Below are 72,089 nucleotides of genomic sequence, written 5' to 3'. Positions count from 1 at the left end.
TCAACAAATTGTTACAATCATAAAGAAAATAAACAAGTTGAAGGTTAGAATACCTCCCTTATTACTGTTACCAATAAGGAGTATTGTAAAACCTGAAGATGTGTTTTGATGATGCTGCAACTTATATTCCTATGAATACTGTTGATGGTGTAGAGACTGAAAAACCTTATTTTAATTGGACTGCTGAAGAAAATAGACGAGCTCAGTTTGATATTAAAGCTCGCAATATAATTTCATCTGCTGTTGTACTTGGTGAATTTTATAAAATTTCAGTGTGTAAGACAGCACAGGAGATGTGGGAAGTCCTCAGAGTCACTCATGAAGGAACAGAGGACGTGAAGCGCGCTAGGAAGAACACTCTCATTCAGGAATATGAGATGTTTAGAATGCAACCTGGAGAAATGATCTCTGACGTTCAAAAACGATTCACTCATATTGTGAATCATTTAACAGGGTTGGGTAAGACTTTTGATACTGATGAACTTAATGTGAAAATTCTGAAATCTCTGGACAGGTCTTGGCAACCAAAGGTGACTGCCATCTCGGAGTCTCAAAATCTTACTCAAATGTCAATGGCAATCTTGTTTGGAAAGCTCCGTGAGCATGAACTTGAGCTGAGGAGATTGACTGCTGAAGAGGATCAAGGCAAAAGGAAAACTCTAGCTTTCAAGTCTGAAATATCTAAAGGAAAAAGCTCTAAGAGGATCGAAGAAGATGATTCTGATGATGAAGAAAACATGAGCTTGATGATAAAGAAATTTGCAAAGTTCATGAAAGCAAAGGGAAAGGACAAGTTTCACAAAGATAGGAAAGAAAGTCAAGAATCTCCATCAAACGTAAAGTGCTTCGGTTGTGGAGAAAGAGGGCACGTAAAATCTGAGTGTCCAAAAAGCAAGAAAAGTGAAGACAAGAAGGAAAGAAAATTTCAAAAGAAAAAGAAAGCATACATAGCTTGGGAAGACAATGCATCTAGCTCAACAAGCTCAAGTGATTCAGATGAAGAAGCCAATATTTGTCTAATGGCTGACTCAGAAGATACTGGAAGCCAAGTAAGTGATTCTAGCTTTGAATCTAGTGAATTAGACTTGCAAAAGGCCTTCTTTGAATTGTTGGTTGAATCTGAAAAACTTGATGCTGCACATAAAAAACTTAAGAAAGAGCACAATGAATTAAAATTGAATTATGAAAAGTTGCTTGATGATGAAGTTGTCTTAAGAAATAAATTTAGTACTTTAGAAACAAAATTATCTGATGCAAATGCTATTATTGAACCTGTTGAATGCTTGTCTTGTAAGAGTCATATGTTTGATATTGACATACTTGAAAACTTACTTGCAAAGGCAACCAAGACAAATTCACCTGCTAAGACAAACCTTAATAGAAGCAATATTGAAAATAGAAATATGCATCAAATAAATAAGTTCAAAGTAAGAAGAACTCGTAGAGTTTGGATTGAAAAAGGGACTTTTGTTAAAAACAAAGTAAGTAATGCTTGTTGTTTTTACTGTATGAAGCATGGACACACATCAAACAAATGCAACATTAAACATTTTGGTATTCCAAATGGTAAATATGCATGGGTTAAAGTTGTGAAATGATTTATACTCTCATGAACTAACCCCAAGGACCCATAATTAGATTGGGGACCTAAAACTCTTGCTAACTTGTTTTGTAGGATCAATATAAGTCCAAGAAGTCACTGTGGTATCTTGACAGTGGTTGCTCAAGACACATGACTGGTGATAAGAAAAGATTCATCTCTTTTGAGAAAAAGAAGCAAGGATTTGTAATGTATGGGGATAACAACAAAGGCAGAATAATGGGTACTGGAAACATTGGAGGAGGAAACACTTTGACAATAAAAGACGTATTATACGTTGAAGGCCTCAAACATAATCTTCTAAGCATAAGCCAACTATGCGACAAAGGTTTCAAGGTAACTTTTGAGAGTGACAAATGTACTGTTTATTATAAAAATTCTGCTGAAATTGCTTTGCAAGGTGTTAGGCATAATAACATATATTTGATTGATATTGAGAGTGCATCTAGTCATAGTATAACATGCTTAGTTGCTAAAGAAGACAATCCATGGCTATGGCATAAAAGAGCTGCACATATTCACATGCAACACTTAAATAAATTAATCTCTAAGGATCTTGTGATTGGTTTGCCTAAACTAAAATTTGAGAAAGATAAACTTTGTTCTGCATGTCAAAAGGGTAAACAAACCAAATCTTCATTTTCATCTAAAAGCATGATTTCAACATCAAAACCTTTAGAACTTTTGCATATGGATTTGTTTGGTCCATCTAGAATTAAAAGTTTTGGTGGAAACTACTATGCTCTTGTAATTGTTGATGATTACTCTAGATTTACTTGGACTTTCTTTTTAACTCTGAAAAGTGAAGCTTTCAAAGCATTTAAAACTTTTGCTAAACGTATTCAAAATGAAAAAGATTTGAAAATCAAAACTTTGAGAAGTGATCATGGTGGTGAATTTGAAAATGAATCGTTTGGAAAATTTTGTGAAGAATTTGGCATTGCACATAATTTTTCTGCACCTAGAACTCCCCAACAGAATGGTGTTGTTGAAAGGAAAAATAGATCATTAGAAGAATTAGCTAGAACGCTTATGAATGAATCTAATGTGCCAAAATACTTTTGGGCTGATGCAGTAAGTACTGCTTGTTATGTGTTAAATAGGATGCTTATTAGGCCAATTCTAAAATTAACTCCATATGAACTGTTGAATGGTAGAAAACCAAATATATCTCATTTGAAAATTTTTGGATGCAAATGCTTTGTCTTAAATAATGGAAAAGATAATCTTGGAAAATTTGATGCAAAATCTGATGAAGCAATTTTTCTAGGATATTCTTTGACTAGCAAAGCTTATAGAGTGTTCAATAGAAGAACACTGATAATTGAAGAATCAATGCATGTTGTTTTTGATGAGATTGTAGACCTTGAGGTAAATCCTCTTGAGTCAAATAGACCCATTGCAGGTGATGAGGATTACTTAAGAGAAGCCCTTGAGGAGATGTATCTAAATGAAAATTATCCTCTGGAGCTTCAAGAAACACCCCAAGTCATTAATTCCAAAAGCTATCAACAACCAAGAGGACTATCTTTGGACAACATCATAGGAGATATATCAAAAGGGGTAACTACTAGACATAATTTAAATAATTTTTGTCTAACTGTTGCTTTTGTGTCTCGGGTAGAACCTAAAAATATAAAGGAAGCTCTTCAAGATGACAAGTGGTGCATTGCTATGCAAGAAGAGCTAAATCAATTTGAAAGGAATGAAGTTTGGGAACTCATTCCAAAACAAGAAGAATTCCAAGTCATAGGAACAAAATGGGTATTCAGGAACAAGCTTGATGAGGATGGAAACATCACAAAGAATAAAGCAAGGCTAGTTGCTAAGGGATACTGTCAAGAGGAAGGTATAGATTATGATGAAACGTATGCACCGGTAGCCAGGTTAGAAGCAATTAGATTATTACTTGCATATGCATCTTTGATGAAATTTAAACTATATCAAATGGATGTAAAAAGTGCTTTCTTAAATGGTTTTATAAAAGAAGAAGTGTATGTTAGTCAACCTCCTGGCTTTGAAGATTTTAAAGATTTTAAATTTCCTGATCATGTTTACAAGTTGAAAAAGGCCCTTTATGGTCTTAAACAAGCACCTAGGTCTTGGTATGAAAGACTTAGTACCTTTTTAATTGAAAATGAATTTTCTAGAGGAAAGGTTGATTCAACCTTATTCATTAAGAAAGTAGGAAAACACATTTTAATCGTGCAAGTTTATGTAGATGATATCATTTTTGGGTCAACTGATGATTCTTTGTGTGAAGAGTTTGCAAAAATAATGCAAGGTGAATTCGAGATGTCCATGATGGGTGAGTTAAACTTTTTCTTAGGACTACAGATAAAACAAATGAATGGTGGAACATTCATCTCCCAAACTAAATACTGTAGAGAAATTCTTAGGAAATTTGGTATGGATAGCTGCAAGGAAGCTAGTACACCCATGGGTACTTCATGTTATTTAGATAAGGATGAAATTGGAAAAGGAGTGAATGAAACCATGTTTAGAGGCATGATAGGATCCTTGCTATACTTAACTGCTAGTAGACCAGATACTATGTAGAGTGTTTGTGTATGTGCTAGATACCAAGCCAATCCTAAAGAATCTCATTTGACTGCAGTTAAGAGAATTCTAAAATATCTTAAGGGAACTACTTCATTTGGACTTTGGTATCCCTCTGATGCCTCACCTAGTTTAATAGGATACTCTGATGCAGATTATGGTGGTTGTAAAATTGATAGAAAAAGTACTAGTGGAACCTGTCATTTCTTGGGATGTTCTTTAGTGTCATGACACTCAAAGAAACAAGCATGTGTAGCTTTGTCTACCACCGAAGTTGAATATATTGCAGCTGGAAACTGTTGTGCCCAAATTTTGTGGATGAAACAACAATTGGAAGACTTTGATATCTTCCTTGACAAAATTCCTCTAAAATGTGACAATACTAGTGCGATAAATTTGACCAAGAACCCCATAATGCATTCAAGAACTAAGCATATAGAAATTAGGCACCATTTCTTAAGAGATCATATACAAAAGGGGGATTGTCAAATTGAATATGTTGATACCTTACATCAATTAGCTGATATCTTTACCAAAGCTCTACCTAAAGATAGATTTTTTGAGCTTAGAAGAGAGTTAGGAGTGTTAGACATATCTTAGAATCAAAATCTATGCAAAATTTTTGCATTTTTCGTAAACTTAACACTTCATAATCGATTATCACTAAGTTATAATCGATTATTCATGTTTAAAATTCAATTCTGGAAAATCTTGAGCAGATAATCGATTATCATTATGCATAATCGATTATCATGCAATTCTGGACAGTAATTATTGAACGGATAATCGATTATCACGAGCCATAATCGATTATCGCGCTGACAGTTTCAAAAATAGAGCCGTTGGAGCATCCCATAACGGCTATAAACGGCCATAAACGGCTAACTTTTCCATTTTTCTTTTAAATAGCCCCCATAATCGATTATTAGACACTCCTTTGCACCTAAATACTGCTGAAATCAAATCTAGAGCTTAAATCTTCTTCATTTCTCTTTACCTTCTCAAAATCTCATTTTCCCATTCTTCCTCCATGGCTGACTCAAGAAGGCACCATCGCAGAACAGCTGGAGCCTCCTCTTCTTCTCAACCACGTCTTGCAAACATAGATGGATGGATATCAGATCCAAGGAAACATGCAGACTTTGTTAATTCCTGGCAAGAAAGGAAGATCATGGCGGTAAAGTTTATTCGTCTTGACTTTTTCCGCTTCTATGGCTTTCAATTTCCAAACACTTTTCTTGAGCAGGGGTTAACGCATCTGTTAGAACAAAAAGGATGCATTTATCCTGATCTTATAAGAGTCTTCTACTTCAACTTACGCTATCGAGATGGGATAATATCTACTAAGGTCAAGGGAGTACGCATCAATTTAGATGATGACGTTTGGACAAATGTTGCTCAACTTCCCATCTGGGATGATGCTGTCAAAGTCCATTTAGGACTTGAAGATTTCAACAGGATGATGACTTTTCAATCCTTCCTGCGTCATCCTGAACGGCAAACAAATAGAAGGCAATTACTGGTTGGAGGTTTTAAAGTTGAAGAAAGGATGATCCACTACTTGATTGTCTGGATTTTATGTCCTAGAGCAACAAACCATGCTCAATGCTCTGAGCAGGATTTACTTCTGTTGTTTGGGATTCTAAATCACATACACATCGACTGGCCTGCTCTCATTGCTGACACAATGGTAAAAGCCAAGAAATCCCATTCATATCAATTTCCCTATGCTCTTCTTATTTCTAGGGTTTTAGAATTCAAAGGTGTACCTGTTGAAGGAGAACTCGTTCAAACTATTGAAGCTGTGGGATCAGAAATTGGAGATACTACCTTTCGTCAAATGGGATTCATTACTAGAGGCAGAGTCCTTATTCACAAAGATGATGACCATCCTGATGTAGATGAAGATGATGACATGGAGATTCATATGGCTGACCCAGTAAGTGTTGCTGCTCCGTCTGATGCTGGACCATCCAACATACCCTCCTCTTCCTCAACTTCTATGGAAGAACATTTTGCAAGGTTATCTAAACAGTTGAAGGATATGAGTCTTGCACAAAAGACTCACTTTGAGGAGATTTATGAGTGGCAGCGATCTGTTGATGAGTACATGGTTGATCAATTTCTTGATCTTGATGTTCGCCTATCTAACATCGAGGGTCATCTTAATATCCCACCTCCTGAACGTTCTCCTAGTCTTGAATTCTAGGTTTTTAGGCCTCTAAGTTTGATTGTTATGTTATTTTCTTTATGGTATTTAGTTTCTTAATCTTTATGAATTTCATGTAATTCCTTTCTATTCTTAATATAATGAGCTTTCATTTTGTGCATATATTCCATTTTTAAGGGGGAGCTCATATTACGGGGGAGTTTATTACATTATTCTTTTTGCTTATGATCAAAACGGGGGAGAAGAAATATAAGGGGAGGATTAAAGAAAAAAATAGTTTTTTAATTGTACAGGTACTGCTAACTCTGTGGTTGTCCATTAGTTTATATATGTTGCAGGTAAACCTGAGTTGCTTTTAAAAAGAGAGTTTTTGATCATCATCAAAAAGGGGGAGATTGTTACCAATAAGGAGTATTGGTAAAACCTGAAGATGTGTTTTGATGATGCTGCAACTTATAGATTTTGGATGTAGTAGGAAAATATTTAAAAAAGCAACTTGTAGATTTTGAATGTAGTAGGAAAATGTTAAACATTGTAATTTTTACTAGTATAATCGATTATGGTTAAGCAATAATCGATTATCACAAGTCATACTTGAATAATCGATTATCACTTCATACAATCGATTATCACATTTTTGAAAACCTGTAATGGACTTGAATAATTGATTATCACTTACAATAATCGATTATTCATGGCAGTTGAGAGCTGACCTTTGGCACTCAGTGTACTTGGCTATATAATTTGATTTGGAGAAATTAGAAGGTAACGTTTTTTGAACTGAGAAAGCTTAGAACACTGTGTATCAGAGGAACGTTGTTAGAGAGCTTTTTGTTCATTGTTCCCTTGCTTGGTCTTGTGAAAGGAGAGGCTCGCGTATCGTGTGTCGATAGTCGGGGCAAACTCTCTTCAAGTTAGCAAGGTGCTCTGCCTGGTCTTGTGAAAGGAGAAGCTTGTGAATCGTTGGTCGATTGCTGAAGCGGTTCTCTTCAAGTTGGTAGAGTGATTCTTTTCATTTTATTCCTGTTCATTATCTTGTAATCTGTTAAACCATTTTTAGTGAAAAAGGTTAATCATTATTTATAGTGATTAACGATTGGACGTAGAATCTTTTGATTCGAACCAGGATAAAAATTATGTGTTGATCTTCTTATTCCCTACACTCATTTTATTTTACGTATATCAACTGTTTGATTAATTTTCTGAAAGAAAATTATTTTTACTAAAAGGACCAAATTAATTTTAATTGTGATCGAACACGCTTTCTACTCTCCAAGTTTTAATTTCGTTGCGCTATACTCTTCGAAAAATACCCCCTCCGATACCAACAATTACCCCCAAGAGATGAAAGAAACTTCTCCTGTAACCCACAAGGGATGAACACCTCCTCCGAATGCTTCACGAAGGATGACCACCTCCTTTGAATCTTCACAAAGGATGATAGGCTTTCAACTCAACAACAATAACAACACTTAATCACAATCCCTGTGAAAGTTCTCGCTCTATGCCAACAACAACAACACTCAATCACACTCCCTTTGAAAGTTCTCGCTCTATGCCAACACACCAAGTTCTCAAAGCCACAACACAAGGGTTCAGCAAACCTTAGAACATTTATCACCGCAACCTGAAGATAAGAATTTCGAAAATACACTTTGTGTATGTTTTGTATTTCGTATTTTAGAATGAGAGTTCCAATCTAATGTATAGATATCTCACTCAAGGATATCTCCAAAAATCCGTTGTCAACTAATTAACCTGTGATAATCAATTACCATAATTAGATAATTGATTATGCATTTAATGAATCCAAAACGGTCAAAAACTTGCTTAAAAATTCTCACAATTGCTCGTGATAATCAATTATAACAAGTCATAATTAATTACTAATAATCTATTATTATAATTTGATAATCAATTATCTTGAGTATAAAATGAGGTTTTCTTATTAAAATGAATTTTTATACAACCTAAGGCAAACAAAACATAGAATCAAAGATAAACCACATCTTATACGTAAATCTACTAAATTATAAATGCTTTAACACAAGACAAGTCTTCATGAAGATCTTCTAGTAACAAGAGCACTTGAGACTTGACTTTGAGACATCATCAAAACTTTGAACACATATTTCACATTTGTGATTCAAATCAATATAAGATTTAGGATTAAGATTAGGAGACATCATTCATCTAATAGAATTCAAAATTATATGACCTAATCTTTCATTGACACATATCACAACTTTCAACAGTTGTAATAACCAATGAATAACAACTAGATATTTTAATTGAAGATAAATGCATACGACTTAACTTAAACAAGCCATCACAAATATAACCTAAACCCTATTGCACTCAAAAACCACTTTGTAACCTTATTAGACAATAAAGAATTTTCTAAGTTCAGAGACAAGAAAAACTACGTTTAAAATAAGATAGTTTATACTAGACAACTCTAATTTCATTTGAAGTACTGTTGATAGGGGGAGCTATGCAAAGCTGAACCCATATTTCACATATGTTTTTTTTTATGATGACAAGAATTTTTTTATAGTTTCTTGCACAACAAAATGGAAAAACTGTTACTTGATTATATCTATGATTGTGCTTGAACTATTTGGTATGTGTATTCATTTATTGAAAATGAATCATAGATTGAAACACTTTGCACATTTCATATCTGCATGAAATAATCGATTAACTATTTGTATAATCTGTTAAAATTCATCAGATATTAGTATATGCTTAATAGAGGCAAAACAACTATGTTTTAATCGTTTACATTATTTGTATAATCGATTAAATCACGTTGTTATGCCAGTACATGTTTGTTGAGTGCATTGAGGTGTTCTGATTGAAAAAAGTTTTCAAAATTGCTTAAGTATGGAACTTAACTGATTATATTAATTTCTTAATCGGTTAAAATGTGTTTTATGTGAAAACCTTTTTTCTTGAAAAGCCATAACTATCAATAAAGATCATATTGTAAATGTTGTGGCTTGTATGAAATGTTTAATTGATTGCATGCACATTTAATCTTTTAAATCCTGTGCAAATGTAGAACTGTTAAAGTAGAAGGAAAAGCTTAATAGATTACATTAATTGCTTAATCGATTAAAATGCGTCAGAGTTGAAAAATCTATAAATAGACCATTGCTCTTTGCCTTTCAACAATTCTATGATTTTAATCTTTCATAACTAACTTAATTAATGAGTTTTAATTGCAGAAGCGTCCTGATTTCTTGAAGAATCAAAGATTTCTAGATTGGAAAGAAATCCTTAAATATTCTTGCAAGAACTTTGTGTTTACAATTGTTGATCCATATATGCACTCCAGGTGTATTCTACAGTGATCAGTTTTCATCTACAATCAAGATTAGATTGTATCCCTGTTGTTGCGGCCAGGAAAAGAGTTTTGTAAAGTTTTATTACTTAGAGTTGGGATTGCTTTAAGGGCGACAAAAAGTGAGTGATCTTTCTGGGTTTGTACTGTAGTTGATATTGAGTTAGAAAGGAGAGTACATTTGAGAGGATTGTTCTCTGTATGTCTTGCTTGTAAGAACTCTATCAATATAGTGGATCCCTTCATCTAAGGTTGATTGAAGGAAGACTAGACGTAGGCAGTGGGTCGAACCAGTATAAATATTTGTGTGAATCTCTCTATCCCTTCTCCTTTGACATTTCTCATATTCTTGTTTGATTGCATTCCAAGAAAACTTCAAATATTTTAAAAAGGTTTTTAAAGAACAACTATTAAAAGGAGAAAACCAATTCACCCTTTTCTTGGTTGATTTTATTGGCCTAACTTTTTCTACAATTGGCACCAAAGTTGAGAATTCAAACTTTACTCGAATTTTAATCGGTTAGGTTTTAAGTATAATAGATTAATTTATTCCTGATGGCCAATATGTCTTTGATCATGAGCAAGAGTGAAACATATGATGGTTTCTTGAATGCAACAAACAAAGATATTTGTAGTTCTGTGACTAAAAAATCCTATGAGCTTATTATGACAGGAACATCATGGAAAGCATCTCAAGAGAAGGAAAGAGTCACCAACATCCTAAGAATTGTAAAGAAACCAGAGGATGAAGAAACTGAGTTAATGGCAGAAAGATTCTCAAAATTCTTAATGAATAAAAGGGAATCTGACAAGAATCCCACAGAAGATCAAAAGAACTTTAGAGACCAAGTTTCAAAGCAAAATGAAGGCAATGAAGTTGACTGTAAGCACTCAAAACAACAAATTGATTTGAGTATGATGACAAAATCTGAAATAGCTGAAACCAGTGAGGAAAAGAGTGAAAATGAAGCCATGTGGTATCTGGACAGTGGATGTTCTAGACATATGATAGGAGATCCAACAAGACAATCGGCCATGTTACATATGGGGACAACAATAAGGGTAAAATTGTTGGTATTGGAAAAATACAAACACCTTCCTCATACATTATTGAAAATGTTCTGCTTGTTGATGGGTTGAAACATAATTTGCTGAGTATTAGCCAACTATGCGATAAAGGATTGAAAGTTACTTTTGAGCCTAATCATTGTTTGATCTGTCATGCATCTTCCAATGAGCTTGTGTTGATTGGCAAAAGATTTAACAACATCTATATGGTTGATTTTAGAAATCTGTTATTTGCTTACTGTCTAAAGAGGTTGATTCGTGGCTATGACATAAAAGACTTGCTCATATTCATATGCCTCTGTTGCAACCAAGATCACGACGGGGAAGACGACGAGACTCTTAAAAAATAATTAAAGAGTTTGAAAATTAGACTTTAGGAGTCGCCACCAAAATTTATTCTGGAAAACTATGAAAAAACCATAAAATAAGGCTTGGTCAGCGAAATCAGAGTTTTGAGTTCGAGAGTCGCCACCATAGTTTATTTTCTGATAATGGTAAACAAATATCACAGGTTATTGGTTTCTAATTATGTTAATCACCTACCATTTTATGGCTTTTTTTTAGTTCTTGGAAAAATTCTGATTTACTGAAACAATATGTTAAATAACCCAAATTTAAATGAATATGTTTGTAATTAGATGGATACATAATGAGAGTTTGGAAACTCTGTAAATTAAATAAAACATATCCACCCTTCATAATTAGTTATATAATATTCTTTTACACTTGAATAACTAGCATATATAGTTTGTTGGCAAATAAAGTTATAGTTGAAAACCTAAGAGACATGATTGTCCTATATTCTGGACTATTGAGAAGGGATTGTTGTTAATATGAGAGATGATGGTAAAGATCAACATAAAAGCATGGATGCATTAAATGTTGATTGTTGTCATCTTAGCCATTGAGCCTGCTGATATGAAAGGTTGAAATAATTTGTGATTAGAATGTAAAGGATTAAATAATTTGTGATTAGAATGTAAATGATGAAATTATTTGTGATTAGAATGTAAATGATGAAATGATCTGTGATTAGAATGTGATTCCTACAAGGTGAATGTAATTAATGTGCCTACAATTTAGCTTACTTTTTTTATCCTGTTGGAATATGTCTTTCATCAATTTTTTTCTCTAGAAAAAGAAAAAACTAATCCTATCTTCTATTATCTCAATCGAAATTTTTTATATCTCAAAAACTTATGAAAAAACAAAGTTGAACAAAAGTACAAAGATAATATCACCATTTTGAAATAATCTAAGACAGAAAGTACAAAGATAACAAGTACATTGAACTAAGTAAAAATACTTCTAATGAAAATGTGAGTAGTTGTTTTTATAACGTAAAAGATTGACGTGGTTTAATAAAAATCTCAAAGGGAATGACTTTGGTGTTAGTTGACTGAGAGGTTTCAGTCGTATCAATAGGATAAGGTAATGAATTTAAAATTTTGAAAGAATTGCAAAAAGATAGCAAGAGTGAAGGTTAAAGAATATTTCAAGACACATTCTTCTACCACTTCCAAATTGTTAATAACTCAAAATGATGATCTCTAGTATCAATGGCTTTATGAGTTGTTAAAAACCTTTATGGTTTAGACTTCAATATTTCCAAACATTGCAAACGGTAAAAAATTTATGAAGCAAACGTTCAAATCATTTATAATTTTATTTTTTTATTGATTTTATTCTCCCCTAACTCTATAAATAGAGAGTTCTTTCCTAATTCCAAAACACACTAAAATCAATATTCTTTTATTCTTCTTTCTTCTTAGTTTCATCCTCTTTTTCTCCTCTAAAAAATTTTTTGGGTTATTTTATACTCTTTTTAGATATCTTTGCTTGTTCTGAGATTCTCAGAAATTTTGAAAAGTTTCTGTTGTATCTTGGGTGACTTGTGCAATAGAAAGCAGATAAGTCCTTAAGGACAGTGAAACTACACGCCTCAGGAAATATTGTTTTGTCAGCTTTTCTACAACAATCTTAAGGACTTATGGGTGACATCAACAACATGACTTTGGAGCGCCAAACCTTTTCTTCCAGAACTATGATGGTATTTTCGAAAACACTTCTGAACGTGTCAAAAGTCGAGGTTTTCTCTAGACAAAACTTCCGGCGCTGGCAAGAACGTGCGTCCACCCTTTTAGACATGTATGGAGTTGTTGCTGCTCTTTCATCTCCGAAGCCCGACTCTAGTGTTCCTTCAAACTCAAAACTAGTTGAAGAGTGGACTTACGCGAACAAGGTATGGCAACACACTCTGCTTAATGCTCTTTCTAATGATTTGTTCGATGTGTACTATTCCTACAAGGAAGCAAAAGACATGTGGGACACGTTGATTCTCAAATACACTGTCGAAGATGTCATCAGACAAAGATTTGTCACAGGGAACTTATCATTGGGAGATTATTGGAGGTAAAGACATCAAAACTCAAATAAGTGAATACCACAAACTGCTCGAAGACATCAAAGTAGAGAATATTCTTTTATCAGATGAATTCGTTTCAGAACTTCTGATCGAGAAATTGTCGTTATCCTGGACAGATTACAAACGAAAGTTGAAACATATGTCTCTACCAGAACTTGTTACACACATAATAATTGAAGATACCAACAGGAAGGAGTCTACAAGAACTTGTTACTCTTTAACCTTTTTTTTCAATTTTTCTTAGAAATGCCCCTGGCCAAGCATTGGGCTGAAATGAAACTGCCTGGAAGCCACTGCTGGTCTGCTGCACCTGCAATTGATTTCAAGATTGGGTCATTGCAACACAGATTGAAGAATTGGGATGCTGCTACGCTGGACATATGTTGTTGCCTTGGCTAAATTGGTTTAACGCTACAAGGGCTTATGCATTAAAAATGGAAGCAATTGGGTCGGATTTGAGCAGAAAAATGCCAGGCCTGGTCCCTCTTTGCCACAAATGCTGAGTGGAATTAATTAAGGGTGTTAATCCCTCCACCACCACATTTTCTCCCTCCACCTCCCCAATTCTATTACATATTTTTTGAATTACAAAACTAACCTTTTATAATTACAAAAATAACCTTTTTACTTTTTAATCCTAATTATTTACTTTAACCCTAAAATCTATCTTTCTACCCCTTCTCACCCACCTCCCAACCCTCTCAGATTCTCACCCAAACTCCATCACATCCGTTTCTCATTGATGAATCATTATTTTCTTCACTTCACTTAGTTTATTGTACTAGAATTAATCGGGGAATTATGTTTAAATGTCCAGTATTTTCCTATTTTTGGTAATTGTGCTTAATTTGTTTAGAAATTCTAATTTTAATTAATTTGAATTATTTAAGCTAATTATTTACATTATCAACTGCAGGAAAATTTTGGAAATATAATATGGGACATTTAGAAGTTAAATGATTGAGGAGCACACTACACATGCCACACGGCCAATTGAATTAAGCATCACATAGTTTGGAATAAAAGAGAGGGCACCAATTGGTTGAAAGGTCACGTAGCATTTCCAAAATGCAAAGTGATGAATGTGAAATTGTTATTGTAATAGCCCACGGCTCCTTTGCACGTATTAATTGAAGAAAATGGATAGCCCCTCATGGCTTTGCCACGTTAGCAATTGAAGAATGAAGAAAGCCTTCATCCAAGAGAATGGAACTCACGGCAATTTGGCAAGCATTTCACATGGCCCCTCTTTTGTCTTATTTTGGCTAAATTATTTGAGGAAAGAAGGAAGGCTTTATCCAAAGTCCAACTCACGGCACATGAAGTCTTCTTTCTCTTTGCAAGTGAAATTGAATGGGAGACAAGGAAGGGACCACCAAGTAGTAGTGGCACGGTTTTGTCAAGTAATTGGGAAGAGAGTAAGTGAGCTCCAGAGACTTTTGGTTCTTCATCAAAAACACACGGCCATGGATATTTTGGCAAAACATTATTCAGAAAGTAAGCACTTGGGGCCACCACTTGTTAGCATTGGAAAATTCATTTTGAAGTGTGAAGCTTGATTGAAAAAGGGAGCCACCACCCCATGAAAGTTCACGACCTCATATTCATTTTGGCTTGGTGCATATTTTTGAAATGTTTTTTTTTCCATACAAAGCTCACGGTTTTTGAGAGGTTTGGAGTGCAGATTTTTGACTCCATGTTCTTTCTCTCACAAGTTTTGGTTTTGGTTTTTCAATTCATAAAATATGATCAGGGAATAAGGGTCCATCCACCACCAAAGAAGTGATCTTTCTCATTGGAAAAATGAAGCATATTCATGGAGAAGAGGTATGGACTTCACGTTAATACACATGGATGGTTGTCCAGTAAAAGGAGGAGCTCTCAAGATTGTTTTGGAGAACCAAAGGGAGAAGAGTTATGATGTTCTCGGTCCAGCAGCTTGAAGTTGGAACAACTGCAGCCAACACTTGTTTGAGGTTTGGTTCTTGAACGTATAGCTAAGGGAGAAAAGTTGGAATGATGTGTACAACAAGAAGCACAGCTCACGGCACTTTGGCTTGAAGATGTGCAGATTTCTTTTGCTCTTGCATTCCACAAGCACTCACGGTCACACTACCATCCAAGAAAGATTTTTGGCTTCAAAAATATGTGGTCACGGTTGGAGCAGCCACCCAAAAGCGTAGAAGAATGACAGCAGCAGTAGCACATCACCGTCCAGCCTTTGAGGAGAAGCAATGTTCAGCAAAGAAAAGGTGCTGGAACGGTGGCAGCAACAGAGAAATGGAGAACGGTTGAGTTGCAGCTACCGAGAGGGAGAGCTGGAACGTGTGCACAACAAAGAGAAATCTTCATCTTCCAGCACCTTCACGCAACACTTGAAGAAGACTGTCCAGCCACATCTAGGAGCAACATTCAGCAGCTGTTGAGGAGACCTCTTCATTCTTGTTGTCACACAAATTAGAAGACAGCAAAGGAGAAGGAATGGAGAAGGAAGCCACATCTGCAAGGTGCAGAAAATGACAAGAGTAATTGGCAAAATGGAGGGCCCTCACCTTTCTTTTCTCACGTCCAAACTAAGATTTGCTGGTAGAAATTCCCTCTGCTTTACAGAAAAAAAAACAAATGTAAAAGCGGGAAGGAATTCACGGGCTTCCAAGCTGGAGACAAAATAAAACTAAAAATCTGGATTGAAAGGCACACAACACACGGGCTGAACAATGGAGGGATACAGTCCAGATTTTTTGCAATAAAAGGAGAGGAGGACCAAAGAAGAAAGAGTAGTTTTAGAAAGAGAGCAAAGACGGACGTGTTTTATTTTCTGTAGCTTATTTTTCCTCCTCTCCGTTGGGGAGGTTTAGGATTTGTTTAATTTTACAATTTCATGTATTTGGTTTTAATTGATGTTAATTGCAAATTCCATTCTGTCAGTTTTCTACTTACGGTTTCAAAACTTCATTCATCTGTTTCTCAATTTATTTTCACTGCACTCGTTATTTACGTTTTCAACTGAATTTACCATTTTCCAAAATTACTGTTTTCCATATCGTTAAAATCTGTCAATTGTGTTTTACCGTTCTGCATATTTACTGTTCCGTTTTTACTATTTTTTACCGCTTGTTTTTACCGTTGTTAAAATTTATTTCAGTGTTTTAAAAATTAAGTTGTCTTATTTAAATTCCAGTCATTTTTAATTTTAGTTTACCGCATTAAAACAAAATCACAAAAACACCCCCCTTTTCGTGTAAAAAAGATCTGAGACTTAATCCAAAAATTGGTCCTTGTGAGACGACCTAGGAGTCACTTCCTAGTTATACTGCATATTTTCGTGCAATCAAATTTGTATGACCGCGACAGTCTTGAATTGCTTGGATGATTTCTGTAAGTATGTGCTTTTCTTGACTATGTGTTGGATATTTTCTACTTCTTTTCTCTGTCCAGAATTCTTGAGAACTGTGTAAATTCTGTTTGTTTTCTTGCAAGTTTTTATTTTTTTGTCTGCTGAGTTTTGTGTCTCTTCCCTAAAAGTACGTTGAACGATTCCCTGATTTAAGTCTTGATTTTGCCCAGGAGTGCAAAAAACTAAGTGTGGTCTATTTTGATGAATCATTATTTTCTTCACTTCATTTAGTTTATTGTACTAGAATTAATCGGGGAATTGTGCTTAATTGTCCAGTATTTTCCTATTTTTCTGAAATGTGCTTGATTTGACCAGAAATTCTAATTTTAATTAATTTGAATTATTTAAGTTAATTATTTGCATTAGTGATTGCAAGGGAAATTTTTGGAAATACAACTTGGGACATTTGGAAAAACATTCACATACTGTGTTTGGAAGAAGCTAGACTGCATTTATTTAATCTGTGTTGATCTGTGATGAAATATTTTTTTTCTTGAATTTGTAGAAGCAAAATTGGCTTGGCTTACTTTAGTATATATTTTGTGATGAGGTGTTGATTTTTGTAGTGTCATTGCTGCAACAAAATAACAGTACACACGGCCATTGCAGAATTGGTTTGGTTTACGAGGTTAAGCACATGAAAAAAAATGGATCACCATTTGTAAACATCTTTCGGTTTTGCTTGTTGTAAGAAGCATGGTAGCAAGCTTAAGTCAAAGGAGTGTTGTCACATTATTTTGGCAAGAAGCTCATGTAACAAAAGTGGGGGCCGCCAATTTGAGAAGGCAATATTGTTTTCAATTGAAAATGCCATATGAAGGAAGCATTCACGGCAAACAACAGGGAGGATTCTTTCTTTTAAATGGGAGACAACATAATATAAATGGGAGCCACCACCTTTTTCTTGGTTTGGAACGTGTTTTCCATTTGGAAAGGCTGCACATAAAAAAAAAACCAACATGCTCACAACTCTACACGATTCAATAATCAAAGTGAAATAATGGAAGGGACCACCAAGGAAGACCACGTATCACACGGCCAAAACTACAATTCATGTTATTATATTTTATTAAATGGAAAGATGAAGATTGAAAAAGGACCACTTCACGGTTTTAGAATTCTTTTGGGAAGATGACAAGCGTGATTTTTATTGTGGAGGAAGCCACGTTCTCTAAGTAAATTCTCGGCAATATAGAAGTAGATGGACCTAAGTGGAATCAAAGAAAGGGGCTGTAACGGAAAGGAAGATGGAACCAGCCACTTGTTGATTGGAGAAGAGAAGCCAGCAAGCGGTGCAGCTCCGTCCATGCATCCAGCCATCTCCACTGGTCCAGCACATCCAGCAACATGAAGAAGCGCCAAGGATGGAAGCTCACACATAGTGAATGGCAGCGTCCAACAAGCTTGGGAGCAGTTCACTTTTGGCCAGAAAAAAATGTTGTAGCTGCTGCTGATTCACGTAGAAGCTGGAAGTGATATGTGCTTGGAGAGAAAGGCTTCACACGTACAGCTCATGGTGGGAAGACAGCAGCTCACGGTTGGAAGAGAAAGTGCAAGGCGTGGTGCTGGCTGGATGGTGTCAAGGTGCAGCAGCTGGTCCATCTTGGAGAAGTGCAGTTCATGGAAGATCACAGTCCAGCAAGCTTCAATGCGTCCAGCAGTTGGCAGCAAAGGCAGCAAGCCTTCACACGTTCCAGCATCCTATCATCTTCCATCCACCAACCTTGAAGAAAATAAGCAGCGTCCTCCATCAGTCCAGCAAGCTTGAAGCATTCACGCATCCAGCTTGGGGCGTCAAAACCCAGCAGCTGCAATGGTTGAAGAGGAGGGGCTGGACGTGTGAAAACTGAGATGGAAAAAGGTGCTGTATTCCAGCCACCACCTAGAGGGAATGAAGCTCATGGTGTGAGGAGTGAAGCTTTGGTGAAAATGGTCCAGCAGCTAAAAAGAAGACGTGTTGAAGCAGCTGCAAGGAAATGAAAGGGAGTCTACGGATGTATGAAGAGAAAGGAGAAGAGCAGCAGCCACTGGTTCTGAACGTTTTGCACAAAAAGAGGAGTGCATTCATTGGCTGGAAGAAGACTCACGGCCAGCACCACAAAGCAATCAAGTCCAGAAGTGAAGCTCCACGGTCTTGGTCCAATTGAAGCTGCAACGTGTGGAGATGAGGAGAAGTTGTTGTAACGTCCAGCAAAGGAAGCAACTATGGCTGATTGGAGAAGAAGACAAGAGTAGGTGTAAATTAGAGGGACCCTCACACTATTCTTTCACGGCCAGAAACTATTGCTCATGCAATTTGTGCAAGGAAAAGATGCAAGACAAAACAAAACTGAAATGGAGGAGATCACGGATGTTCTGAGTTTGGCCTATAAAAGAGTATCAGCAAGCAGATTTTAGGAGGAGATTTTAGTGATAGTTTAGTTGTAGTATAGAAGTCACGTCTGGGAGGAGGCTTATCTTCCTCTCTGAGATTCCATTTCAAATAGTAAAATAATGTAGAATTCAATTTGTGAAAGGATGTAATCTCTTACACTATTTGGAGCACTTTGATCGGTTTGGTTTTATCTTCACTGTCCAGTAATTTTATTTTAATGTTTAATCTTTGGTGTATTTTATTTTCATGTTAAATGTTTTTAATTTTATTGTCTCTTCTATTTTTACCGTTTACTATTTTCTAAAACGTTAAAATTTTGTCAATGTATTTTTCAGTTCATTTTATTTTCAAACGTTATTTTTACGGCTTATTTTCTATCAATTTATTTTTACTGATATTTTTATTTCTGCATTTAATTTTACCGTTTTTGAATATTTACTGTTCAGTTTTTACCATCTTTTACTATTCGGTTTTTACCATCGTTAAAATTTATTTCAATGTTTTTAAATTCGGTTGTGTTTAAATTCTAGTTTTAAATTTTATTTACCGCACAAAAACATCACAAACCCCCCCCCCCCCCCCCTTCGTGTTAAATCTAAGACTGAACCACATAAATTGGTCCTTGAGAGACGACCTAGGAGTCAAATCCTAGTCTGTACTACATTCATTATTTGACATAAAATTTGTATGACCGCGACAGTCGTAGCACTCATCTTCCATTTTTCCTCCATATCCGTTTTCTTCCTCCTTCAGCGGTTCGGCAGTGGGGGCCGTGCGCGGCACGGCAGTGCAACAGTGCGACGGTGCGACGCGGCAGTGCGGCGGTGGTGCGACGGTGAGGTGTGGCGGTGCGTTCTCCCACAAGGTTAGTGATGATATTTTTAAATTTTTTTTTAAATGCAATGCATATATCTCTATGTTGTGTTTTGTGCTGTGCTCTACGTTTTTTTACTGTGTGCGTGTATTGGGAGAAAGGAAGAAGATAACCAGGCAAAAAACGGATGGCGGGTATCCGTTTAGATCTGAAACGGATGTCGATATCCATCGACGGATGTCGATATCTTTCGACGGATGTCGACATCCGCTTCAGATCCAAACGGATACTCAACATCCGTTTATGGCCTGTAGTTTTTTTAACTTTTAAGTTTACTATTAGTTTTTATTTTCAATTAATTTGTTACGTAATTATTATATTTTTATTTTTTTTACCTTATTAATTTATTATATTTTTAATTAATTTATAGAGTATTTAAATTTAGTGTTTGTTTCTAATTTTTTATTTATTTATATCTAAATTAAAATTATTTTATTTAATGAAATAATTATTATTAAATTAATAAAAAAAGTATTATTAATTAATGAAATAATTATTAATTTAATTAAAAATATTTTTGTCAGAAATGGTAAGAACACGAGGTTCATCTTTTAGTTCTCGTGGAGAGAGTTCTAGAGGAGAAAGTTCTCGAGGAGAGAGTTCTGCACAGGGTGAAGGTAGGAGACGACCTACAGCTTCAGCTCGGAGAAGACGTGCAGCTCCAATTCAGGATGACCCTATAGCCGAGGACCGAGCGTTTGAGGAGGAGGCATATCAGGCCTATGAGGGTCCTGTTCACGAGGAGGCATTTGAGGCTCCTCATGACGATAATGAGGAGGAGGAACATGTCGATGTTCCTGACATACAGGAGGAGGATGTCGGTGGATTTCCTGGAGGTCCATGTGATGCTTCATTGCTGACACACTATGTTCAGCATGTTGCTTATGGCATTTCGCAGGGCCGGGTGAGTGCATAACTTAAATTTTAATTATTAAGTTTTTTTGAATACATTTGATATTAAATATTGTTGTGTAGGATCAAGGGGAGATACTGAAGTTGATCTCCCATGGTAAAAAAATTAATAAGTTAGGACCGTGCGCCGAAGGAATTCAACACATTGTGTTGAATTCCGCTTTGATGCCTCTCACAGATATTTGCTATGATTACGTTGATAAGGGCTTGTTGCTCGATTTCATAGAGAGATGGCACTTTGAGACGAGTAGTTTCCATCTCCTTGTAGGGGAGATGTCGATCACTCTTGACGATGTCTCCACTTTACTTCACCTTCCGGTACTGGGACAATTATGTGATTTGGAGGAGTTGGAGTTTGAGGAGGCTCGTACAACCCTTGTAGAACTGCTCGGCATTGATGGTGGCACAGCTAGTGCTGAGATGGAGGATGCACGTGGTCCGAAAGTCAGACTCAGCTGGCTAAGAGAGATATATGTTCAGAGGTGTCAGTCGCAATAGTGGGACTATGCTGCTAGAGCATATCTGTTGCATCTAGTAGGATGCACGATTTTCGCAAATAAAAGTGTCACTTCTATATGTGTGTCTTACCTTCTATTATTTAGAGATGTACACGCGTGTGGTAGATATGCTTGGGGTGTTGCTACACTCGCCCATTTGTACGACTAGCTCGGGGATGCGAGTCTGGCTTCCACGAAGCAGATGGCTGGATTTCTGAATTTGTTTCAGGTACAGACATATACTCTTCACATTTATTGAATAAAGAAGAAAGATATTTAATTGAATAATTGCATTTTTAAAGTTGGATATACGAGCATTTCCCTACCATGGGAAGGAGGCGGTTGGTGTCTTCTTATGATGAGACCACACCACGTGCGGCTAGGTGGCAGAGCCCTCGGCAGAGTTCGACTCTTGCAGAGATTCGGTCGCAGTTGGATGGTCTGACATACAGTGGAGTTGTATGGCATCCATGTAACACCCAAATATTTTAAAGGGTATTACTGATAGTAGAGACTAAATTAATTCGATATCTCATATAAACAATCAAACTTTATTTCAATTACTCCAAAGTACAATACCAAACTTACAAACTTTAAACAATATAGTATTCACCGTTGACATTTCAACTTTTAAATTTTACACAACATAATCTTCCCAATACAAATTTATTCTTTTTACAAAAATCCATGAAAGGTTTTCCCCGCATTTCTCTCATCTCTAAGCTTTTTCAACCACATCTGCAACATTATCTAATCACATATAACATGAGTTATATGATCATAGCATAAACAAATAAGGGTAAGCCAACCATATCAAATCAATCATTAAACTTGTAATAAGCATAGTTTAATCATTTATTTCTACAATTACTCAAATATTATTACCCCGATGTCATTAATTCATCATTATCAAAATCATCTTCCTCAATTTCATAAACCTTACAATTTATACTATGCTTACTCACGAAGCCTTATGGTCAGACCGCTCTCTGCCTGCTTCCTTAAGCCTCACCTGTATATTATGTCTTACTCTCTGAAGCCTTATGGTCAGACCGCTCTCTGCCTGCTTCTATAAAACTTATGAATCACATATTTATGTCAAAGCCTTATGGTCAGACCACTTGCTGCCTGCTTTCATTAATCTCAGGTGTTACTTTGTTCATACCAATCTCTCATGGTATAACCGAACATACTACTTCCCGTAGGAAACATCATTTCATAAGCAATAATTTCTTATATCCACTCCAACATTTCATCACATCAACATTTCATACTCTATTATCCACTCCAACATTTCATCAAATCAACAATTCATAACCTCTTCTCCACATAACTCAATCATGTTCATTCTCTAATCATAATTTGACAATAACCTATTTTGGTGTCAATAAATTAAACATATCGCTAGCTATCATACTTCATATTATAAACTCATTTTTGACCATAACGAGTATAACTCAACATATTTTCACCAATTAAAGATTCATAGATCAGCCAAAACATTTCATCATATCTTAGTCACTACGTATTAAAGCCTGAACTCAATGTAACGATAAATAAAATATATATGAAGTGTTTTTACCATGATAACTTTATGCATCTCCAATTAACTTATTTTATTTTAATTTCATCCTATTAGAGATCTTTCTTTACCCCAATTGGTCACCGGAGAGGACCCAGATGTCTGAACGCATCAAACTCACCTTCGACGCCAACACATATGACTAGTCACAACTGACTGGACCAGGCCAGGGCTGCTCTATGATCAGGGATGTGCCAACTCAGGTTTTTAAGGTTCCTCTATCCTACCAACAAAGGGAGGCTTTCAATAATTAACAATTTATTTATTTAAATTATCTACCTTGTTTGCTTATGCTCTAAATCTAAAATGCCTAATTTTAATATTTTTACTTCCTCTTACAACAACCTCAAATAGTATCACTACATCTATTTAATACTCATATACAAGTTATTACAGAATCCTTACTCCAGACCTTCCAACAAGATCAATTTCAGCCAAGAAACTCATTATGATAGAATTCATACAAGATAATTATAAACAATTACCCATAATAAGATATTACTATAAATGGTCATAGAAGAATACAATATTTGACAATCATAAGAATAATCTTAATATAAAAATTCATGGGAAACAAGAAGTTGAATCTGGCAGAGCCGGTTAGACAACTTCTACTCCATCCCAAAATACAATATAATTAAATAACAAGAACCATACATGTCTGGGGAAATAAGAAGTTGAATCTGGCAGAGCCGGTTAGACAACTTCTAATCCTTCCAAAAATGCAATAAAATAAATAAGTAAAGCAATAAATAGTTTGGGGAAACAAGAAGTTGAATCTGGCAGAGCCGGTTAGACAACTTCTAATCCTTCCAAAAGTGCAATAAAATAAATAACTGAAGCAATAGAAAGTTTGGGGAAACAAGAAATTGAATCTGGCAGAGCCGGTTAGACAATTTCTAATCCTTCCAAAATACAATAAAATTAAATAAGGAAAACAATAGAATGTTTGGGGAAACAAGAAATTGAATCTGGCAGAGCCGGTTAGACAATTTCTAATCCTTCCAAAATACAATAAAATTAAATAAGGAAAACAATAGAATGTTTGGGGAAACAAGAAATTGAATCTGGCAGAGCCGGTTAGACAATTTCTAATCCTTCCAAAATACAAAAAAAATAAACAAATAATAACATACAAGTGGCATAACATAATCAACATTACATTTTACAACTATCACACTTGGATATCAACACAAAGCATACTCTCATTTAAAATTTAAGATCATACAGAAACAAAATACTCCATATTCAAGATATAAAATCAACAAAAGCAACATATACAAGACTCAAAATAATACCAAACAAAATTTAACTCCCCTTACCTCTATTACAGACTTAATCCCCTCGTCCTCTGAAAACTTCCAGAATATCCCCTTTGCAAAATTTGAAAATTCTTCCAACTCTCTTCTCTCAAAAATTTTCTAAGTTCTTTGGTGTAAATTTTCAGCCTCCCCCCCTTGGCTATTTATAGCAAAAAAATTTACTATTCATTTTTACTATTCATTTTAACTATTCATTTTTTTTTATTCATTTTACTATTACAAAAATAATTTTTTATTTGCAATTGGCTAAATTCTGATCTCAAAGCTACGTGGAACACTTATCCTTTCCAAAAATATTTTTATTTTTTTTTTTTTTTTTTACTATTCACCTTTTACTATTCACAATTTACTATTCACTTTTTTTTTTATCTAGTATTTAACTTACAAATATTTTTCAAGGATCTTACAATCTCCCCAACAACAATTATTTTCGCCCTCGAAAATTTATTTATTTAAACAAAGACTATCTAACAAAAGATTACTTACAAAAGAGATATGGATATTCCTTTATCATAAATTCTTCCAATTCCCAAGTCATTTCCTGTGTGTCTTCATTCCAAAGTACTTTTACTGTGCGAATATCTTTCCCTCTTAGCTTTTTCATTTGAACATCTAGTATACGCACTGGTCCAACTTCCATTGTTAAATTTTCCTTGACCTGAATTTCATCAACTTCTAACACATGCTTTGGATCTGGAATATACTTCCTCAGTTGGGATACATGAAAAACGTTATGCAAATTTGCCAATTCAGGTGGTAATGCTACCTCATAAGCCACTGGCCCAATCTTTTTGAGAATCTGATACGGTCCGAGAAATTTTGGTGTCAGTTTCCTCATCTTGATAGCTCTCCCGACTCCTGTAGTTGGTGTTACTCGTAAGAATACATGATCTCCTTCTTCAAATTCTAACGGTCTTCTTCTTTTGTCGGCATATGACTTTTGTCTACTTTGAGTTGCTTTCATCCGATCTTGGATTAATTTTATTTTTTCTGTGGTTCGCTGTAATAGCTCGGGTCCCACTGTTAGTGCTTCCCCATCTTGAAACCAACACAAAGGGGTTCTACATCTTCTTCCATATAAAGCTTCATATGGTGGCATACCAATACTGGAATGATAACTGTTGTTGTAAGTAAATTCTACTAATGGTAGTATCTCATTCCAACTTCCAAGATGATCTAATACACAAGTTCTTAGCAAATCCTCCAAAGACTGAATAGTCCTTTCTGTTTGACCATCAGTCTGAGGGTGATAAGCCGAACTCATCCTCAACTGCGTTCCCAGAGCCTTCTGTAGCGTCTGCCAAAACCTTGAAGTAAACCTTGGATCTCTGTCTGACACAATGCTTGTAGGTATTCCATGCAACCTCACTACTTCCCTGATGTATAACTCCGTCAGCTTTTCTAGAGACATACGTTGATTAATGGGCAAAAAGTGAGCGCTCTTGGTTAGTCTATCAACGATAACCCAGATGGAATCGTGACCTTTTGATGATTTTGGTAAATGTGTTACAAAGTCCATCGAGATACTGTCCCACTTCCATTGAGGAATGTCTAACTGTCGTAACATCCCTCCCGGTTTTTGATGCTCCACTTTTGCCTTCTGACACACCAAGCAGGCTGCTACAAACTCGGCCACATCCCTCTTCATTCCATTCCACCAAAATGACTCTTTCAGGTCTTTATACATCTTAGTCATACCTGGATGTATGCTAAGACGACTTTTATGGCCTTCGTCTAAAATTAAATGTTTTAATTCACTCTTTGCAGGTATACACACTCTGTTCTTAAATCGAAGGATGCCATCTTTACTTAGAACGAAGTCCTTAACCTGATCGGTGTCCAACAACCTGATCTTTTGCTGCAACTCTTGATCCATCGACTGCTCAACCTTCACTTGTTCTAAGAAGTCACTAGTGATTACTAAATGACCACACCATATATGATCTGGGGTTAACTGCAACCCCAAGTTCATATCACGTAACTTTTCTAACAGTTCTAATTCCTTCACCATCATTGTTGTTATCTGAGCTTGTCTCCTACTCAATGCATCTGCCACCACATTGGCTTTTCCTGGGTGATATAAAAGCTCGAAATCATAGTCCTTCATATATTCCATCCATCTTCTTTGTCGCATGTTCAGCTCCTTTTGATCGAACAAATACTTTAGACTCTTATGGTCACTAAAAACTTGGAAACTTGCCCCATAGAGGTAATGTCTCCATGTCTTTAATGCAAATACTACTGCTGCAAGTTCTATGTCATGCGTTGGGTAGTTCTTCTCATGCGCCTTTAGCTGCCTAGATGCATAAGCTACAGGTCTCCTTCCTTGCATTAGGACGCACCCCAATCCTTGATACGACGCATCGCAGTACACCTCAAAAGATTTGCTAGAGTCTGGAATGATTAATACTGGTGCTGACGTTAGTCGTTGCTTCATATCCTCAAAACTGGCTTCGCACTTGTCAGTCCACAGAAATGGTTGATCCTTACGAGTTAACTGAGTTAGAGGACCTACAATCTTGGAAAACCCTTCAACAAAACGTCGGTAATAACCGGCTAATCCTACAAAACTTCATACTTCAGTTACAGTTTTCGGCCGCTCCCACTTTAGCACAGCTTCCACCTTTGCTGGATCCACTGAGATTCCTTGAGCAGAAATCACATGACCCAAAAATTGTACTTTCTCTATCCAGAACTCACACTTTGACAGTTTCCCATACAGTTGATGTTTTCTTAAAATTTCCAACGCCACCCTCAAGTGTTCTGCATGCTTTTCCTTATTCTCTGAATAGATAAGAATATCGTCTATAAATACTACCACGAACTTATCTAAACATGACCGAAATATTCTGTTCATGTAGTCCATAAAAATCGCTGGAGCATTCGTCACGCCAAACGGCATTACCACGTACTCAAAGTGTCCGTAGCGAGATCTGAAAGCCGTCTTTTGCACATCTTCCGTCTTGACCAGAATCTGATGGTACCCAGATCTGAGATCAATTTTTGAAAACACCTCTGCTCCTCTCAACTGATCTAATAGATCATCGATTCTTGGCAAAGGATATTTGTTCTTTATTGTAACCTTGTTCAGCTGTCGATAATCCACGCACAACCTTGAACTTCCATCCTTCTTCTTCACCAGCAATACAGGAGCTCCCCATGGAGACACACTTGGACGGATAAACTTCTTCTCCAGCAGATCTTCGATTTGCTTTTTCAACTCTACTAGTTCGGCAGGAGCCATTCTGTATGGAGCCATAGAAACTGGGCCAGCTCCAGGCATTAGATCTATTGTGAAATCGATCTCTCGACTAGGTGGTAAACCTGGTACTTCTTCTGGAAAAACATCAACATATTCTTCTACCACAGGTATTCCGATGATTTGTTCTTCAGTATTCTCTCTTTTCTCCTGAGCTAACACCACAAAGCAGGTAGCTCCATCTTTGATATCCTTCGCAACGACTCGAGTGGAGCTTAGTTCTAAATCGTTCAAATTTAGAAACTCTATCTTTTGTTTCCCACAGTCAATAAGAACGTGATTGGCAGTCAACCAATCCATTCCCAAAATAATGTCTAGATTTTGAAGGGGTAAGCAGATCAAGTTCACTTTGAACTTGCGTCCTGCAATTTGGATCGGGCATCCGACACAGACTGAACTGGTCGTAACTGGTCCCGATGCTGGTGTAGAAACTACTAATTCACACCCTAGATCAAGCATCGGTAATCCGAGTCTTTCTAAACATGCTAGGGATATAAAGGAGTGTGTGGCTCCAGAGTCAAACAAAACATATACGCATTCTCCTAACAACATACAGGTGTGTAAGATTAATGTACCTGGCTTAGTAGCCTCTTCTGCAGACATTGCGAATACTCTCCCTGTTGCCCGGGGCTTTACTTCAGCAGAATCTTGTTGTTGTGGTTCTCCCACCTTCTTTTTCTTTGGACAAACATTAGCAAAGTGTCCCGGATCATTGCAGATGAAACATCTCTTCCCTTCAACTTTTTCCCCAATAAGTTTAGGGCAGTCACGTCTGAAATGTGCCCCTCCACACTCAAAACACTTCACTGTTCCTCGATATGATAATTGTGGTTTTTCATAAGGTTTTTTGTTGAATTTCATTGAAGATTCTCCCTTGGCAAGTCTGGAAACTCTACTTGGATCAAACTCCAATAATTCTATCATTCTGGCTTTCTCTACCAATGCTGGAAACTCTTGTATTTCCAATGGCATAAGTACCTTCTTTAGTTCATGCCTTAGTCCTCCCTCGAATTTTCGACATCTCCATTCTTCTGTGATATTCTGAGTATAAAACCTCGAGAGATAATTAAATTTTACTACGTACTCTTGTACTGATAACCTCCTTTGTTGTAAGGTCAGGAACTCCGCCTCCCTTGCAAATTTTGCACTGTTTGGAAAATATTTTTCCAAGAACCTTATCTTAAAGTTCTCCCAATTCACAGCCTCACCACGAACCGTCATCAACTGTTGCATACTTTCCCACCAATATTCAGCCTCCCCCACCAAAAGAAATGATGCATAAGTTAATTTTTGTTCTTCTGAGCAAGTTATTACCCGAAAAATCTTCTCGTTCTGCCTTAGCCAAGAGTCAGCCTCATCCGGAGTAGCCTCCCCAATAAATTTAGTTGGATCATGCCTTAAGAAGTCATTCAAGCTAGAATGATTTTGAGGTACTTGATCAACTTGTTGTTGCTGCATCTTTGTCGAGTTTAAATGATTTCTTCAAAAAGATAACAATACAATTTAGCATATGATATCAATTTCCTCCAATAGTCGTTTTCATCATAACAATTAATAGTTTTACTAAGAATAATAATTTCACTCCCCATAGTCCCAAAATACTTTCGAAAACCATTGCTCTGATACCATAATGTAACACCCAAATATTTTAAAGGGTATTACTGATAGTAGAGACTAAATTAATTCGATATCTCATATAAACAATCAAACTTTATTTCAATTACTCCAAAGTACAATACCAAACTTACAAACTTTAAACAATATAGTATTCACCGTTGACATTTCAACTTTTAAATTTTACACAACATAATCTTCCCAATACAAATTTATTCTTTTTACAAAAATCCATGAAAGGTTTTCCCCGCATTTCTCTCATCTCTAAGCTTTTTCAACCACATCTGCAACATTATCTAATCACATATAACATGAGTTATATGATCATAGCATAAACAAATAAGGGTAAGCCAACCATATCAAATCAATCATTAAACTTGTAATAAGCATAGTTTAATCATTTATTTCTACAATTACTCAAATATTATTACCCCGATGTCATTAATTCATCATTATCAAAATCATCTTCCTCAATTTCATAAACCTTACAATTTATACTATGCTTACTCACGAAGCCTTATGGTCAGACCGCTCTCTGCCTGCTTCCTTAAGCCTCACCTGTATATTATGTCTTACTCTCTGAAGCCTTATGGTCAGACCGCTCTCTGCCTGCTTCTATAAAACTTATGAATCACATATTTATGTCAAAGCCTTATGGTCAGACCACTTGCTGCCTGCTTTCATTAATCTCAGGTGTTACTTTGTTCATACCAATCTCTCATGGTATAACCGAACATACTACTTCCCGTAGGAAACATCATTTCATAAGCAATAATTTCTTATATCCACTCCAACATTTCATCACATCAACATTTCATACTCTATTATCCACTCCAACATTTCATCAAATCAACAATTCATAACCTCTTCTCCACATAACTCAATCATGTTCATTCTCTAATCATAATTTGACAATAACCTATTTTGGTGTCAATAAATTAAACATATCGCTAGCTATCATACTTCATATTATAAACTCATTTTTGACCATAACGAGTATAACTCAACATATTTTCACCAATTAAAGATTCATAGATCAGCCAAAACATTTCATCATATCTTAGTCACTACGTATTAAAGCCTGAACTCAATGTAACGATAAATAAAATATATATGAAGTGTTTTTACCATGATAACTTTATGCATCTCCAATTAACTTATTTTATTTTAATTTCATCCTATTAGAGATCTTTCTTTACCCCAATTGGTCACCGGAGAGGACCCAGATGTCTGAACGCATCAAACTCACCTTCGACGCCAACACATATGACTAGTCACAACTGACTGGACCAGGCCAGGGCTGCTCTATGATCAGGGATGTGCCAACTCAGGTTTTTAAGGTTCCTCTATCCTACCAACAAAGGGAGGCTTTCAATAATTAACAATTTATTTATTTAAATTATCTACCTTGTTTGCTTATGCTCTAAATCTAAAATGCCTAATTTTAATATTTTTACTTCCTCTTACAACAACCTCAAATAGTATCACTACATCTATTTAATACTCATATACAAGTTATTACAGAATCCTTACTCCAGACCTTCCAACAAGATCAATTTCAGCCAAGAAACTCATTCATGATAGAATTCATACAAGATAATTATAAACAATTACCCATAATAAGATATTACTATAAATGGTCATAGAAGAATACAATATTTGACAATCATAAGAATAATCTTAATATAAAAATTCATGGGAAACAAGAAGTTGAATCTGGCAGAGCCGGTTAGACAACTTCTACTCCATCCCAAAATACAATATAATTAAATAACAAGAACCATACATGTCTGGGGAAATAAGAAGTTGAATCTGGCAGAGCCGGTTAGACAACTTCTAATCCTTCCAAAAATGCAATAAAATAAATAAGTAAAGCAATAAATAGTTTGGGGAAACAAGAAGTTGAATCTGGCAGAGCCGGTTAGACAACTTCTAATCCTTCCAAAAGTGCAATAAAATAAATAACTGAAGCAATAGAAAGTTTGGGGAAACAAGAAATTGAATCTGGCAGAGCCGGTTAGACAATTTCTAATCCTTCCAAAATACAATAAAATTAAATAAGGAAAACAATAGAATGTTTGGGGAAACAAGAAATTGAATCTGGCAGAGCCGGTTAGACAATTTCTAATCCTTCCAAAATACAATAAAATTAAATAAGGAAAACAATAGAATGTTTGGGGAAACAAGAAATTGAATCTGGCAGAGCCGGTTAGACAATTTCTAATCCTTCCAAAATACAAAAAAAATAAACAAATAATAACATACAAGTGGCATAACATAATCAACATTACATTTTACAACTATCACACTTGGATATCAACACAAAGCATACTCTCATTTAAAATTTAAGATCATACAGAAACAAAATACTCCATATTCAAGATATAAAATCAACAAAAGCAACATATACAAGACTCAAAATAATACCAAACAAAATTTAACTCCCCTTACCTCTATTACAGACTTAATCCCCTCGTCCTCTGAAAACTTCCAGAATATCCCCTTTGCAAAATTTGAAAATTCTTCCAACTCTCTTCTCTCAAAAATTTTCTAAGTTCTTTGGTGTAAATTTTCAGCCTCCCCCCCCTTGGCTATTTATAGCAAAAAAATTTACTATTCATTTTTACTATTCATTTTAACTATTCATTTTTTTTTATTCATTTTACTATTACAAAAATAATTTTTTATTTGCAATTGGCTAAATTCTGATCTCAAAGCTACGTGGAACACTTATCCTTTCCAAAAATATTTTTATTTTATTTTTTTTTTTTTTACTATTCACTTTTTACTATTCACCTTTTACTATTCACAATTTACTATTCACTTTTTTTTTTATCTAGTATTTAACTTACAAATATTTTTCAAGGATCTTACAATCCATATGAGGGACATCGGGGCATTCGTCCATTCTTTGGCATTTGTATGTATTCTGGATGGATTCAGATTGATGACACATTTTCCCGTCATTTGCTTGAGCGTGTGATGAGGCAGTTTGGGTTATACCAGGAGATTCCACGACCACCCACTGCCGTTGCAGATGCAGATGTAGTCGTTGTTGATTATGCGTGGTTGCACTTCATGAATCATGTTATTACGAATGTGAGACAAGCATCATACCCTTATGAATGTGTCGATGGATACATACAGTGGTTTAGGAGGGTTTCACATCCCTATATTATTCCTACTCCACCTGACGCGAGACCGGCTCTTGCGCCTACACAGTGCCCCGATGTTCCACAGGAGGCACGGCCCCATCGTAGATCCTCTCCACCTTCACCATCTGGCGTCGTGGTATGCTATTTTTCATTGCTTATGTTATTAACTTTTCTTAACCATGTTTATTTATTTGTTGGATATAATTATAATGCAGGCTAGATTTAGGCGAATGGCGAGAATGTTACAATCGTTGATATCTGTCGTCATGTGACCGAGGGTACTGTTGCACATCAGGTGTCGGTGGACCTGCTTCATATTGCTAATGAGGGCATCGACGAATATTCTCCAACTAGGAGAGGGCAGAGGCATGTGCGTGGTAGACGGTCGACATCTAACTGATAGGATTTTGTATTTCATTTTTTTAACAAACTATGACTCACGAGATTGTGTTATTTTGGATACGCTAATGTTTACCTTAAATGTTCGTTAAATAATTTTATTTTCCAAAATTTGGCCTGAAGTATATTATGTCATTGACCCTATTTTCATTTAGTATGATTTTCGTTTAATAAATATGGTGTACAGGTTTATTTCAACTAATGGCTTAGAGTTGTAATTTAATTTTTATAAAACTTACATTGTTAAATGAATGGGGTACAGTACTAGAATTTTCTACAAAGATTATATTATTCGTTTTTATTTTGTATTAATCTAAATATACACCATTAATAATACTTTATATGGAATCCTTGCATGTAGTACTTATTTCAAGATATAATATATAATATTAGGTGTTATATATATATATATATATATATATATATATATATATATATATAATATTTTATTAGGAGTTACATAAAGGAAAAGAAGAGAGAGATATACATCTAGGAAACACTTTAACAAAAAGTAAATGTTTAGTATTTTAGTTGAATGAATTGTGTGGGTCCATCAAAAAACTTAAAATACACCTATCAAAAAGTAATAGTGTATTTTTACATATCTTTATAAATATCATGCATCACCCAAGTCAACATAAGATGTCGTTACGCCCATCAGGTGTGCAAATGTTTGCATCCTACTAGTATACATAGATGACCACGCTCGTGCCTCAGGATAACATTGGGTTGAGGAGATGGTATTGACCATGGGCAAAGGACAATCTTCTTGTAACTTAACCTGCCACAATACAAATTACAATAGTTAATTGAGTTATAAGTAATTTTCAAATGAAATCACAAAATAATACAATTACCTGCACGAAATGACATCCATGAACATGTCCTATACAAATTAACCGATGTTGATTTATATTAGAAGGTGGTGTGGAACGTAGTGGGAAGATAGTATAATTTTGAGATGATGACATACACACTAATATGACATTATATCGGTTAGCAATTGCATAACCAATGTCTGGTAATGTCATCCATTTATTCATGTTAACCTGTTATGAATCAAACAAGTTGTCAGATAAAATAAATATAATACATAAAATACATAAAACAGGAAACACTTACCATCGACTGTGACTTCGTAATCAACAAAGAGTTCCTCAGTTCTTCTAGTTTATCATACCCTCCTACTAGGCTTGCGTATTCATCACGCCATTGGCTGAGTTCTTTGTACAAATCATTTCTGATAACGGGCCATGAATCTTCTCCGAGTCCCAACGAGGCAGCAATGCATCTATATCCACAGTGACCATTAGCCACAACATCAACAACGTCCACAATGAATGGGTGAGTAATAGAATGAAACTGGTCTATCATTGGAACTTTCTTTTTCTTCACTACATTTGGCTTTGATTGTAATTTACTTTTCACAGTTGAAGATTCTATGGTTGAATGAAAGGCATCGACATACTCAAAATATGATGGATCCCGCATAGTAGACCTTTCTCTTCGTTGAACTTTACTTTTTTTAGCACCCTTTGTCTTGACTTTATGTAATGGAGGGACCATTGATGTCAATGTAGGACAAGTAATTTCAAGTAACTTTTGCTTGATGGTGATTTTACCTCCAATGTCAACCTCATTGAATCGTTCTTGTACTTGTTTCGACTCATCTTTAATGGATAACTCGGGCTCAGTTTCATTTAATTCAACATTTGAGAAATGCAATCTTCGCCACATGATATGAAATTCACCCAGAGGGATCAATCCAACATCATATCGTGCTAATTCACATGCACATGGGACATCAAATGTACGTCTCAATACGCATCCACACTTTGATGAGTCCAATCCTATTTGCTACACTCTTTCCAATTCTTTAGCAATGAGATCCAATGCATATTTAGAGACACATCCAATAAGTTTTTTATATTTGTATCCTTTAAAAGGGTCACTCGTGAGCAACATACTTCTTTCAAATGACGCCTTAATCTTGTTGTGTTGTAAGATAACAACGTTATGAATACTATCCCAACAAGAACACAAATCACCCATACTATTGCCCAGAACTTTCTTCAAACTCCAATGAAAAAACTCAACCCTGAAATAAATAAAAAAATCATCAACAAGTGCAAATAAATATTTATCTACAAAACAAATAAATAAAATAACATTACAACATACCTATTTGTGGTTATGTTCTCTAAATGCATTACTTTGTTCGTCCAAAACTTTACAAAGTATGTACTATACGGAATAATCCAAGTATGATTCACATATTCAAAGAACAAAGACCATGATCTGCTCGCGTATTAAAAACCATTCACATACTCAGCAAACAAGCTCTCATCATTACAATCCATCACATTTTGCCATGCATCCATCAACACACCCCAAACCTTAGTAGAATGAACTAACATTTTGCATTTAGCTTCAACATTTTTAAGGATGTGGAACTCACATAACATCTGATATGACTCAGGGAATACATTTGCAATGACATTCATCAAAGCCAAGTCTCGGTTAGTGACAATGACTTTAGGACCACCCTCAGATGTTAAAAATAAACATTTCAGCTTTTCGAAAGCCCATGTGAAATTACTCTGTCATTCAGTAGACAAGAAAGCAAATGTTGTAGAGAAGTTTAACCCTGTAGATGTCATGCCCACAATCTCAAGCAATGGAAATCTATATCTATTTGTTTTATATGTGGAACCCATGAAAAATACAACATTAAATAAGTTTAATAATTTCACCGCTTCAGGATGTGTCCAAAACAGGTCAGTAACAACCTTTGAATTGTCGGCACACCTACTTCAATGAATGTACTTATCTCGATCCAACAACATCATAAGTTGTTGTAGTTCAGTTATGGACCCTCTCAATGATCGTTTATACGCTTGTCTTGCGTTGTAGATTTGTTTAATCGTTGTGACATTTCGATCATTATTTTGTTTGAGGGTTAATAAAATATTTGAAGGTGTAACTTTACTTTTTGTCATATCAACCAGTAATGACTGCTCACTCATATTTAACCTGCCAGCATAAGGATGTCCAACTAAAGTTTCAGCCAAATCATGGTTGTGATGTCCACACACCACCTTCAACACCCATCCATCACCGTCTGAACCTGGTTTACCTTTTAATCTAAACGGACACTCACATTTACGAGTGCCGTATACACTAGGCACCGCATGGGCTTTGTATTTCCGATATTTCCCCCCTCTTTCACATCCAAGTATGACAAACGCTTTTCTTCCCCCGTACACCAGTAGCTATATCAGATCTTACTATTACCACAACAAATCCTAAATCATAAGACATCCATCTTACCCATGTAATTAAGTGCTCCTGTGAACGAACTATTTCATTTGTGGTAAATTTATTTGTCAAATCTCCCTCCCCAACTTTGCCAATGAATGAAGAGAAATCAGATATCAAACTAGAACCAACTTGAGAATCCATATGAAGATATTCATCCATTTTAAACAATAATCACCTATAAAATTATAATAAATCTTATTAATATAATTAATAATTAATCAAATAAATATAAAAATAATAACATAATAAAATTATATATTTCATATAATTAAACTAAAAAATAACTTTTTATATAATTATAAAATTATTAAAGAATACAAAAGTCATATATAAAAATATATATTATACAAAAACCCTAACTATATATAACATGCAAAATAAAAAAAATATAAATATATACTAATAACAATAAAGATCCTCAAAAATACATTATTAAAATACATCAAAATATATTCAAAAATAATATATCAAAAAATATAAATTATATTATTTAAATATCTTCAAAATTAATATAAAAAAGTGTAAAATATAAATCGTATAATCTTTAAATGGATGTTGACATCAGTTGACGGATGCTCACATCCGTTTAAAGATTATACGGTTTATATTTTAGAGTTTTATTGCGCACCTTCACACCTCTGAACCTCTCACGCCTCTGAACCAGCACCTTGAAGCACCACCACACTCACGGCTGAAGATAAATTGCTTTCCCCACTTTCAATCTTACTAAACACAAAGTCCACCACACTCTCACGTCACAATTCTATAAAAGAGAAAAAGTGGAACATGAGAGACAACCCAAGGGTAGTGGAACTTAAGAGACAACCTGGGAAAAATAATAAAGAGAAAGAGGGAAGAATGATAAAGAGAATGAATGTCCACGTGAGATTTTAAATAATATTAACCCTAAAATTTTAATAAGGTTAAAATAGGAATGGAAAAATAAAAAAAAGGGTAAAAGGGGAATGGGGTGGTGGAGAAAGCAAGTTGTGGTGGTGGAGAGAGTAACACCCATTAATTAAAATGCTTTGGGCTGCCAATACTGTTGGGCCGCTACTACAGATTTAATTGGATTTGGGCCTACGTCTTAGTGTGGTGACGCCGTTTTGGTGCATCTTGGCAGTAGCTGCCTTAGGGGGTCTTTACCTTAGCAATTCATTTGGCAGAAAGAAGCAATCTCGTGCATTTTGAGGAGAAGAAAAGAACCCATGTGCTAGGGTTCAAGTGGGACGAAGCCCAGAAGAATGATCAGACCTGGGAAGGAGGTCAGCTCATAAGGTGATCGGATCAGAAGGATGATCAGACGTGCAAAGCTTGAACGATTCCTGGTCATAGTTAGTTGGAGTGGAATCGAGAAGCTTCCGAGTTAGTTGAAGTTCTTCCCCCTTTCCCCTATTTTTTTCCCCTTTATTTCTTTTTCTGTCTCTGAACTTTCCCTATAAAAGGGAGGTCTTATAATGAACAAAGTACGTGCATTGGGTGACAGACAGTGCATGGTAGTGGGTGATAGACGCTACCTAGCTTAGGGTTTTCAATTCCTGCTTTAGTTTTAGAATTTTAAGCTTTCATAGTGTTAGAACTCTGCTCTTGACAAGTAATTTCCTTTCATCCCTTGAAAAACTAATTTGGATTGACAAAGCTTTGTAATTTGTTCTAGTTTGGATAGTGAGTGAGTCAGTTAAAGTGTTTGAGAAAAACAATAAAACAGAATAGGAGGAAAACCAGTAGAATTGATTTACTGTTTGTAGAAAACTAATTTTTAATGATAATGTAGATATTCATTTTGGGCTTTTGGGAATATTGGAATGGATTTAGCACAGCGTTTACAGGCATTTGATGTACGCCTTACGCCTACAAGGCGTAGCTGGCTTCATACGCGCAAGACGCTAGCAAATTAAGCAGAAGTTTCTTCATTTCCAATTGTTGTGGACCATAACTTGTAAAAAGCCTCATTTTTTCATCTATTTCATCAGATGTTCTTTATTTTTTTTTTGAAGATGATAGAACGTGATCTTTGCTAGGAAGGCTGACATTATTGTTTGCTGCCTAAGATTAAACCATAAAACGGTGGTGCTTTTGCAATCCTTCATTTATTTTGTTTTAGTTAGTTTCAGCCATTTGGTTCCCTATTTCTTTTTTATTGAAGTTTTTGAGATAGGTGGAAACCTATGTTTTTTAAAACTATGGTAGATGGTTGATATAGACAAATGGGTAAACAGAAAAGGTTTTGTTTGTATATTTTTTAATCATATCTTTCTTCTCCCTTATATACCATTTTCTAAGATGGTTTCAAAGCCTATCCTATATCCATTAAAAGGGTATTTAATGTTGTACACGTACCAAGTTCAATAGTGCTGGATGAGAGGGGTATATTGGGAAAACAGGCAGTGAGGATTGCATCCCCCAATGATGAACAGGAACATTAGTATTTAACATTAGAGAACGTGCTGTTTCAATGAGATGTCTATTCTTTCTCTCAGCTATGCCATTTTGTTGTGGAGTGTGAGAACATGTTGACTGATATAAAATTCTTTTGGAAGAAAAAAATGAAGAAAATGCAGCAGAAAAATATTCCTTAGCATTATCACTTCTGAGAATTTTAATTGTCTTTCCAAATTGATTCTGAATTTCATTAACAAAGGACATAAAAATGGCTAAAAGTTCAGATCTCTCTTTCATAAGATAAATCCACGTACATCGAGAAAATTCATCAATGAAAGTTACAAAATAGTTAAAACCAAAGGAAGTAACCCGACTCGGTCCCCAAATATCAGAGTGAATGGTAGAAAAAATAGACTTACATCGTGTCTCAGATTTCTTTGGATAAGAAGATCTAACATGTTTTCCTAACTGACAAGACTCACAATCTAAGACAGGAATGTGTTTAAGACTTGGAACCATCAACTTCAGCTTAGACAAATTTGGGTGACCCAAACGATCATGTAAAATTTTAGGAGATGAAGTTGAAATGCAAGAAACAAAAGAGGTAGGTTTTAGGAAATACAATCCTCCTGACTCATATCCTTCTCCAATTCGACGACCCGTACCATGTTCCTGTATGACAAAGAAAGTAGCAGTAAAGGTTATAGAATTATTTAATGAACGTGTCAATTGACTCACGGACATTAAGTTATAAGGACAATGAGGAATATACAAAACAGAATTTAAGTTCAGTGAGGGAGATAAAGACACTTTGCCGATTCCTTGAGATGTCAATTTAGATCCATTGGCAATAGTAACTAACTGAGGAACTTTTTGAGAGGTAATGGAGGAAAACAAACGAATGTTACCAGACAAATGATTTGAGGCACCTGAATCAAGAATCCATGAACCTTGACATTCCGCAGATTGTGAGATACGTGCACTTGACACACTTGGCACTAAAGGAAACTGACAATGGCCAGTAGATTTGTCAAACTTGTATCTCAAAAATTCTTGATACTCTTCATTTGAACTTTGCACATACCCACTTCGACTATCATGGTATCCTCCATTAGCTCCTTTCCTTGAAGTGGCAGATAAGGAAAAATTAGTTTTAGTAGACGATGTCATTCTAGATTTGTGAGTAGGATCCAAAAAGAAACAAGGTCTTATGACTATGGGAAATCAGAATCCCTCTTCAACCATACTAAGAAATGAAGCTCATCAATGTGAAATTTAAGAGAGAAAACCCTAGGTGCAAACAACAACTACCAAACCAACGAAGCAAGGGCCAAAACACGCTGAGGAAGCTACGACGAAACTGTCTGCAACGGCGTAGTGTCGACCCAGTACAGAGAAGGAGGCGCGTGAGGAACACGCGTCAGAGAATCGCCGGAGACAGGCGGCGCGTGAGGACCACGCGCCGGGAACTTGCTGGAGATAGGTGGCGCGTGGCGGCGCGTGAAGAGGAGTCTGCTCTTGACTCCGACGAGGTTGGCCGTCGCTCAAGAAGATGGTCCAGATCCGTTGGTCACCGGTCAAAACCGTGACGGTGGCCAGACGGTGGCCGGCGTAGATCGGAGAGAAGCTGCGCGTGGAGGAGCGTGTGGAGGTTTCTAAGGAAGCGGCCACCAGGGTTGGGTTGCGCTTCTCAAGGCGAACCTAACCCTCAACTTTGCCTGACAAACGGCGGCGACGGTCGGCGACGGACGGCGGCGGTGATAGCATCGGCGGCGACGGAAACTGACGGCGACAGTAGTGGCACACTAGGTCTGGCTCTTGATACCATGTTAAAACACTAAGACATTTTATTCATATATGAAAAGTGCAAGTTACAAGGTTATGGTATTCTATATATATATATATATATATATATATATATATATATATATATAGAATACCATGACAGAACACAATGATACAATATAACCCACTTCTCAAGTTGGGTACACACACAAAACAACATCAAACATCAACATAAACATAATACATTTTAACAAACCCTATAATGAATTTTTGGTGTTGTGTACAAAAATGAATATATTTATTTGTATTGAAGCAGAGATACTATAATAATGAATGAAATCAATATCTAATAACAAAATTATGTTATAAGATATTTCCTATCAAATCATATCATAGTTATTCTTTGGGATCTCACATAAACTATAAGTGAAAGGGTGTGAACCTCACTTTACAAGCGGATTTTTTGAGGTTGTGTTAAGATTAAAGTATACTTTTTAAGATAGTGTCAAAGTCTACCCTAGCAAGATTTGTTGAGCATTGTCCTAATTGTTATTAAACCATCTACATGTATCTAGTACTGCATTCAAGATGTCTAGGTCTTGGGATAAGGGAGTGTGTTAGAGACCCCATATCAACTATTAGTGATTGGGTGCAAAACTTACCATACAAGCCAATTCTATGAGATCAAATTAGGTTTAATATCCACTTTCTAAAACCTACCTCTTTAATATAGTCAAATCATACGAGTTATTAGTGATTAGGATTTGATTTGTATGCTTTTTGATATATTTTCCTATTTGTCTTGTTTCCTGAATCTCAAGGTTGTAATGAAACCATTTCTACCCTATCAAACTCAATACCTAATTTTCCGGCTTCATCGCGAACATAGCGACTGATGGCATCATAAAAATTTACTTTATCGGCAAGAATTTGAGATAGTGAATTCTTTCCCGAACTCCAACATGCTCCTACTCAGTGCCGACAACAATTTATTGCAATAATCCACCCCTATCTTTTTATGTAGGTTGATCAGCATTTCAAACTGTGGTTGAGCCAGTAAATGTAATTCCACTTCTATCCACTTCAAATCTCTAGTAAGAAGAGTAAAGAATAATAAACTGATGGTTTCCTTAACCTCAATGAGGCTAGGTATGTAAACGAATGGTGGCAGAAAATAAATACCTGGAGTAAGGGAGAAAGTTGATTCAGTGAATCGATTAAAAACAACGGCACTATATCCGGGTTCTACGGTATACAAACTGTTATAGGCCGTTGTTGCTATTAGACCACCTACTTTCATGACAAAAGAAATTTTAAAAGAAGTTGAGATTTTTGAATGAAGAAATTTAAAATAAAATTAATTCAAAAGTAAAAAAATTGAAAATTATTACACGGAACCCAAAATATATATTACACAGAATCAGTAGTCCAGAATCATACCAGGGTCACAATTGTATGAATCTCATCAAGAAGTTCTTGAACACTTGTGAGTTCTAGAGAATATTTTGGTTCCTTCTTTGTCTAATGGAAGACTTGGCAAGGGACAAAGCAAATTAGATATATATATATATATATATATATATATATATATATATATATATATATTCCAGTCATTGAAATGTATCTAACACTGGCAATATATTTTGGGTTCCGTGTAATAATTTTTCATTTTTTTTTTACTTTTGAATTAATTTTCTTTTAGAATTTCGTATTATATATATATATATATATATATATATATATATATATATATATCTTTCTTCTTTTCCTCTGCCACAATAACTCTTTCCTTTTCTTCTTCTAGTAGACTCTTTCTTTCTACTCCTTCTCCTTCCCGACTCATCTTCGCTGCTATCATGTCTTGGTTTAAATTTCTTCATTCAAAAATCTCAACTTTTAAAATTTCTTCTGCCCTGAAAGTTGGTGGTCTGTTAGCAACAATGGCCTATAACAGTTTGTATACTGTAGAACCCGGATATAATGTCGTTGTTTTTAATTGATTCACTTAATCAACTTTCTCCCTTACTACAGGGATTCATTTTCTGCCACCATTCGTTTACATACCTAGCCTCATTGAGGTTAGTGAAACCATCAGTTTATTATGTTTTACTCTTCTTACTAGAGATTTGAAGTGGATAGAAGTGGAATTATATTTACTGGCTCGACCACAGTTTGAAATGCTAGTCAACCTACATAAAAAGATAGGGGTGGATTATTGCGATAAATTGTTGCCGGCACTAAGTAGGAGCATGTTGGAGTTCGGGAAAGAATTCACTCTATCTCAAATTCTTGCCGATAAAGTAAATTTTTATGATGCCATCTGTCGCCATGTTCGCAATGAAGCCGGAAAATTAAGTATTGAGCTTGATAGGGTAGAAATGGTTTCATTTCAATATCCGGAAGGGCTTTTTATAAAATCCGTGACAAAAGAATTTTATTGTCAATCTACTAAATAAAAATGAAACCGGTTTTTCGGGTTTTTATGTTGTGATATGCTGTTTTTGTTACCTGCTTTTATCTTTTGAATATGGATGAAGAGAGGTAGAATGAAAGTTAAAGAGGAGATAAACATTCAGTTTCATATAATAAAAAATTTACATTAAATTATATTAGTATTCAAATCATAACTAAACATTACATAAAATTATATTACTAACCTATACATAATACAAAAGGTATTCCAAACTTGGAAATCGATGACATAAAATGTCTAGCAGAGTAATACTGAACAGAAAAAGCGACGTAAACAGAGTACTCTCTGATCCATTCAGTCACACTCAACGCTTGCACCATCTTCATCGCACGACAACCAAATCATTTTTCGAATACATTCATTCGTACGTTCTTTCTTTCCTTCTACCTTCAAATTTCAATTTACCTATATTTCAAAGGCTACATCAACCCATCCCACACACCCAACTTAAAATACAAGTTGACTTTATTGCAGTGTTTGAATTGCATTCTTTTCTTATTTCAATATTGCTTCATGTTGTAGAATAGGTATCATGGAGAGTAATGGGAACTTGGTAAAGCATGTCGAGAAACAAACCACTCGAGTTTTGTTTTGTGGACCCCATTTCCCTGCTTCTCATGAATATACAGCAGAGTATTTGCAAAATCATCCCAGTACCAAGGTAAAATAAAATTGTTAATGAGTATTTCCTTCGCATTCTATTTGTCACTAAAACTTGTGTTTGTGTTTTTACCCTATTAGGTAACTCTTCTATGTGCAGTTACTTGTGGCTTAAGATAACGGCCAATACAATTTCTAGATAGTACTACTAGCCTTGCGGTTATACAATCTTTGTATTACTTTGGGAAAAATGTTCTCAGTATGTGGCGTTTGTAGGTTGATGTTCTCTCTTTTGAAGATGTGCGCAAGGATATTGCCAACTATAATGTCTGCATAGTAAAAAGCATTAGGCTAGATTCTGATATAATTTCTTGTACCGCTCAGATGCAGCTGATAATGCAGTATGGTGTTGGGCTGGAAGGTACTGTGATTACTGTCACTTGAGGTTTAATGCAGAATTTGAGCAAGATACTTGTTTTCCATATTTATTGTAGAAGTGATTTTGCATTTTATGTTTTCATCCATCCCGTTAAACCTCACTGGAGTTTCAAATTGATGAATCAAAATTTTTCTCCAAGGTGTTGATATTGATGCCGCAACAAAGCATGGAATCAAAGTTGCCAGGATCCCAAGTGATGTTACAGGAAATTCAACTTCATGTACTGAAATGGCCATATATCTAATGCTAGGTCTCCTCCGAAAGCATGTATGATATCTTCAATTTGAAATGAAAAATTTTGTTCTTTCTAAATGCATATTGAAGAAAACAAATAAGGTTCATGCAGAATGAACTGCAAGTTTCCATACAACAGAAGAAGCTTGGAGAGCTAATTACTGAAACTCTATTTGGTAAAACTGTGAGTGTATTGATTTTTGTTTTTTTGAAAACAATAATATTCTGTTCTGGTCAGCACTTTCTGTTCTTGTTCCTGGTTATTGTTTTTCGCAATGTTTACATACCTAAATAAAAATGAATCTCAGCCTATTCTTTTATAACTGTTCTTACCATTTGTTTTTGTTTTCTGTCACTGTGAAATCATCACAAATTTAATAGTTCTCCTGCTAACACCAAACTATTTGTAGAAAAACAAGCAAATGCAACATTAATGAAATATCATTTGGTTTAATTTGCTAGTTAGTTGTAGATTTTTGATGAATTTCCTTGTTATTGAGCAATTGTATATTTCAGGGTGCGCTTCTGGTAAATATTGCTAGAGGTGGTATTGTGGACTATGAGGCTGTGATAAACAACCTTGAATCAGGTCACTTAGGAGGGTTAGGCACTGATGTTGCTTGGACTGAGCCGTTTAACCCTGATGACCAGATATTTAAATTTAAGAATGTTATCATGACTCCTCATGTTGCAGGCGTCACAGAACATTCTTATAGATCCATGGCTAAGGTGTGTGGGGCCATTTCACAAAAATCCATTTTCCCTATGCTTAAAAGAAATCATTTCTTTTAAGCATTGAATATATTGATTAAAAGTAAAGAGAGAGGACCAATAAATTCTTGTCAAATCTGATACTTTCCTTGCCTATGTTTCCATTGCAGGCTGTTGGTGAAGTTGTTCTTCAGCTTCATGCAGGGCTTCCTTTGACAGGAATAGAGTTAGTTAATTGATTTACGACAAACAAATCATTTCATTATTGTCCACTTCCTGAATTTTATGATTTAAGAAAAATTATGAGGTGCCAAAACACTGCATTTTGAAATGAAAATTGAGATCAGGCTATATTATGTGTTGTGCATTTGTTCTATTGTTGGGGAGAACCAATTTTTCTTTAGTAGTGGGTTGTGGAAACCAAACAAAGTGACGCTTTGTCGTCAAAGTTATATGAATGGTTTATATGCATTTTCATTCCTGATATTTTAATTTTTGGTCTTTTCTATACAGAAAGAATCAAAGCATATTGCAGGGAAGAAATAATTCCATGTTTCTAATTACTTCTGTAAATAAGTCTTTGAAATGGAAAATATTTTTTATTATTTTTTATAATTTTAGACTAACATGATTGTCTACTAATATTTTCACATTTGCCCGTCCTCTGAAGTATCTGAATCCACAAAAAGTCATTTTCCCTATGCTTAAATTACTTTTGTAATTATATATTATCTACTAATATTTTCACATTTGCCCTTCCTCTGAAGTATCTGAATCCACAAAAATTCGTTTTCCCTATGCTTAAATTGCTTTTGTAATTTATTTTTCTGAATTATATATGCTATCATTGAATATATATTGATTAAGAGAAAAGAGAGAGGACCAATGAACTCCTGTCAAATCTGATACTTTTCTTGCCTGTTTATTCTGCTGCAGACTGTTAGTGATGTTGCTCTTCAGCTTCATGCCGGGCTTCCTTTGACAGGGATACAGTTAGTTAATTGATTTAGTGCTAACAAATCATTTCCACTTCCTGAATTTTATGATTTAAGAAGAATTCTAAGGTGCCAAGACACTGCAATTTGAAAAGAAAATTGAGATCAGACTATGTTATGTGTTGTCCATTTGTTGTTTAGTGTAATGAGCTGTGGAAACCAAATTTATGTTGCCTATTATATGCAGACAACTAATGTTTATTATTTTGGATTCCATGATTGGGAATGCATGACTAAGTTGTAGGAAGGACGAACTGTGATTTGAAATGCATGAAATCTTGAAATTTTGTTACATATTAGAAAATAACTTGATACTATTTTGCTTATAGTTTCTTGGATCAGAAGACTCCACTTGTTTCTAACTTGGATAACATGCAGATGTTATATTATAGTTAAAGTACATGTAATTACTTCTGTCAATAATAGAAATGAAATGATCATTTTCTATGTTTACTGATATAGTGGATACTTAAGTTAAGATTGTCAGTTTAGTATTTTGTTGAGTTAATCCATCTTTTTGATAGTTGTTTTTACCCTACAAGTTAATAAAATTTATCAGAATTTTAATTCTTTAATTACTTATTTAGCACTTCGTAAAGATGCTTTACATGCTGACTTTAAAAAATAAAGTATATAGATCTGATTATATATTATGTATTTTATATTTCAAAGAATGATTTAATGTTAAGTCACTGAAGACACATGATACAGAAAATATTACGTTACAATTATATTGAAATACTACAAAGGGGCTATGAAAGAGGCAAATACAAATAATACTTAAAATTAAAAATAGATATTTATAATATTAATCCGTAAGCTTGGACTTCATCATCATCAGGGGTTCTCGTTCGAATGAACAAGTTCCTGAAAGGTCATAATTGTAATCACATTAGTTTTTATAAAGATTAAGAAAACGTTAAATAAGTTTTTGAAATGAATTTTTTTTTCGTGATTGTCTACTAATGTTTTCACAATTTTGTTTCTTAATTTATTTTAATCCAGATATTAACGTGACAACTTCTTCCAACTTTTCAGACAAAATGACTTTCTTGAATTTGGATATTTTGGTTGGAAAAATTATCCGAAACAAAAAACTATTTTCGGAACATTTTTAAAAATATTATGCATATGCTTTATATATTTGTAAGAATTTTACTAATTTTATCAAACAAAGTTGATCCTTTTCCATTTACACAGAAAATAAAAACAAAAGTTACATATAACAACATATTATATTTGCTAATAACATGAAATTACATACCTTACAGAAATATAATTTACATATAGGATACATGGTTATTAATCTCAGCATTATAAATCTTTGTTATTTTCTACAATTTATGTCACACAAGAATAAAAATATGAGTGAATGACTCTTCACTGTGTGGCAAGCAATTTTGTGACAATTATTTTTTGAAACACGCTTACCTTCTTCAGCTTTATTTCTGGGTTAGATAAGAGCTTCTTTGGACTCAAAGAAACACTTGAGAATCTACATACTACAACTTTGAAGCACGGTAAACGTACTACAAATAAAATACCGAAAATGATCGGTGAAATAACAAGTCATCCTAGTAACTGCAAAAGTTTGATAAACAAGGGATTTTAAAATTTGAGTAGTTCAAATTTAGGAAAGGCATCAATCATGGTACTGCAAAAAGCAAAATGATTCAAGCCAAGAATAACTTAGTCATCAGACAAATTCAGGTGTTTACTTTGTTAAAAGATAAAATTTCAGCTCAGGTTAGATAGTAACACTACGAGAAAGAGAAAGTCATAAAAACCGAAAACAACATCTTAAGGAATTGATAAAGTTTATTTATCTCTCTGGTTGGAAGTCTCACATTCATTAAAAATAAGGTGAATTAACAATATATAACTGGATACAAATTTCATATAACAAACCGATTTCGTAAAATTGAGTTAGACTTAAAATTTATTTTTTAATATGATATGAGTTTGGTTAGAAGCTATTCTAGTAAAATTTGATACTTGCTGAGTTTATTGTTCCATCATCCTTAATAATAATAGCATTTAAAGTCCTGTACGTACCCTTCAAGAACCATCTTTCTTCTTGACCAAGATGATTGGAGGAGAGAAAGGACTACCACTTAGTTGAATGATGCCTTCCTTTAATATGTTTTCCACCAACTTTTCAATTTTTTCCTTCTGACTATGAGGATACCTATAAGGTCTAACTTTAACAGGGTTGGAGCCTTCTAACAGTGGTATGTGATGGACATGAGACCTAGGTGGGGGTAGACAAGAAGGGTTGCTAAACACTGAACTGTATGTATTTAGCAAAAGTGGCAATTCTGGTTCCATTTCAATAGGAATTTCAAGCAAGGGAGAAGGAGTAACATCCTCTTGATGTAGGGGATTGAGGAGACAAATGATGTTGTGAATCTAGTAGAATATGAGGGTGATGACTTGGTTATATTTGTATATTTTTTCTCATATAATTTGGCCAAAGCTACGACTCTCAACAAAGTTGATGGGGTCATGGTCACTACATCATGTTTAATGTCAACATTTAGGCCACTAATAAAACAATTGAGAACAACTTCTTTCGTCAAACTTCTGATCTATTCGCCAACATCAGGAATTTTAAGTAGTAGTCTGATACAGAGCCATGTTGCTGCAACTTGAAAAGATCTGCCATTGGACAATCAAATGGTGAAGGTCCAAATTAAGACTCCAAAGCGCGGTTTAAAGTTGTCCAAGTGGTGACTGCTTCCATCTTCTGTAACATCTAAAACCATGGTGCCACCTCCTTCTCAAAATGCATTGAAGCAATTTCCACACAATTTGCATCCGAGGTGTTATGATAGTTAAAGAACTTTTTTGCTTTAAATATCCACTCTAGCACCAGTGTAGAACCACCAAAATGAGGGAAACCCAACGAAATGTCCCTTGTCATAGGAGCCATGGTGATTGGAGTAACCCTCGTTGCGGAACCCGAGTTTGTTGAACTTCCAATAGATTGAGACACATTTCTAATAACTGTTACAACGTTATTTGGATCTGGTCCATCTTCTTGTCCTGCAACTTGGATTGAACTACAAGAGCTACTTCGAGCTTCTCCACTATTATCAATAAACGACGCAAATCCTCCACACTATTTTTGACCTCGTTTTGTAATTTCTTCAAAAGTGTGTTCTCTGTCATGGAGTCAAAGAAAGCACCAATGTAGCAGTGCTCGAGTAGAGAGAATTTGTAAGAAAGAATTTATAGGGAACCTTTTGTATTAAAAAGAGAACAATCTGAAATAGTGGTTGCAATGGTCATCAGAATCATTGGAACACCACTTGGGGAGAGAGTCATTCCTAAAAAGAAATTTTCAGAAAGAAAGGTTAGGTCAAGAAAATGAGACATAGAGAATGTTACCCAATTCTCCATATGTTTACCACTATTACCCAATTCTCCAACGCGTGTTACAGAACCCTAAACTTTCTCAGACAAAATCTCTAATTGCCATAAACATTTTAGTTTAATTAAATTTTCTTAATTTCTTTAATTTAAAAGAAAACAAAAAATTTACTTCAGACTCATTTATAAATATCTTACAATTCGTCATGTTATTTAAAAAAATAATATCAGCATGCAATTTGACGGTATAGTTCTAATTAGAACAAATTTTCAAAAGTCAAGAACCATTGAGACAAAAAAAAAAAACTAAAAGACTTATTTGAGGTTTCAAAAAAAAAAACCTGAAAATGAAAAATTTTAAACATTTTTCGATATAGTTTATACAGAATTTTTAAAACCATATGAAAACCATGATCCGGAACACAGAATAAGGAATAGGTAGTTAGCATTAAACAATATAACTGCTAGTCTTCTATTGAATTCCGAATGTTATTGCATTGATGACTGTTGCATGATACCTGCAACTTGCGAATATAAAAATCTTTTCAATTCTACATTGAATTGGAACATAGATATAGTAGCAATTGTGACTGAGAAATGTTACGGGTGGCAATGTATAGTGACGACATCACTTTTCTTCACTTTTTTTTTCTTTTACCTCAAACTTTTAAAAACCACTTTCATTCTTCATGATTCACCTTTGATTGAGCTGTCTCAATTGCAAATAATACTCATCTTGCAAGTGATTAACAGGTAATTACACTCCATTTCAAAAATAACTTAAGTTTGAAACAGAGTGAAAATAAGATAATCAGAACAAGAAATGAAAGAAAGACGTAAAAAAAAAGTTTATGGTAAAGGTGCACTTTTTTCAAATAGTCCAATTCAAAGTTATCAACCTTATAATTACTATTTGAAACATAATTTTGTGTTCCAGTTAGTAATCTAAAGGGCTTATTCAAATATTTCTGGAAATCTGATATGAAAAGTACACACCAAAACACCGGAAGCGATGCAGTCTTTTTTTCACATCGTAGGATGCCCCAAAAAGGATATGGGATGCAGAATGGGAGAGCCTTTATTACTATTGCCCAAGGAAATATGAGAAACCTTGACATTTTAATCGAATCGAACCCAAACCCAAGAAAATCCATCTAAAGAATTTCAATACAATTACACGTTTTCCAAGATAAAAGATTAGAAAAATGTCAAACTCAAAAGACACATCAATATCAGACGGAGTACTCACCTAACATTCCCTTATTCTTTATAATTTTTACAAAATAACTCCTGGTAACTTGAAGATCGGAGAGTTCTCTGCAAATAAACTTCTCGAGAGAGAACCAAAACATGGAATTCTTCCCAGATCATCCAAAGAGCTCAAAAACGGAAGTTTTCCTCTTCCACATCTTTTTTTATGATGTCCTCTGTAACTAGAGTGAGGGAGGGAGAGATATAACAAGACTTTTAATCAGTAACTGATAAACTCTAGTCTTTATGTACTCTTAATCAGGCAGCCCAGCATATACAATTAAACAAATAAAACAGTAAGAATTGTTATTCATAGTAGAGAGAGAATACGAAGGATGGGATTTTTATGGAGAGAAAGGTAAGCTTCCTGGGCTCATTAAAGTATTACCTGTACAAAGGTTCCATCGGTAGCCATAGAAACAGGTGGTTTGAAAAAGAGTCTCATGGAAGGAAAAAGCACATCGTGTTGGGTTGGGCCCATGCAATCTCAGCTTTAGAAAGTAGTTCATGTTCAACTTTATTGTCAATCACCTCACTCCTTGAAGAACATTAAATCATTCAAGTTTATCATAAAACACCACCACGGATGATTTATTTTCTCAATAACAATTTCCTGTTTTTTCCTTCCCAATCAATAACCAGCTCCACCCCTTCATCTTTCTAGTAGAAACAATAACATGGTAAAAATGGAATCAAGTAGAATTTTTGGTAGAAATGATCCTATTGGGCTTTCAGTAGATTTAAGTTGAACATGAAATAGCATGCTGCACTTAAAAGAAAAGTATAGGCAATAACTAGAAGTATAAAGCATAGTTGGTTCTAATCCAAAATAATCAGCCTATATCTATCATCGTACGCGCTCCTTAAATTCTAGCCCAGCAGTGAGAGAGGAATGATACAGTCTATTGTTGAAAAAGGGATTGGACAATTTTCAGCCCAGCAAGTGAGAGATTTCTACAAATACAAAGGTTTAATCCCGTGCAAAACTCGTGAGGTGGGCAGCCTCAATAATTAGTACCCATGTGTTAAAACTAAGAAATGGTTTACATTGCATTGACGTATTTAATATATAGTTGAAAATAAGAATGATTTTATTCTTCTCAATCATGTAAATTAAATTCTCCTTTCCTCTGACAATTTAATCTTTTAAAATAGGAAAATAGGGAAACAAAATAATCTAGACATATGATCCATGGGATTTGAATTGAATACTTATGCAAATCTCTCTTTTTCTATCCTTTTTATTGTTGTTGATATTATTTGTTAAGTAAATTTTATAAAGAGAGAAGAAAAATTATTTTCAAAGCACAAGAAATCAATTTATCCCGTTATCTTGATATTTGTCTAAACACGTTAACCATTTTGTTGCACCGTTCTAACATAGAGGAAAAACTTTTTGATTAAAAAGAAAATAGTAGTGTGAATCAAGATAAAGAAAACTATTCAGATCTTTTTCTTTTATGAGTATACATTGTATTGTGATTTTAACGAGGATTTATGAAAAAATTATTTGAATATGAGTATACAAAAGAGATTGATGTATATTAACATGAATCCATAAGAGTGGATTCTTTTGATGGATTTATCTAGTAAGCAAAAAATTTGAAAAATTATTTAAAACGAGAAAATAGAAATAAATAAGAAGATGAAGTAAGAATGTTATATAAGCATTTACAATATTGATGGTGTTACTATCGAGTAGGATCGACCGACCGGGCATGCTTAGTCAATACTGAGTAGGTGGGATTGACTGACCAATCAGACCGATCGGGCACGTAAGCGTGATGGAAACCAATCGTTCCCGGTTGAACGCCAGGGTAGTACTCACGAACTCTCTAGCCGTTGGCTGGAGATAGCTTTTGAATGACCATGAATGCGTAATTAATGGTGTAACGGTCATTGTCGAGCAGTTAAGGTGAGCATTGATCGTCATTAAGAGATAAATTAATGGATAATATTCTTTGAAACCATATAAATAATAAGCGATTGAGAAGGTAAACTCTCTGATCTAATTGATTTTCACTAGACTTGCAAAGATAAATTCTAACTTGAGCGTCAGAGTGTTTCTTGCAGGTCACCCCACTTTGACATTGAGAGAGGAAGAGTCAGGAGGTAAGGCAGAAGCGAGAAGGACCGATCGGTGAAGGAGGAGAGTTCCCGAGCGTAGCAGCAGGAGTTTCCCTCGATCCCTTTCAGCAGAAACATTTTGGCGCCCACCGTGGGGCCGAGGATTGTAGAAGACACCCTATTGAGGCCATAAGGATGGAGCAAGACCCGACAACGTTTATGCAGGAGATGAGAAGAAGGATGAAGGCAATGCAGGCAGAGATTGAAACCCTTAGAGGCGAGCGTGATGTGGCTAGAGGGGCGCAAGCTAACCGGCAATCTTCCGCACGCGCCCCAACACCACCTATTGTAGAAATGCTGGAAACGGAGCCGGACTCGGAAGAAGACACAGATCCTACCAATGACAGTCATTATCATGGGGAGGATCAAAGTGAGGCTAGCTCACATCGGACCGCAAACCGTCCAGTCCCATCCGGCCGAGCGAGAGCTCTGCATCCGTTCACAACGACAGTCATGGAGGAATAGATTCCGGAGAGAGCATTCCTGGTCCTGGAGAAGTATGATGGGTCAGGCGATCCGGAGGAACATTTGAGATCCTTCGTCGACGCCATGACCATCTACTCCCCTAGTGAAAATGTGTGGTGCAGAGTTTTTTCCTTATCGATAAAGGGAGAAGCATTAGCTTGGTTCCATTCTTTGAGACCTCGACCCATCAGTAACTTCGCTACCTTGAGGGACATGTTCGAACGACAGTTCTCTGCGGGTAGAGCTCGAAATTTGACGTATCTGGAGTTGAAGAATATAAAGCAAGAAAAGGGAGAAAGTCTTAGAGACTTCATGGACCGGTTTACCATTAGCACTTTGACCACCGCTTTGAGGCCTTCCCCTTTCGCCGATAATTTGTTTGCGAAACCCCCATTAACCTTGGATGAGTTGCAAGAGAGAGCCTCTTGGTTCATCAGAATAGAAGAGATGAGGACGGTTCAGAGGCGACAACAGGAGCAGAACTCAACTTCAGGGCAGGAGAATAAGGAAGGCAAAAAACCGTTCGTACCCCGCGAGCGGCCAAAGGGCCAGAAGTACAGAGATGGCCTGAAAAGGGGTAGATTTGAAAAGTACACCCCATTAAATATGCCAAGGGCTAGAGTTTTGGAAGAAGCCTTGAGTGCAGATCTGATTCGTGTAAGACCTTACGGAACTAAACATTGTACCTAACATCTAAACATAGGGCATAACACCGAAGAGTGCACGGTGTTGAAAGTTAAAGTGGAAGAGCTGATCTGGGCGGGTCACCTGAAAAAGTTCGTTAAGGAGGAACGGAGAGCGAGAAGCCCACCCAGGAGGGTGAGGGTGGAACGAAATGATAGGAGAGATGATAGACGCCCGAATCGTAGGCGGAGTAGAAGTCGTAGCCATGACTGATCGTTGCGTGGCACGATAAACACTATCTCTGGAGGTTTTACTAGAGGGTCATCGGCGTCAGCAAGGAAGAGAAACCTAAGGGAGCTTAAAAGCGTTCATCGGGTGGATGTGAGGAAGCGCTCCATGCCGCCAATCATGTTCACCGATGAAGATTTTCATGCTCCTGATCCAGATCAAGACGATCCGATGGTAATAACAGCTGCTATTGCTCGGTACAACGTAGGAAAGATGTTGGTGGATGAGGAAGTTCTATGAACATTTTTTACTTGAAGATGTTCCAGCAGATGGACATATCCGAGGACCTGATACCCCGTATAACGAGCAGATAGTAGGATTTTCGGGGGAAAGAGTGGATACGAGAGGATATGTAGATCTGAGAACTTGCTTGGGAATGGAGCGGGATAAGGAGCTGAAGACCAGGTTTTTACTAGTAGACGCAAGCACATCGTATAATGTGTTGTTGGGCCGACCGTGCTTAAATGCATTCGGGGCGATTGTTTCCACGCCCCACCTCACACTCAAGTTTCCATCGGACAATTGAACCATTTGCACCGTTTGATCCGACTTGAGGATTGCTAGAGAATGTTATGTGGCCGGGTTGAAGGTTCAACCATCCTCGTCTGATCCACCCAACCGGTAGAGGAGAAGACGATAGGAGGTAGCCATGGCAGATCTAGATCCGAGAACTAATACCGATGATCGGATGGAACCAATGGGAGAAACAAGGCCTTTCAGCCTTGGGCGGAAGGAGAAATAGGTTACTACCATTGGAAGTGAGTTGGAGGAGGACCAAGCCAGGTCGATAGGTGCGGAGTTGAAGAAGAACAAGGATTTGTTTGCCTAGACTATAGCCGATATGCCAGGGATCCACCCAAAGATTATGTCGCATAAGCTGACATTGTTCAAGGAGGCCCGACCGGTGGCACAGAAGAAAAGAAGACTGGGGGAAGAGAAGAGATTGGCGATGGCAGTTGAGGTAAAAAACTTGCTGGAGGTAGATTTCATCCGTGAAATCAAGTACACAACTTGGATGGCGAACGTTGTGATGGTGAAGAAGTCAAGCGGGCAGTGGAGAATGTGTACAGACTTCACGGATCTCAACAAAGCCTGCCCTAAGGACTCTTATCCGCTACCAAGTATTGATGGGTTAGTGGATGGCGCTTCGGGGTTCCAAGTGCTAAGTTTCCTGGATGCGTATTCGGGATACAATTAAATTCCTATGTTTCCCCCGAATAGTGATAAGACGACCTTCATCACCGAGCGGTCTAACTATTGCTATGAGGTTATGCCGTTCAGTTTGAAGCAATAGGGGGCTACCTACCAACGGTTGATGGATAGGGTCTTTTCCAGTCAGATAGGTAGATGCATGGAGGTCTACGTGGATGACATGGTGGTGAGAAGTCGTTCGGTAGAGGAGCATGTGAGGGATCTTGCGGAGGTTTTCTGTCAAGTTTGAAAGTACAATATGCGCCTTAATTCGGCCAAGTGTACTTTCGGGGTACCGACGGGAAAGTTTCTAGGTTTCCTGCTAACAACCAGAGGAATAGAGGCGAACCCCGATAAGTGCAGGACGATACTTGAGATGAAGAGCCCTCAGAAGCTGAAGGAGGTTCAGAGGTTGGTAGGAAGGTTGACTTCATTGTCGCGCTTTGTTCCAAAGCTGACCGAGCGGATAAAGCCGATTGTGAGAATCATGAAGAAAAGTGCGGGTACTGATTGGGATGACCAGTGTAAGAAAGCCTTCAACGAGGTTAAGAGCATACTAGTCAGCCCACCGGTTATGGGACGACCAGATTCAGGGCATGCATTACAGTTGTTCCTGACAATTTCGGAGGACACGGTCAGTTCGGCCTTGGTGCAAGAGCAACCCGAGTTTAAACTCATGTACTTTGTTAGCAGAACGTTGCAGCCCACAGAAACAAGGTACAAGCGAGTCGAGAAGATCGCTTTGTCCCTAGTGATGGCAACGCGGCGCCTAAGGCCATACTTTTAGAGTCACTAGGTGATAGTAAGAATGGATCACCCGATCGTAAAAATCCTACGAAAACCAGATCTGGCTGGGAGAATAGTAGGATGGTCAGTAGAGTTATCTGAATTCCGGTTACAATTTGAGCCACGAGGGTCAGTCCGAGGACAGCACTTGGCCGATTTTGCGGTCGAATTACCTTGGGAAGAAGAATGCCCTCGAGCATGGACCCTTTATGTGGATGGTTCTTCTAAGCGGTCCGGGGGAGGGGCAGGAATCATTTTGGAGGGACCGGACGACTTTGTCATTGAGTAGGCAATTGTCTTCCGGTTCAAGATAAGCAACAACCAGGCCGAGTATGAAGCAGTGATACCCGGCTCAAACTGGCTAAGGACTTAGGGGCGATTTCGGTCAAATGCCAGACTGACTCCCAATTGGTGGTGGGACAACTGAATGAGAGTTTCCAAACCAAAGACGATCAGCTGCTTCGTTATTATCATAAGATAAAGGAGTTGGTGAAGCAATTTCGGACGGTGGAATTTAAGCATGTGTCGAGAGAGCAGAATGTGAGGGCGGATGTTTTATCCAAACTCGCCAATTGTAAGGGGAAGGATCACTTGTCGTCGGTCATAAGGCAAGTTATGATGAGTCCTTCGATGGAGTATCTGTCGGTCCACGAGGTTGGCAGTAAACCTAATTGGAGGAAGGACATTAGAGAGATTATTCAGAAGCAGGAGAGCGACTCACATATCCGAGCGGTGGAAGCCAAGAAAGCCGCTCGGTTCTTACTAATAGGGGAGGATCTGTACAAGAGAGGGTTCTCCTTACCTTTATTAAAATGTGTGCCCGCGGAGGAAGCTGAATATGTTATGAGGGAGCTGCACGAAGGGGCATGTGGAATGCATACTGGGCAGTGAGCTTTGCGAGCGAAGGTGATAAGAGCGGGCTATTTTTAGCCGACAGTAGAAAATGACTGCAAGATATTTGTACAAAAGTGTTTGAAGTGTTAAGAGCATGGCAAGAACCTCAATCTACCATTGGTAGAGTTACACAGTTTGATGTCCCCTTGGCCGTTCGCACAATGGGGAATAAATATTGTGGGTTTCCAATAGGCCGAGCTCAGAAGAAATTCTTGCTAGTAGCAATCAATTATTTCACCAAGTGGGTAGAAGCAGAGCCGCTCGCAACAATCACGGTGGTGAAGGTTCAAAAGTTTGTGTGGACACTCATATGCCGATTTGGAATCCCCAAAACCCTAGTTACGGACAATGGGCGACAGTTCGTTGATAAACGCTTGGGGGATTTCTATAAAAGGTTGGGAATTAAACATGTAACGAGCTCGGCCGAGCATCCCTAGACGAACGAACAAGTGGAGCGGCCAATAAAAGTCATCGTTGCGGAGCTGAAGAAAAGGTTGGGAAGTGCTAAGGGAGCTTGGGTGGATGAGCTTCACGAAGTCCTTTGGGGATACCGTTGCACACCGCACGGTACAACTGGAGAAATCCCGTTCAACCTTACATATGGGATGGACGCCATGTTCCCAGTAGTGGTAGGGGAACCTACCATTAGAAGGGGAATTCAAAGTTTGCAAGATAACAATGATGAGCTTCGAGTGGAGCTAGACACCTTGGATGAACAAAGGGAGGTTGCAATGATCCGAGCGGAGGCCCAGAAACGACTTCTTGCGAGACGCTACAACACTAAGGTGAGACCTCGACAATTTTTTGAAGGAGATCTCGTGTGGAGAAAAACGGTCGAAGCCCGACGAAACCGATCAGCGGGAAAACTAGCCGCGAATTGGGAAGGTCCCTTCAGGATGGTTGAAAACTTAAAGAATGGAGCGTACCGTTTGGAGTATCCGACGGGAAAGGCTATACCCAATACATGGAATGCGTCGCATTTAAAATTTTATTTCAGCTAAGAACTCTGTACTTTTTATTCCATATCAATAATATTATGATTTTCATCACATCATGAAATCTCATCATGTCATAGCAGCCGAGCGGGTGAGGCAGATTTCTTTTGTGAACTCTCACCTTGGTCTTAGGGCACGCTTCTAGAGAGTTCCTAAGACCTAAACCGAGTGGGTGAGGCAGATTTCTCTCGTGAACTCTCACCTTGGTCTTAGGGCACGCTTCTAGAGAGCTCCTAAGACCTAAACCGAGCGAGTGAGGCAGATTTCTTTCGTGAACTCTCACCTTGATCTTAGGCCACGCTTCTAGAGAGCTCCTAAGACCTAAACCGAGCGGGTGAGGCAAATTTCTTTCGTGAACTCTCACATTGGTCTTAGGGCACGCTTCTAGAGAGCTCCTAAGACCTAAACTGAGCGGGTGAGGTAGATTTCTTTCGTGAACTCTCACCTTGGTCTTAGGGCACACTTCCAGAGAGCTCCTAAGACCAAAACCGAGCGGGTGAGGCAGATTTCTTTCGTGAACTCTCACCTTGGTCTTAGGGCACGCTTCTAGAGAGCTCATGAGACCTAAATCGAGCGGGTGAGACAGATTTCTTTCATGAACTCTCACCTTGGTCTTAGGGCACGCTTCTAGAGAGCTCATAAGACCTAAACCGAGCGGGTGAGGTAGATTTCTTTCGTGAACTCTCACCTTGGTCTTAGGGCACGCTTCTAGAGAGCTCCTAAGACCTAAACCGAGCGGCAATAAATGACTATTCGCGAAGACATGATAAATAAAGCATGAAATTAAATGAGGCATATGCGTCCGAAATAAGTGTTCGACAGGTGTGTATTCATCTAAAATAAGTTCATTACAAGGTACAAAGGTAAAAAAAGCAGTAAAATTCTATGTCTAAGACCTAGGGCTGGACATCAACCCCATCGGTCTCTGCGATTACTTCAACGATAGCTTCAACATTGGGGACGGCCGGAGGTGAGGGTGGAGGAACATGGATCGGAACTAGTTTCTCATCAACCACCATCATGCTCACGTCAAGGCGGGGATCGTCGGTGGGAACTTGAAAGAGGAGGTTGCACTGGGCGAGCGCTTTTTCGAACTCGAGCAGATGCTCGTTCACCACCTCATCGCCCAGAAGCTTGTTGTCTGCCTCCAATTTCGTCACCCGATCCTGGAGTGAATCCCGCTCGGCCAACAGGCCATCCCTCTCTGTCGTCAACTTCGTACTGGAAGTGGTGGCTTTTTGGAAGTCAAGCTTTGCATCGTCCAAAGACCGTTGCATACGGCGTTGGGTAGCACGGGCCTCGGCATACAGAGTGCTGGCTTTCTTCTTGTCCTCCTCTGCCATTCGTTCAGTCTTGGCCAAACGGAGGGTCAAGTCCTGGTTGGACTTGACGACAACATCAAACTTCTCTTGAAGAGCTTGAAGCTTTGTGGAAGCCAAGCCTCTCTTCTGGGCGGCATAAGCCAAACACATCGTCAACCGAGCGGCCAACTCCATAGCCATGTCGGAGGCCTCCTCCTCGGTCATCCCGCTGAACAAGGCCTTTTCTTCAGCGAAAAGGTCAAAGTGGATGCGCTTCGCCACCCACGAGTTGGGACTCAACGACCTAGAAAGGGGAGGACCGTCGGGCAGAATCCTCTTGGCACGTTTGGATTCGGCAGAGGACTCCCGAACGACTTTTCGTTTGCTCTACTTCTTTGGGATGGACTCCGACTGAGGAGCTTTGTCGGCAGGGCGATGAGGGGAGTTGGGCGAAGGAACTTCAACAGCGGGCGGAGGAGGTAGTGCTTTTTGGACTGGTAGGGACGTTGCAGGGACGACAGCAGTGGTCGGGGCGCGGGAGGAGCTCCCTCCTGGATTCCTTATATAGCCCCCCGTCTGAGCGAATAGACGGGCGAAGGTGCTGCTCTTTGATGGATCCATCTTGGACAGATAATCTGCACATTAAAAATGAATTTAAATAAGTTCCAAATGGCTGCTCAACAAAAGGTGGTCAAAAGTAACTTACCGAACACGTTAGATGGAAGGTCTTTGTTGCCTAGAAAACCGATCAGAGCGAGGCAAGAGGACTTGAGGGGCAGCTGACACAATTGATTTATTAAATCCAGATCCTCGGGTGTCATCCGGGGCTTCGGCCAGGAAATAACCTTCTTTCGGTCTTTGGTCCAATAGAAGGGAAACTTAGCCTCTTTGTTCGGGAAAAAGAAGCTTTGGTACTCAGTTTCCAAAGGCATGACTTTAAAGAAGTGCCCTTTAAAGTCCTTACACGGAATTGCTTTCGAATATTTCAATCTTATGAATGCAATGCAATAAGAATAAAAGTAATGTTTGGAGAATGTGTTGGAACAATCGGTACCGTTATAGAGTCACGCAGCGGAATTAAAAACTTGAAAGAGAGTGGAAAGCGTGTTCGGTCACCTTTTTAAGATAAATTTGTAAAAATAATTTTCTTTCAGAAAATTTATCGAACAGTTGATATGCGTAAAAAATAAAGAGTGTAGGGAATAGAAAATCACACGAGTAATTTTTATACTGGTTTGATTCAACAGAATCTACGTCCAGTCGTTAATCACTATAAAAAGTGATTAACAATTCCACTAAAAAGATGTTTCACAGATTACAAGAAATAGTTAATAAAGCAGATAAATAAACCTTCCTTCGACGAACAAACCGGAAGAAGAACACTCAGCCAACTCGAAGAGAACCGCTCCGACTATCGACAAACGAAACGCGAGCTTCTCCTATTCACGAGACCAGGCAGAGCACCTTGCTAACTCGAAGAGAGCTTGCTCCGACAATCGACACACGAAACGTGAGCCTCTCCTGTTCACGAAACCAAGCAAGGGAACTTGAACTATAGCTTTGATAACAGTTGAAAAACTGTTATTTTCATGCTTAAAATTGATACTAAAAGCAACCTTTAGACTTAGAAACTAGCTTGAAATCAATACTTTTATCTATATTTTCAGAAATAAGAGAGCTGGACAGGTTTATGCTTGATTTGAGTGTTTTTGTGCAGGTTTTAAGGTGAATTTAGTGAAAAGAGTGAAGAAGGAGAGAAGTGACATTAGAAAAGACAAAGAAGAGTGCAAAAAGAGAAGTCGAAGGCACCGCTCAGCGGTAATTTACCGCTGAGCGGCACTCAGGAGGTCACGGGAGGTCCGCTGAGGGGCAAACTGGCCGCTGAGGGGAAGAAAAGTGAAGCGAGGTCACCGCTGAGCGGTATTTACCGCTGAGCGGCACTTTTTGGGCTTGGGCTTTTGTAATCTTTTGTAACTCTAGAATAGTATATAAGGACTTGCACGTCCTAGGGTTAGACATCTTTGGCAGAAACGAAGGCAAACACTCTCTCTTCCACCCCTTTGAAGGAGGATCTTGGATGCTCAGGCTACCTCTTCACCTTTATTGGGTTTATTCTTTCATTCTTTCATTATTGTTCATCTAGGTTCACCATGAATATGGTGAACTAAACCTTGTATGTTTGTTGGGGAATCAATGTAATCTCTTGAAGCTCTCATATATGGAATTTATGCTTGCATCTTAATCTAAGACTTATGCTTTCTTTCATCATTAGTTAGGGTTTTTCCTCTTTGCTCAATGCGTGCATTGTTTAACTCATTCTATTGCATGATTATTGGTTTTGTCGATACGGACACGTACGGGGAAGTCTAGATCCGGGGAATTTCTCCCAATATTATACTGACAATATTATATTGGTTGTCGTTAAGCTCCTGCGCTCATGAACTAATCATTAGGAATGCTAGGAATTGTATGAACTATTTGATTAGGGAGAAGCCATCTAGAATGGTACTTTAGAGAGTGGCATTAACAATGATGATTTGAATGTTGAATTCCTAAAATGTATGAGAGTGGATGAGATGAAATTGACCCCCAACAACATATTCATTCATATAATCCATTGAAAGTGTTTATCTTTTGTCTTTGCCATTGATCAATTCATGCATACATGTTTATAATTTTCGTCTTTTGCATATAAACTCCAACTATTTCGTTTGTAAGTCCTAGCTAATCAACAAACCACACAACTAAACTAGGCCGTGAGTCCTTTGGGAAGAACGATACTTGGTCTTACCAAGTTTATTACTTGAACGATTCGGTCATACTTGCCGATTGTGAAACAAGTTTGTGACATCATATTTTTGGTGCTTACAAATTTGTCCATCAAGCTTCTAAGAACTTCCTCTGACAAACAGTATTCTGCTAGAGCTTCTGTTCAACAACGTTGTATTCTAATTTCTCCAAAACAAAATATATAGCCAAGTACACTGAGTGCCAAAGATCAGCTCTCAACTGCCATGAATAATCGATTATTGTAAGTGACAATCGATTATTCAAGTCCGTTACAGGTTTTCAAAAATGTGATAATCGATTATATGAAGTGATAATCGATTATTCAAGTAAGACTTGTGATAATCGATTATTGCTTAATCATAATCGATTATTGCAGTTAAAAATGCAAGTTTACAAGGTTTACAAGAATTTCCTACTACATTTAATTTCTACAAATTGCTTTTAACTAATTCTAATATCTTCTTCAACTAAAACTTCTTGTAGCATCATCAAAACAAATTTCTTCAAGATTTACCAATACTCCTTATTGGTAACAATCTCCCCCTTTTTGATGATGATCAAAAATTCAATTTTAAAAGCAAGTTTGGCTTACCTGCAAAACATACAAGCTAACAAAAAACAACAAGGTTAGCAATACCTGTAATAATTTATACTTCTCCCCTTGTATTATTCTTCTCCCCCTTTTTGATCAGAAGCAAAAAGATCAGATGTGAAAGGCTCCCCCTAAAAATGATCTCCCCCTCAATTAATCAAAGGATGCATATAATCAAGAGATCATTTTATTTATGAAAATAAATATTACATTATAAGAAGACACATAACAGACAGAATTATAACATAGATGAAATGGCAAGTAAACAACAAAACAGTCTAACATAGAACCTATATCTAAAACTCAAGACTAGGAGATCTCTCGGGAGGTTGAATGTTGAGATGATTCTCGATGTTAGATAGGCGAACATCAAGATCAAGAAATTGATCAACCATGTACTCATCAACAGATCGTTGTCACTCATAAATCTCCTCAAAGTGAGTCTTTTGTGCAAGACTCATATCCTCCAATTGTTTAGATAACCTTGCAAAATGTTCTTCCATAGAAGTTGAGGAAGAGGAGGGTATGTTGGATGGTCCAGCATCAGACGGAGCAGCAGCACTTACTAGGTCAGCCATATGAGTGTCCATGTCATCATCTTCCTCTAGTAATGAATCCCATTTGACGAAAGGTTGTATCTCCAATTTCTGATCCCACAGTTTCAATATTTGAACTAGTTCTCCTTCAACAGGTACACCTTTGAATTCTAAAATCCTAGAGATAAGAAGAGCATAGGGAAGTTGATATGAATGGGATTTCTTGGCTTTTACCATTGTGTCAGCAATGAGAGCAGGCCAGTCGATGTGTATGTGATTTAGAATCCCATACAATAGAAGTAAATCCTGCTCAGAGCATTGAGCATGGTTGGTTGCTCTAGGACATAAAATCCAGACAATCAAGTAGTGGATCATCCTTTCTTCAACTTGAAAACCTCCAACCATTAATTGCCTTCTATTTGTTTGTCGTTCAGGATGACGTAGGAAGGATTGAAAAGTCATCATCCTGTTGAAATCTTCAAGTCCTAAGTGGACTTTGACAGCATCATCCCAGATGGGAAGTTGAGCAACATTGGTCCATATGTCATCATCTAAAATGATGCGTACTCCCTTGACCTTAGTAGATATTATCCCATCTCGATAGCGCAAGTTGAAGTAGAAGACTCTTATCAGATCAGGATAAATGCAGTCTTTTTGTTCTAACATATGCGTTAACCCCTGCTCAGCAAAAGTGTTTGGAAATTGAAAGCCATAGAAGCGGAAAAAGTCAAGACGAATAAACTTTACCGCCATGATCTTCCTTTCTTGCCAAGAATTAACAAAGTCTGCGTGTTTCCCTTGATCTGAAATCCATCCATCTATGTTTGCAAGACGTGGTTGAGAAGAAGAGGAGGCTCCAGCTGTTCTGCGACGGTGCCTTCTTGAGTCAGCCATGGAGGAAGAATGGGAAAATGAGATTTTGAGAAGGTATAGAGAAATGAAGAAGATTTGAGCTCTAGATTTGATTTTAGCAGTATTTAGGTGCAAAGAAGTGTCTAATAATCGATTATGGGAGGCTATTTATAAGAAAAATGGAAAAGTTAGCCGTTTATGGCCGTTTATAGCCGTTATAGGATGCTCCAACGGCTCTATTTTTGAAACTGTCAGCGCGATAATCGATTATGGCTCGTGATAATCGATTATCCGTTCAATAATTACTGCCCATAATTGCATGATAATCGATTATGCATAATGATAATCGATTATCTACTCAAGATTTTCCAGAATTGAATTTTAAACATGCATAATCGATTATAACTTAGTGATAATCGATTATGAAGCGTTAAGTTTACGAAAAATGCAAAAATTTGCATAGATTTTGATTCTAAGATATGTCTAACACTCCAACCTCTCTTCTAAGTTCATAAAGTAAAGATACCCCCTTAAATATGCAATTCAAATTTAACTTTTAGCATACTCAATTAACCCATGAAATCAACAACCACTTTTCAAACAATTAAGATATCAATGATTAAGCAACCAATTTATAAACTAAAATGAATGCAACAGTAGCTTAAGTGGAAATTATCACAGCTGCTACAGGTTTGACATGAAAGCATTTCAGCTAGCACAATCAGTTCAAAAAAACTAACTTTGACAACACAATTTACAACTTTCAAAACAACAACTATGATTCATGCACTCTCATATCCCAATCTGTTCAACCCAATGAATTCAACTCTGCATATAAAACAACATATATAAAAATTAAAACATCAATATGCAGTAATCAGATTTAATTCAATAACATTGTTTATCTTGGTTCAATGGATTTTATCCATGAAATATTGGCAAACCAGAATTTAAAACTGGAAAATTGACTCAAACAAGGAAATGCAGTTCTGACAACTGCTTTTAAAGACTATTCTATAGTGATTTTCACAATTTGTAATCAAGCTTTATGCGGAGTAAATCATAGCTCATATGGCATGCATATAAATAGATCTCCACAGAAAACATCTTTGAAACGGAAATGCCAATTCAATCATCAAATAACTTAATTATCTAAAAATGCCAATGAAAATCTATCAACCAACTCATTTAAATGAATATAACAGTAATCAAATAATGGAAAATTAGAAAGATAACCAGAACAAAGTTCAATAACACAGTTCAAACAACACTTAGCTCAATCACATGGAGTTCGAACGAAGGCTTTGAATGCCATTTGATGGATTCACTTCCTGCTCTTAGATCATTATTTCCGAAAGCATAATACCATGGATCTCTCCTCTCCTTTTGAGAACTTAACCTGCAAAACCATCCAAGAGAGGTTTGGTGCCCACAATCTCATTTGGGTCCTCAGGGTTAGAGACAAATTACTTTATAATGGGAATCCAAGCACATTTTCCATCAGGAACATCAAAATGTTTGATTCTACATTTGTTTGAAGTATGTCCTTTTTTCATACAATAGAAGCAACAAACACCATGCAGTTTGGTTTTTACAGTTGTTCCTTTTTCAACCCAAACTCTACGAGTTCTCTTAACTTTAGACTTTTTATGATGCATTTCTTTATTTCTAACATTGCTCCTTCTAAAAACATGTGAGACAGACTTGGTTGCTTTAGAAAGTAAATTTTCAAGTATGTCAATGTTAAACATATGATTCTTACAAGACAAGCATTCAACAGGATGTTCAACATTTGATGACTTTTTCATTTCCAAGTTGCAAATTTTATTTCTCAAACTTACTTCCTCATCTAATGCCTTCTCATATTTAATTCGCAATTCTTTAAATTCCTTTTTCAAATTTTTATGAGCAGCATTCCATTTTTCAGATTCATCAAGCAATTCAAGAAAAGCCTTTTGTACATCAAATTCACTAGTGTCAAGGCTAGAGCAACTTACTTGGCTTGCAGTGTCATCAATATTAACCGTCAAACACAAGTTGGCTTCTTCAACAGAATCACTTGAACTAGAGGTGGTTGATGCATTATCCTCCCAAGCAATGTGAACCTTCTTCTTCTTGTGAATTTTCTTTTCTTTTCTTTCTTTACTTCTTTTGTTGCTTGAACAATAAGCTTTCACATGGCCTCTTTCACCACATCCATAACATTTGAAGCTTGAAGAGGAACCTTGATAGTCCTTCTTTTCCTTCAAGATTTGGCTGTCAGATGATTTAACGTTGGCCATCAAGCATACATTTTCTTGCTCACTAGAATCGCTTGAGCTTGAGGAGTTTGATGTAGAGCATGAATTCGAACAAGTCAACTTAGCCACATTCGATACTTCATCATGAGTGACTCTTAAAAATTTCCACATTTCCTGAGCACTTTTATAAACAGATACTTTGAAAAAATCATCAATGGTTAGTGCAGATAAAATTATATTCCGAGCCTTAATATCAAATTGGGCTCTTCTATTTTCCTCAATAGTCTAGTCAAAATATGATTTTTCTACTTCTACACCATCAACTGTATTTTTAGGAATATAAGGGCCATTTTGTACAGCTTCCCAGATACCTCTATCAACAGACCCCATAAAAATCTCCATTCTCACTTTCCATAAAGCATAGTTATCACCAGTAAACAATGGAGGTCTGTTAATGGAAGCACCCTCAGCATATACATGGTTTTGATTGTGACCGGCCATTTTCACAAATTTTGAAAAACTATCAAAGCAAGCTCTGATACCAATTGTTGGAACAATCGGTACCGTTATAGAGTCACGCAGCGAAATTAAAAACTTGAAAGAGAGTGGAAAGCGTGTTCGGTCACCTTTTTAAGATAAATTTGTAAAAATAATTTTATTTCAGAAAATTTATCGAACAGTTGATATGCGTAAAAAAAAAAGAGTGTAGGGAATAGAAAATCACACGAGTAATTTTTATACTGGTTCGATTCAACAGAATCTACGTCCAGTCGTTAATCACTATAAAAAGTGATTAACAATTCCACTAAAAAGATGTTTCACAGATTACAAGAAATAGTTAATAAAGCAGATAAATAAACCTTCCTTCGACGAACGAACCGGAAGAAGAACACTCTGCCAACTCGAAGAGAACCGCTCCGACTATCGACAAACGAAACGCGAGCTTCTCCTATTCACGAGACCAGGCAGAGCACCTTGCTAACTCGAAGAGAGCTTGCTCCGACAATCGACACACGAAACGCGAGCCTCTCCTGTTCACGAGACCAAGCAAGGGAACTTGAACTATAGCTTCTGAGAACTTCCTCTGACAAACAGTATTCTGCTAGAGCTTCTGTTCAACAACGTTGTATTCTAATTTCTCCAAAACAAAATATATAGCCAAGTACACTGAGTGCCAAAGATCAGCTCCCAACTGCCATGAATAATCGATTATTGTAAGTGATAATCGATTATTCAAGTCCGTTACAGGTTTTCAAAAATGTGATAATCGATTATATGAAGTGATAATCGATTATTCAAGTAAGACTTGTGATAATCGATTATTTCTTAATCATAATCGATTATTGCAGTTAAAAATGCAAGTTTACAAGGTTTACAAGAATTTCCTACTACATTTAATTTCTACAAATTGCTTTTAACTAATTCTAATATCTTCTTCAACTAAAACTTCTTGTAGCATCATCAAAACAAATTTCTTCAAGATTTACCAATACTCCTTATTGGTAACAGAATGTTTAAAGAGCAAATAAGAAATCTAAAAACAGTTATGATTAAATAGGCTACACTAGTGGAAAAATGACATTTTATAACGTACAAAAATGACTTTTTATAACGTAGTTACTGGGGACATAGTTCTGGGCGATATAGTAAGTCTGCGCATTTTATAACGTAGCAGAAATTTACGTTATAATATGTGAACATATTACATCGTAGTTTCTGAAGTCCGTCATAATATGCGCAGAGAGGTATAATGACGTAAAAGTTTTTGTACGTTATAATATATGATCTATTATTACGTATATATTTTTGTACGTTATAATATGTTTTTTTTTGAAAAAAAAAATTGATTGATTATTACATTTGACATCCAAGAAAATTATAATAATATTCCTGTACATCTCATTCAATCAATTTATAATCAATATAGCTTCAAATAAACAAATTTAATGATACTAACAAAATAGAATTCATTTCAAACATTAAATCATCTAATAATTTAATACCATTTATACATAAAACTATATATTAAATCTAAATATTACATTAATGTATATACACTATTGAATTCTAGCCAAATTTCTACTAACACTTAAAATAAAAGAAGCCCATTTGGTCTTCCATGTCTACAGCTCCCATGGGAGATGAATCATTAAAAATCTACAAATAAAATAATAGAATTAAAATTGTAATGAAACACATTATGAAAATACATTTAAACCAGCAACTTATACAACATCTTGTAATATTAAGAGTCTCTTACTTGAAATTTGAAATAGGAACACAACAAAAAAAAGTCAACAACCAGCGACCTGCAAAACAAATGTAAAATTAAATAAAATTAATTGATATAAATAGTATTAATTGATATAAAAAAGGAAACAACCAGCCACTGCACGATAGAATTTCATAATTAATTAGCTTCTCAAATATCATAAAAACAGAAAAGGAACCAATATATCATAAAAACTAATTAAAACTAATTAAACCATATATCATAAAAACAGATTATTCAACCATATATCATAAAAACTAATTAAAACAAAAGTGTAACAATATCTTTGCAAATGGAGATAAAAAATAGAATCCCAAGTAACAGAAAAGGAAAAAAAATGTATATAGGAGGAAAAACCCATTGAAGGTAAAATTCATCATAGCTATTTTCAAAATAACCATTCTATACATACCCTCAACGTCAAGGCCAGAGGAGAATAAGTAGAATCAAACTGCTGTTGAATAGCATCTATGTGCTTCACAAGTCCATTTTGAAAAGCCTTGCAAAAGTACTCAGTTGAAGGGTGCAGGTTTTCTAACTTGAATTTTTTCTCAGGCCTCAAGACGATGAAGGTGGGTTGTTCAGGGTAGTCTGTAGTTGATGCTCTGTGCCAAAGCCTGCAGCCTAGCAATTGAACAAAAATGAGCATTTTAACAGTAAAAAAATTGATTTGGGAATAACATTTGAAGAACTAAAATTGGCACACAGATTTATGAAAACATTTCAGTTCAAGAACTTCAGGTAAGCAAGTCTCCAAGGTTTCCAAATTAGAATCGGTCCTAATAAGGCCCGAAATCCTACAAAGAATCCTATACCCAGGACAACTTTTGTTGAGTTGTTCACCACAAAGATCAATATTTCCTTCAAAACTAGAGGCTTCAAAGGTCTCCAATAAAAACCAACCTAATTAGGCAGGACAAAACCAAAATTGAAAGAATCAAAGGTTACTCCTCCACTCTTTTAATAGACACCAAAGCAACAGATTCATGTATCCAAAGAAGTGGTTACCTCCACTCATGATTTTGTACAATAAACAAAGAACACGATATATGTCTTCCTAACCTACTACTTACCAAGGTTCTACTTCACACAACTAAAATATCAGCGGTCTTTAAGTTTTTTGTTTCTTCGAAAGATCATCAGAGGCAAAATATCAATACAGGCTAACATGTTCAGTTCCTCAACAAAATCAAAAAAATTGAAAAGCGTCCCAACACAGAACAACAAACCCTAAACCCCACAATTTCTCCCAACATCAACCCTAAAACCCCAAATTTCAATGGCCGCTGAAAAATAATCAAACTTTCTCAAATGAGAATGCCACACACAGCAATCGGAACCAAAAATTGAAGGGACCACGTTACCTGCAGCACTCCAAAACGCACCTCACAAAAAAAAATAGGAATCGCGATAATCACCAAGATGGAACCGGTACTAAGGTTTTGACCTACACAAGGATGCCAAAATCGCAATCCTACAACAACAACGACGATACCTGTTAAACCAAAAACCAGTAGGACCAAAGACAAACCTAAAAAGGGAAATCAATCAACGAAAAAATGCAAAATAGTGCACAATCATACCTTCGTACTGCTTCAATGCGAGTGAAAACCAACCACAATAATGCCCCCTTCCTGCCCTAATTTTAAAGACGGAGAAATGCGAGTGAGAGGGATGAGATGAACGGAAGAGAAGAATGAGAGTGAGAGGCAAAGTAAAATGAAATATAGGGAGGGAAATGTGAAAAATAAGCGAAGAAGAAGAGATATTATATCTGTATTTTAAAACTCCGTTATAATAAGTTAATAATAAGTTTTGCATTTATTCACATGTTTTACATTATTTACAAGTTTGCCACCGTATTTTATATTATAACTGATTTTTAAAACTACGTTATAATATGTCTTAAACTTATTTACAAGTTTGCCACCGCATTTTATATTATAACTGATTTTCAAAACTACGTTATAATATGTCTTAAACTTATTTACAAGTTTGCCATCACGTTTCATATTATAACTGATTTACAAAACTACGTTATAATATATCCTATTATAATGGATAATTTTTATCCGTTATAATAGGTTCGTTATAGAAAGGTCTTTTCTAAGATAGATTCGTCATCGGTTATTCACGGATAATTGTTCAATTGATTATTGTTTAAGTTTCAAATTAATTAAAGTACATTCTCAATTAATTTGAGGGCGATCATGCATTTAACCAAAGTAAATTCTCAATCAAATGCAAAACCTTTCTAGATTATTCACAATAAATTCAACCAAAGTACATTCTCAATCAAATTCTATTGTGTTTAATCATGTCTATTCTTAAATCTCCTAACCAAGTTAAAAGTTAATCAATCAAAGTAAATTCTCAATTGATTATAGTTCAAATTATTACTAACAACCAAAGTACATTCTCAATTGATAGTAAAAACCATTTAATCATATGAAAGTTTCTAAATTAAATCAAAATAAATTCTCAATTAAACCTAGAAACCCTAGAACTCATATAATTAATATGCATGTAGATTCAAACACATTATGATGCAAAAATCTTTACTTTTATCAAGATAGAGAGATGAAAGACATAGAGAGAGAACAACTTAAATCAATAATCAAAATAAACAATTGCATTAACTTAACGTAACCGCAGAATCCATCAGGGAATTACAGCAGAATAGCCCTAGATACTTAGCTCTCCATGAATGGAGTTGAATACAAGATGAAAGAAAAGTCAGAGGAGTATGAGAGAATGAATTTTTTAAGTGAAGTCCTCTAGGTTTCTTTATATAGGGCTTGATTGGGCTTGGACTCTGAGTATTCAGTTGACAAAATCTTTTACTTATATCTTCCAAATTACTAAAAGATTTAGATAATTATAACATTATTTGGAAGATATTTTCTGTTGATATTCCCAAATCAAATTAATTCAACAACTGAATTTTATCTTTTAGCTTTTTCTGACTTTCCAAAATTGCACAAATGCCCTGAAATTGTCTCTATCTGCACTTTTAGCCCCTTCTGACTTTCTGAAATTGCAAGAAAGCCCCTCAGTTGACCAGACTTTGACCAGAAAAGGTTCATTGACCAGCTTTGACTCAAGACTATGCGCCAATGAGTGCCCGCCACGTGTCAATATCCTTTTCCACCAAAAATTAGGGTTTCAGCAAATTGGGGAAAAGGGCTTCCCCCTCCGCCTCTGCCTGCGCTGCGAATGGGTTTTCGCTGTTTGGATTTTCTGAGTGCAGGTGGTGGCCGTTTTGGATGTGCGCAAGGTGACCTTGGAGAGATCGCGTTTCTGAGTGGCACGATGGAGAAGGAAGGTTGTGCGTGACGCGGTGGAGGAGTTGCACGTGGTGCGCGAGAAGAATGACGCGCTTTAATGGTCGTTCTTGCGGCAACTTTGGGTGGCGACTTACGGTTTTGATGATGGTGTGCCAGCGGATGAAAAAGATGAACGATGGTGATTGTTGATGGTGACTGTTTGGTGAGAAAGGAGGACGATTTGGTGGTGGCGGCATGGAGAAGATGAAGATGGTCGAGATGCGAAACCGTGGTGGTGATGGCGAGACCGAGGCGGTGCTGTGGAGATGGTGAAAAGGTGGCGCGATTGCGGAGCGACAAGGTGTTGGCACGAATTGAGGAGAGCGGCTGTGCGTGACGGAGGTCTTGCGGCGATGATGGTTGTTGATGGCGTCCATGGTGGAATCACGATTTGGTTTCGAGAAGGGAGAAGATGAACGGAGGTCGCGACGTGGTGGTGACGGTGGCACGACAGTGGCGTTGGGCTTGCGGCGGCACGACAATGGCTGTCCGATGACGGAGTGGCGACGGATCTCGCGAGGAAGATGAACGGTGGCCATGGAGGTTGCGGCAACGGCGGACGGTGACGAAGCGACGCAGCGTGAAGGTGGTGGCGGCTAGGGTTCTGTTGGATTAGGGTTTCTCTGTTAGAGAAGACAGGGCTGACGTGGCAAGAGGCATGAGGTGACATGTTCTGGTTGGCTAGATCTGTGTG

At 36.5% G+C, this 72,089-nt stretch overlaps 4 protein-coding genes and 1 long non-coding RNA gene across 11 annotated transcripts; 3 read left to right on the top strand and 2 right to left on the bottom strand.

Moving 5' to 3' along the window:
- The first annotated feature begins 16,308 nt into the window (after positions 1–16,308).
- LOC128197678 (uncharacterized) lies at positions 16,309–19,157 on the top strand. Its single transcript, XR_008250303.1, has 2 exons — positions 16,309–16,546; positions 17,132–19,157. It is a non-coding gene; the product is annotated as an uncharacterized LOC128197678 (long non-coding RNA).
- A 1,182-nt stretch (positions 19,158–20,339) lies between these two features.
- LOC108322824 (protein MAIN-LIKE 1-like) lies at positions 20,340–21,223 on the top strand. Its single transcript, XM_052880747.1, has 2 exons — positions 20,340–20,717; positions 20,789–21,223. The coding sequence occupies exons 1-2, from the start codon at positions 20,340–20,342 to the stop codon at positions 21,221–21,223; spliced, it is 813 nt and encodes a 270-aa protein (XP_052736707.1).
- Positions 21,224–33,169: 11,946 nt separating this feature from the next.
- On the bottom strand, positions 33,170–36,033 carry LOC108336813 (uncharacterized). The gene is made up of 8 exons (XM_052880746.1): positions 35,884–36,033; positions 35,559–35,825; positions 34,882–35,153; positions 34,735–34,797; positions 34,521–34,651; positions 33,676–34,334; positions 33,411–33,602; positions 33,170–33,334 (listed from the first exon to the last, which is right to left on the bottom strand). Exons 1-8 carry the CDS (start codon positions 36,031–36,033, stop codon positions 33,170–33,172), a joined length of 1,899 nt encoding a protein of 632 aa, XP_052736706.1.
- Positions 36,034–36,995: 962 nt separating this feature from the next.
- LOC108319677 (uncharacterized) lies at positions 36,996–45,697 on the top strand. Of its 7 annotated transcripts, none has more exons than XR_001831311.2 (9): positions 36,996–37,239; positions 42,717–42,878; positions 43,037–43,175; positions 43,391–43,535; positions 43,693–43,820; positions 43,900–43,971; positions 44,304–44,516; positions 44,669–44,805; positions 45,435–45,697. XR_001831311.2 is itself a non-coding variant. In XM_017550893.2 (9 exons), exons 2-9 carry the CDS (start codon positions 42,748–42,750, stop codon positions 45,478–45,480), a joined length of 822 nt encoding a protein of 273 aa, XP_017406382.1. In that variant the 5' UTR covers positions 36,996–37,239; positions 42,717–42,747; the 3' UTR covers positions 45,481–45,697. The 7 variants fall into 7 exon arrangements, 6 of the variants coding, with proteins under 6 accessions (XP_017406382.1, XP_017406378.1, XP_052736272.1 ...); XM_017550893.2 differs by having other exon boundaries at positions 43,499–43,535; positions 44,669–44,724; XM_017550889.2 differs by having other exon boundaries at positions 44,669–44,724.
- A 22,889-nt stretch (positions 45,698–68,586) lies between these two features.
- On the bottom strand, positions 68,587–71,155 carry LOC128197897 (uncharacterized). Its single transcript, XM_052880745.1, has 4 exons — positions 71,058–71,155; positions 69,653–69,843; positions 69,434–69,543; positions 68,587–68,693 (listed from the first exon to the last, which is right to left on the bottom strand). Exons 1-4 carry the CDS (start codon positions 71,153–71,155, stop codon positions 68,628–68,630), a joined length of 465 nt encoding a protein of 154 aa, XP_052736705.1. The 3' UTR covers positions 68,587–68,627.
- Between the last annotated feature and the right edge of the window lie 934 nt (positions 71,156–72,089).

Source organism: Vigna angularis, chromosome 7 (assembly GCF_016808095.1).
Source record: "Vigna angularis cultivar LongXiaoDou No.4 chromosome 7, ASM1680809v1, whole genome shotgun sequence".
In the NCBI taxonomy this organism is placed as follows: domain Eukaryota; kingdom Viridiplantae; phylum Streptophyta; class Magnoliopsida; order Fabales; family Fabaceae; genus Vigna; species Vigna angularis.
Note: the sequence above shows the minus strand (reverse complement) of the source record. Positions and strands in the feature narration are given on the sequence as shown.

Bases quoted from the DNA above. Each gene is read 5' to 3' on its own strand.
- LOC108319677 (XM_017550889.2), top strand. From the start codon at position 42,748: ATGTCTAGCAGAGTAATACTGAACAGAAAAAGCGACGTAAACAGAGTA. The intron at 42,879-43,036 runs GTACGTTCTTTC...TTCATGTTGTAG, and splicing joins TTTTTCGAATACATTCATTC to AATAGGTATCATGGAGAGTA. The intron at 43,176-43,390 runs GTAAAATAAAAT...TGGCGTTTGTAG, and splicing joins AAAATCATCCCAGTACCAAG to GTTGATGTTCTCTCTTTTGA.
- LOC108336813 (XM_052880746.1), bottom strand. From the start codon at position 36,033: ATGGATGAATATCTTCATATGGATTCTCAAGTTGGTTCTAGTTTGATA. The intron at 35,826-35,883 runs GTAAGATGGATG...GATCTGATATAG, and splicing joins AGGAGCACTTAATTACATGG to CTACTGGTGTACGGGGGAAG. The intron at 34,798-34,881 runs GTATGTGAATGG...TATTCCGTATAG, and splicing joins GATGAGAGCTTGTTTGCTGA to TACATACTTTGTAAAGTTTT.
- LOC108322824 (XM_052880747.1), top strand. From the start codon at position 20,340: ATGGTAAGAACACGAGGTTCATCTTTTAGTTCTCGTGGAGAGAGTTCT. The intron at 20,718-20,788 runs GTGAGTGCATAA...ATTGTTGTGTAG, and splicing joins ATGGCATTTCGCAGGGCCGG to GATCAAGGGGAGATACTGAA.
- LOC128197897 (XM_052880745.1), bottom strand. From the start codon at position 71,155: ATGAACCTTTTCTGGTCAAAGTCTGGTCAACTGAGGGGCTTTCTTGCA. The intron at 69,544-69,652 runs GTATGATTGTGC...TTGTTGTTGTAG, and splicing joins CGCATTGAAGCAGTACGAAG to GATTGCGATTTTGGCATCCT. The intron at 68,694-69,433 runs GTAACGTGGTCC...TTCAATTGCTAG, and splicing joins TGCGTTTTGGAGTGCTGCAG to GCTGCAGGCTTTGGCACAGA.